Below are 60,948 nucleotides of genomic sequence, written 5' to 3' on the forward strand. Positions count from 1 at the left end.
ACATAAACAACTGATAAAATTACCCACCCCTAACCTATATAGTACAGTATTAACAAATTTTAATGCAATAAATATGGTATAATTTAACAATGTTCATCCCTCCAAAACAGAGAAAACATTTTTCAAAAACAAGTTTTTAGTGTATATAATGAGTTGTATTTGTATGGGTTATTACAGCACAATTCTTAGCCCCACCAGACCTCACTAATTCTCAAACCTTGGTTAGAGCCATGGCAAAATATAGAAATTTGTCAGGCTGCCACGGATAGGCCCTCCAAATAAAACTCAAGATATTAGCAATTTAACATCACAAAAGGCTTTAGATTACACTGACCAAATTTGTAGTTGATGTTATTAAATCTCTAGGAAGAGTTCGTTAAAATAGAATGCCTGTAAATGGCAAAAACTTCCAAAAATATTCAAAATAACTGACTTCCTGTTGGGTTCCGGATTTTGCTCCAAAATACTTTTTTGTAGATATTAGGACGTTAGATGAGTTTGGTACATGCACATAAAATGTAGCTCGAGGGGCACTTCGTTGAATGTGTATAGGTGGCAATATCAAGCCATTTTGCCACACCAAATTCTGAAGCCTATGTCAGATGGAAATATTCGTTCTGGTGTGTGTGCAAAGTTTAATGAGTTTTCGAGTATGTTTAAGCACTCAAAAATGTGATTACACATTGGATATAAGACTGATTTAATCATTACATGAGCTTGTTGATGAGAGTGTTGGCAAGACTTTGCTGACATCTGCACTGGTGTGTTTGTGTGTGTTTGTGCAGATCACCGACCCTCCAGAGTGGTGTAGGGTTTCACAACACACAAAGGCCATAAGTGGTGTAAGTTTTGTTTAACGGAGAACATTCAATAGCTTGAGGACAGGGTTCAGCTACATCCCGGGCCAGAAGGGAAGCCTGACAGACATCCCAGGGGCGTGTGTGTAACCTTCAGTATTGTGGCGTGAGACAGTGTCCACATGGTGTCAGTGGGTGTGCATGAAGCCAATGAATGAAGACCAGTACAAACATGATACCAGATGCACTGCAGACCAGGTGTCAAACAGCCGGTACCCAGAACACACCACAGCATGACAGGGGACATCTACAGACTAGGAAGAGGTGTTCAGATTATTTTAAATCCAACTCTATGAGACTGATCTGAGTGATCTGACTTCTATGATGGAGGTCAAACATCTAAACCATAGATTGAGATTTGTTGTACGCTTGATCTGGAATGAGTAATGTAAGGAACAGAAAGAGCAATGTTGAAAATGTCCAACCCATGATGCCGAACAGCTCCTGAGCCCCGTGTGTGCTGGAGTGCATCACCTGTCTGGGCTTCGGCCCTGTTGTCTATTCCATCTGCATCTCTGCCCTGTCCTTGTCTGCTACATCTCTCTCCCCGATCTTGGGTGCACGCAGCTGTAATGGCAGGCGCATAAACAGAGTTTGCAGCTTGTCAGACCTAATGGTGCAATGTTAAAACATGAGGCCTCTAGGGGTCCATATAGCGTCGCACCTTCAGACCATCAAACCCCCTGCTCTCAGCAGGCATTATGATCAAAAGCTTCACCTTGCAGCTGAAGGTGGAGAGAGGCAGAGGAGAGATGAGGAAGAGTCCTCATTATGGTCCAGAGACATCCATTTGGGCATTTTTAATATGTGTATCCTATTAAGCTCTTTAAGTGCTTTTTGATAATTGTGCTTTGTACTTTTACAGCACTCCAGTCTATTCCCAGTTCAATTTCCTCTTTTATCGGACGTTTGAAATATTGATCTCTGACAGATAAAAGCAAACACTATAATCTTGCTCCTGAGAGAGAGAAAGCGAGAGAAGGAGAGAGTGAGGCAGTGCTGTAGGAATGCACTGGGGACGTCTCTTCCTTCCAAACACTCTTTGTTTTATTGCATTTCTTTGTCAACAGAATTTGCTTACTGCTTACTGAGATGCTTATGTAAAGCACCTGCTCACTGATGGCTCGTTGATATGACCGTCTCCCTTGGTCTCATTTACCTCTATCTGACTCTCTTTCTCTCTCACGCTCTCCATCTCCCTTCATCTGCCCCCTCCCTCATCCCCCATCAAATCCCACACTCCCCCCTCGACATTTTGCGGAGCGGAGCGGAGGGGCGGCAGAGGTGCTTTCGATGATTGCCACAGCTTAAACGGCTGTCAGGCCGGCCTGAATAAGCATGATTTATCCCCGTAGTGCTTTATGGAAGTTAGTGTTTTCTGTTAACCTGGGCTCTCAAATGCAGCTTGCTGCTGCCTGGCCGTCACATTAACCTGAATCAATCACATCTTGATTTTTCCATAAAAGAAAAGCCAGCTGTAAATAACTGGGTGGATGCAGCTCGAGGATGAATACACGGGGCGGCGTATGGCCAGCTGCCGCGGCTGCCACTCAGTGCTTCAACGTGGGCTTATTACAGCGCTGCCATTGCTGACATTCCTCCACAAGCTGGGAGACACCGATGTGCTGTTGGGGTCTCTTACAGTAGATTATCTTAGCCTACACACTGAAAGAATTCCTACATTTCACAGTCACTGTTTCTGTAGGGATGACATTGTGTTTCTGTCTCACTTCTCCTCAGAGCATCGTCCTTATGTCCCATCAGCATCTCACAGCCCTTATTCTGACGACTCAAGGATATCAGACTTTTGCAGTTCTGTCAGTTTTTTTTTGGTATTTAGCAGAAAAAGCAAACCATAAAGCAGCTCTTCCATTTTTCTGCTGCCGTTTTCAGCCTTTTTAGCTTTCACAGACACTATTTAAGACTTACTGCAAACATTTGAGCATCCAACCCACTGTATTGACTCCGTTTGACAGGCGTAAACCTTCTCCTCTTCCCCATCGTTTCCATCCCAAGATCAATCACCTCATCAATGCTGCCTGACTGCTATGAAGTGCAGGCAGGAGGTTCGATTCCTGCTCAGCACCCTTACTTGCTATAATATAGAAATTGATTCATCTTCAAAGTTTTTTTAAGTGCTCGCCCTGGTGTTGAGGGATGACACTGGTCTGTAGAAACTCAAGCTCTTTGGGTTTTTCACCAAAGTGGAACTTCTGAGAAAAAAGCATACACAAATGGATCACAACAACGAAATGAAAGCTTCCCTGCAGTTGTAGGGGTTCCTTTGTTTTAGCCTGAAGTAATTATTAATAATTATACCACCCATGATATCAACATATAAAACAGTCAGCTCTTCTGTAGTGTGGAGTAAAAATATAACTAAATATTTCACAATAAAAAAAATGAAATGCAAAAGTCTATATTCTAATATAAACAGATTTGAACAGTTGAACAGAATTAAGTTTATATATATATATATATATATATATATATATATATATATATATATATATATATATATAAACTTAATTAATTATATATATATATATATATATATATATATATATATAACAATTAGATATTATACTGGATGTCTACATATAAACGCAACCATTTTTATGCTACACTTTATACATATTTATGGTGAACTGATCAACATTAAGTTCACATTTACTCCACACTATGCATACCATCCAAATACCTGACAATTATGTGGGTAACCACAAAGTGAATTTTTAAACAATCATACATATTTTGTGCAAAAATGTGTGTTTGTGTGGGTGGGTGTGGGTATGTGGGGGGGGGGCACACTTTTGCTCATTTATTTTCTTCAATTCTGCTCAGTACAAACAATAATTTATGGCTTTTCAAAATGACTCTGACATATTCATAGACCCACAGCTCAGCCCAGAGAATCGGGAGTGTCAATTTTACTTTAGTCCCCTCTTTCATTCAAAGCATACAACTGAAATGGACATCTCCCTCTCGCTCTTGCTTTCTCCTGTTGTCTTTCTTTCTCTCACCTAGGGCCCAGTTGATGAGTACACATGTCCTTTATAAAGCAATCTCCTCTCGTGTAGACTGAACCATATATTCACAGTATAGCCACATTGTGGACATGTGTTCTTGCTAATGTGCCTAGGTTGGCATTTGGAGAGTGAGTATAGGGGTAGAGCTGCTGGTGCTAGTGTTTTGGGAAGTGTAGTAATTACTGTTCGGACAGTGTCAGCGACCTCCAGATTGCAGGATCTTGTCTCTTTTGTCTTGGCTGTGCCACTCTCTACACCGGCTGAAATTGTATCTATTCACTTTGGCTCTGTTAAAGAAAATGCTGGTAGTATTGGGACCCAGTGAGCCGTGATGGTGAGGGCTTCTTCTCTCATCCAGTAAACACACACACACACTCTCTCTTTGTGTGTGTGTGTGTGTGAGAGAGAGAGAGAGAGAGAGAAAGATAGACAGCGAAGTAAGGAAAAGAAAGAGAGGGCAAGAGAGCAAAGGAAAGAGAAAGAAGCACGCTATGTGTATAATTTGATGATTATCAGGTGAATAACATGCTCCACCTGGACTATTGACAGGTGTCAGGTGACATGTTCACCGTCGTAGTATTTGTCAGCTGTCTCTCTGAGTATCTCTGGAGTCTTGAGCCGTTCACACACATACACACACACACACACACATCAGGCAAATTTATTTAATTCAATCAGCCACTATGTTTGTGCTTCCCCCTAAAATTTCACACCCTACATCCTCGCGGTTTTACTTAACACAAGTCCTTACTGCCCACTGCTCATCTGTGGGACCCATTAAGATGCTTCCAGCCTGATACACCCCAGTACTTTGGCCTAAGTTAGCATGAGCAGTTAGCGCTTAGCGTCAGCATGCTAATTGGTATTCTGCAGCGTGGTGGGAGGCTGTTCAGGATGTGGGAGAGTGAACCAGTGTTCGATCCTATAAGAACAAACACTCTGTTCCCTGCCCTGCTGTCAGAGCATGGCGATACGAAGGAGAACAGGACCTGACATTGCATACACACGATACAGAATAGCTCAAACACACACTCTGGGATTTCAGATGCATACCACTGTTTAATCGTTGGATATTGGCTGGATTACTTTTTTTGTAATAAACAATCTTAACTATTTTCATTCATTGTTGGCCTGTTTGTATTTATTTCAAGAAATTCAGTAATAAGGCTGTTCATTTTGTTTTCTGAGTGACCAAGAGTTCAAAGCTATTTGTCACTCTCAAACAGCATTTTATAAGCAATGGTGACCATGAAGCACATCACAAATTATTAAATAATCCTTTAACCTTTACAGGGACCTTAAATATGCATGGCACAAATCAATATCATTAGCTGCAACAAAATACATAAAATAAAATCAATGCTAATAAAGTGACATCGGTCATATATTCTGTTTCATTTCCACCCTTACCCTATCGCACAACGATTCCCATAATTCTTTGCACTACCATATGCTATACGGCATGGATCTTTTTCATTACAAGTGAGGTCGGGTCAATTAACAGAGCTGTTAACACTCTTTAGTTAAAGTTCACACACCAGCCAGTTGTTAATACCATCCTATTCTTAAGAAAGAGAGTCCAGCTCTTTAATCCACTCAGTGTGAAGAAACTCACTCATTTAAAAAAAAATAATGCTTCTCTTTTAAGAGAGGATGACCAAACAATACATGACTCAAATATCATTTGATAATGTGCCTCACTATGACAATACAAATATCATCCAAAAAACAATAACAATATATGTAAATCATGAACAATAAGCTTATCCTCCATGCTATGAAATTTCTATAAACCAGAAAGAAAAATATGGCTAACCATGTAATTGGTTCTAATGTGCCGATGTTATTGTAATGTTTGTGTAACAATCTTGTTAAGGCATTTCTGCATTGTGTGTTTTTTTTTTTTTTTTTTAGTGTATGTGAGAGATTGTGTTTGTGAGGGTGTGTGTGTGCTTGTAGATCCTCATACCTGTGGGAACCCCGTGGAGCCCAGCGTGTTTCCTGCTCTTGAGTTTGAAGTGCTCTTCAGCTCGACCGTTGCCTCCGAAAATCATTAACACGCCTTTGTTTCCCAACGTCATCCTGCAAAGAAAGAGAATGAGTGAGCGAGAGCAGGATTTTAGAAATATGAAGCAAAGCAAAATGGGTAAATGCTAGATTTGAAAGTGTTTAAATGCATATGTCCTCTAAAGTGAAGAGTTAAATCTAGATCCAATATAAATATAAGTATCCTGGGTAACAAATAATAGCATTGTTACATTTTGTGTGTGTGTTAGCTTTGTTTAGCTCAAACACATTTCACTACACAAAATTTAAACTCTTGGTATGCTAGTAGATGGATTAGGAATCAAGACCCATGCATGGTTGTGATCCAAAAAGTGTAAAATGAATGCAAAGACTTAAAAACAGTTGTGGATTTATTACAGAGAGAGGGTTGAAAATGTGCTGCACTGTTATATTTCTTTTTAAAAACAAGTCAAAGTTTACGGTTTTTATAATACTTGCATTTCTTACTGGTTTTATGCTTTTTAATGAGAATAATTTCATATTGTTTTGGTTTGGAAACAGAAAGAGAGATTTACGGTAAAACTCCTCCTGTTTTTGACGATATTTAAGCAGGAAACCGGCACAACACACACACACACAGGCACACAAATGGACTCTAGGGGGGTTTATACCCATCATGCCAGTCTCGCATAAACATGCATACACATTGGGAGTCGTGTAAACTGCCCTAGAAGGGAGGTCATCTAAGTGTAATTGTGCTGAAATTGGCCATATATCCGCCCTGCCATTCCTCTGCCATTACTCCATTCACTACCTCAAAAAAAAAAAAAAAAAAAAACACTCCCACAAACCTATGCACAGTGAGTAAATGTTATTTTTTATTTAAGTTTATTTTATGAAGCAAAATATTTAAACCTCAATTACAAATTTGTATTTTTTTTTAAAAAAAATACACTTTTTTTAAATAAATTTGTTATTTTTATTTTACTTAACTTTATTTTATAAAGTAAAATATTTTCTTATTTATTTTACTTGGTATTATTATTGAGAACTATGCAATTTTCATTCTGTCTTTTGCATCTTAATATGCAGTTTAGGCTATAAGCTTTAAATAATTATATTAAGCGAAATGCATAATGACCATAATAATCTCTATACACTTATGATTATTCCTCTCTTATTAAAATATTTTTTTTTTTAATTAGCTACTGTAAATGTACATTTGACTACTCGTCTTTAAGCATTTTTGCATAACTGTTTTGTTTAATTTAAAACATTTTTAAACAAACATTGTGATTCATGTATTTATTTAATAAACAAATAGGTAATATATCCTATTTTCACCCACAAAACTGAGGCTGTATAAAAAAGAGAATGAAAATCAGCACAAATGAACTAAATAATTTAGTGTCCTGTAGACAAACCTACATAGTTCACCGTGCAGAATAAACCTTTACTTGTTTTCAAACTCATATGTTCATCTGTCTGCAGATTAAAAATGCCATTATCTGTATCCTCTCAGCTATGTGTGATTGGGCACACCTCAATCAGACTGTCTCAACAGAACCCACTAAAGACATTAAAGCTTTTTTAAAATAAATAAGTAAAATAACAAATTCTATAATAAACAGAATTCAGTATGTAAAGCAAGTTTCGCTCGACACTTGTGTCTCATGTGTCTAAAAACCAAGAAAACACTGTTCAATTCGTACTAAGTTATACTGTGGACTGGAGTGCAACGCCTCCTAGTGGTGTCTCATGAGAGCGCGACTCGTTTCTCCTCTCTTTAACTTGCGCGTCCGTAAAGACCGAGATCAAGAGCGAATTTCCATAAAAGCACGAGAGATCGCCAGTGCCGTTTATCTTTGGATCAGCTATGACTGATGCTCAGTTAATTCAAATATACCTTTCGGCTTCAAGAGCTTCATTAATGTGCGTGTAAGGTTTTTTTTTTTTTTTTTTTTTTTTTTTTTTTTTGTGAAGGAGCGATGCTGGAATGCAGATGTGAGAGGAATAGCAGGTAATTAGTAGATAAGAGTTCTCATTTGAGTGCAAATACACACATCATAGGCTACATAATAAATCGTCTCGTATTATTGTTTTTTTTTCTTTTTTTTTTTTTTTTTTTTTTACAGAGAATATCCAGCAGGATATAAATAGTAAGGCCAGAAGAAAGCATTGTGTATGAGATGAACTGAAAGAAAACACTCTATGTAGGCTGGAATGAGATGTGCAGGGTTTAATAAAGGCTTGGTCCGCGAGACTCCGTCGTTAACGAACAGAGCTGTAATGCAGATGAAGATAGCACAAAAGAGCTATAGATAATGGCACTGTGGTAGTATTTACATTTAAAATATGATCTGAGTATAGAGCTTTAAAGAAGTAGCCAATATTGATACACACCACCAAATCATATCCAACGAACCTTAAACTGGAGCAATTAATGGCAAACTTTACTCTCTTATCATTAATCATTGCTTCTAAGGAAAATTATAAATAAGATGATTAAAATAAAGGCATAAGGCGAGCAGGCTCTGCCCTGGCTCTTGAGCTATGTTTTCGTAATATGTAGTCTTATTTTTATTTTATTTTAATTATTGTTATTCTTAATTTGTTTTTCTTTTTAAACAAAACAGCTGAGTCTTTCATGTGTGCACTGAAGCTACTTTAATTGCAATTCCAATTAATTAAATTGATTTTGGACTTGCATGAATAGTGATGGCTGAAGTTTAAATAATTACAGTATCATACACTTCTATATAAAGTATAAAGCTCTGAACACCCTTAGCCGCTATTATCAAATGCAGCTTTGATTCTGCTTTGGTTCTGTGTAAATATAATGCAGCATCACAGAAACTTTACCACTGCATAAATGTATCATTTATGATTTATAGCTTAAAAAAAAAATCCAATCCAAATCTGATAAATCCATGTTCTCATTATTTGTTTCATTCCTATTTAAATGTTTATTTCCATAATTGCATATTTAAACAAATTTATAACATTATTTCTACACTTGCAATTCCTTTGTAAATGCATTTACAGCCTATGTCAGGTACAGATACAACTTGACAAAAGGCACATTGTTAAACTTTTATTGAGAATTAACGACAACAAACACACATCACCTTCACTGCATTCTGTATGTTTGTGTGAGACAGAACCAAAACATGGCCAGTCTAATTATTAAACACAGAAATAAAAAACATTTCACAAAAGCTACAACTAAATAGATTAAATTAGAATCCTGTCTGTCCCTGAATAGATCGAGAATTAAAAGTGTCAGAATACCTAGAAAGATAAAGAAAAGTCCTGACAATGTACAGAGTCAGCAAATGCTTCCTAGCCGTACAGTCAGACAGGTTACTACCAGAGGACAAATCCTGCTTAGACTACATGCTCAACCATACACGTCAAAACCATTTTCAGTTTATATATACGTTAGATAAAATTAATAATTATTCAATTTATATTATTTAATTTATCCTGCTAAGAAACCCCAAGTTTATCATTCTTATTTAAATCATAACAAAATGAAACATAAAAAGGACGGCTCTTGTTTGACACTGAACGTCAAAAAGAGGGACACACACTCTTTGCCGTTCCTCTTTATTACATTTTCTTACCCCCTTCCCCCTCTCCGTCTTTCTCAGACATACTCACACTTTTAAGTCTTTCACACACACATAGTTACACATACATACACACATTCACACTGTCTGTTTCACACACTTGTTAGCTGGGTAAGTTATTTGAACACTGTACTAGAACCTGTTGACTGGAAGTGTGTTACTTTAACCCCTACTCACTCAATACACACACACACTAAAGTGTCATCACACTTTCTGCGGTGGTCCACATGCAGTGGAGAGACCACTGCAGAAACACTCCCGACAAACACACACACATACACCCACACATTCTCTTTATTTCTCTTGTAGCACAGTGGGTGTTAGTAACGCTGTAAGAAGATAAGAGTGATGGTAGTAGCAAAGACGATGTGTCTGTATGGATTAAAAGGACATGGTGGGGAACTCAGTGAGCTGTACATCATTATATAAGGAAGGGGGAGATACTAGTCTATGAGTGTGTTATTCTGGATGTGTGACAGCAGTGAGGAATAAACTTCATTAGTTCCCGAATCAGCAGAGTGGTTTAGACCAGGAACACAGAGTGCTTAACAGTACAAAAGCACACATGTGCTTCCAGACAACAATTTTTACCCTTAGGAATGGGTGCTATCCACTAAAAATACCAAATGTTCTTACTAAATGTGATTACAATGGCACCAAAAAGAAATGACCTTTTTGTTGTTTTTTGGTGTAATCTAAATGTCTTGTTCTCCCTCTTAGACCTCAGGCTATCAGAGCAAATTTAGTCTCCATTGTGTGTGTGTGTGTGTGTGTGTGTGTGTGTGTGTGTGTGTGTGTGTGTGTTTAGTCCAAGTACGATTGCATGCACTTTAAAGGTACAAGTTAAATCAAACTAAAGCAATAATTCATCATGATTCAACAAACCTGTACGCAAGTATATATTTTTCACTGGATTGCAGGAGTTCAGCATTGGAGTACAGTATTCTGCAGAAACGAGAGGAAAAACTGCTCTTGATGTTCAGAATGGGCAACAACACACTCATATTTAGGTTTAACACAGTTCATCCAGACACCCAACTAGCCAAATATAAATACATATCTCAGCAAGTCTTCAGCTGATTTGCTGCTGAAGAAAAATGTCTTATTATTAATGCTGCAAAAGAAGTTGTGCTTATTATTTTTGTGGAAAATTTGTTAATTGTTCACACACGCACACACCATGTTTCCATCTTTTATTATTTTTTATATTTGTGTGTGTGTGTGTGTGTGTGTGGTTTTCCAGGACTCAAATAGGAAGTTCAAAAGACCAGCATTTATTTGAATTAGAAATCTTTTATAACATTATAAATGTATTCACTGTTACTTTTGATCAATTCAGTGCTTCAATTACATTAACCCCAAATTTTAATGTATATGCACATACATTTATTTATTTATTAATTCATTCATTTTCAAACGTTATATATATATATATATATATATATATATATATATATATATATATATATATATATATAGGCATTACTGTAAAATACTGTTCTGTCAAGCATTCAGAAGGTTCCCTATATACTGTCATCTGTGTCTATGTGTGTACCTTTCTGTCTATCTAAGAAGGCCTGTGTCAGTTCGTGTATCAGTCTGCCAATGAGTGTGTTCATCTGTCCATCGCTATGTTTGTTTGATGCCTTTTTTTCAGTTCTCTGTCTTGCTCTGAGTCTCCCTGTCTTTTTGAATGCATTGCCATGGTTGTCTTCATTAAAATTCTGGCTGAAGTTTAGAGATGTTCTCCATATTAGTGGTAATAGACAAATAGATAAGAGGAAAGCAAAGAGGGTGAAACAGATATTTTATGGATGTACTGAAGTACAATTTTAAATTATTTAATATTATTATTAAATGTATCATATTTATTAAATGTATAATATTATTAAATATTAAAATTCTTAGATCAGCGTGTGATAGGTGTATAGCCGTTTATAGTAATAAAGTAACTTGCTTGGTCAATCATGCTGTGGATATGCAGGTGCTCTTCTCCTCACCTCTATGCTGCTGGGGTCTCCAGACGGAGGAGAGGTGCAGCCAGTAGGGGTCACCCAGTAAAACAAGGCTAAAATCTAGTCAGGAGCCCTGTGGTTGTCATTTAACCCCAATCCAGCGTCTCACACACATACACCGTGTCCCCAGGTCTGAAGCCAGGAGAGACGGGCTATTGATTGTTAGCAATGAGAGAGCCAGCTGCCATTAGACCATTACAGTCCTGACAGAAGAACTGCACTGCATTGATCTGCAGGCCAAGGCCCTCCTGCTGGTATTTATAGAGGTAGAGCAAGAAATATCCTTACCCCATCCTTCTTTATCATTCTCTCACTCTCTCGTCCTCCCTCTCTCTCTCTCTCTCTCTCTCTCTCTCTCTCTCTCTCTGATGAGGTGTAATTGATTGTAAATGAGAATGAGTTTCCTACCTGACCCCAGTGCACTGTGGGCAAGATTGATTACATCTACTGCAATTATGATTGATATGATTCAGTCACTGAACACATCATGTGTTTATGTTTATAACACAGCTAAAATAGGCCTTAATAGACAGGGGTAGTCCATATTTATTTTTGACAGGAATGAAAATGAGGCTGAGATGGCAGAAGTACAGTGCATTCAATGGATTGCACTGTAGTTTAACAACATAACGATTGTTCATCTGATGAAATGTCTTTCTGAAATAAATTAAGTAAATAAATAAAATATATAAATAAATGATCTAGGACCTTTATACAGCATTTCCATCCTTGTTAAAACGGCATCTAACCTGACGAAGTGTATGAGTTTTTCATACTCAAACTACAGTCTTCATCTGACTGTCAAAGTATACATTACACAATACATAATTAAATATTGAAGAATTAAATACACATTGCACGTCATCTCTAAATGCACAATAACACTTTTAGCAAGACTAGCATGTAAACATACTAAATGAAGGTGAGATATAATCACATTATCAGCACTGTTTGTTCTGCTTTGTTTCAGTCAGACTACATAATATTTTAAAAAGCTGAATTATTGCTTTAGTCCAACTGAAATCAAACTTTTAAAGTGCATCCAAATGGTTATGTGTATTTTCGATCTATACAACATTTATTAGATGTATCCTTTTTTTCCCACAGATTTCCCACAATGTGGCACGAAAAGTTTACATGTTCAAAATCCCACTTATTAAATTCCATCTCCCTCTCTTTCTTTTCCTTTTCACCCTGTGATATAGCACATAATCATCTCTTCTTTGCCAGTGTTGTGACAGCATACTGTGCCTTGGTGAATATTTCAGTATGTGTAAAAGTTGAAGCAATCAGCACCGGTCTATACTACTTGCTTAGCAGGAGGTGTTAGAAAGTATTGGCAGCTGACATAGCCTGACTTAATATCCAGCTAAGTGATTTAATAGCTTCTGTTGGATGCTTAACTGCTGTTTTTTCTTGTATTGATTTATGAGCTCATAAAGTGTACAGTGAATTTCCACCCACCATGGGAGCTATTGAACCAGCCATTTGATATTTCATATCAGCTCAATACAGTAATTACCCACAGTTTGGCAACCTTTCCATCAGAGAATATGAGCTGAAGGTGTGGAGATCTACATCACAACAAGAGTGTGAATCAGCGAGAGATGTTTGTTTGGTTCTGGTTGCTTGAGAACATGCAAATGTGTGAATGAGTCTGGTTGCTTTTTTTGTATCCATTCGAACTGAAAGTTATATTGCTGAATGTAAATCCATCATGCGTATTTCTCACTGGCATCAGCATTAGGTGAATGATATCAGTGTGTCCAAGAATCCCAAGAACTACCATATCTGTCCCTGTCAATAACCAACATACTGCTCCCCATCAATCCATCTCTCCATGTTTTTATCTGTTGGAGTTTTGTCCTCTATAATTCAGTTATTGGTGGGAAACCATAATGAAATTTATGCATTGTTGGTTATTCTGTCACAGTCTGTAATTCATCCCATCATACAACTAAGTTGAAGTGTCCCTCTGCCTGTTAAATGCAGAGAAAGAGTCTCTTTATACGACCCGGTTATATTTCAGGCTGCCTCTATGGGCAGCCCGTCTCTCTGAGGGGAATTAAGTTAAGCATGTGGTTGAAATGGTCGGTTATGAGTGGAAGCATTACAGCAACAGGCTTTTAAAATCCATTTTGCTCTCTCTGATTTGATTTGGTGTTATCATCACTGCAGTGCTGAAATGACTGTCGCTTGTTCATATTTCTGAAAAAAGCATAAATCCAGCTAATTGGGACCTGTCTGCTCCAGTTAAGGCTGATGAAGAAATATTGCCACAAAAACCACAAGTCACTTACGACTTCCTTCCATGCTGTGCCTGGCATCTGTCTGTTTCTTTCTTTCCCTCATCTATCCATGACATTTATGTTACAAAATAATTCTTTCAAAATAATTTTCATCTACTCATCAAAGACTCCTGAAAAATAAATAAATAAATAAATAAAATTACATTTTAAACAAACAGAAAATAGTTATTTTAAATTGTAATAAGCTTTCACAATATTAAGTTTTTTTTGTTTTTTTTTGATCAAATAAATGCACCCTTATGGACAGTAGTGTACATTATCTAAAAACAGCATGAAATTTTTGCAATATCTTAGGGCTGCCAAATTTAACAAACATTCAGATCCAAAATCATGCAAGTGAAGTCAAACTAACAGTCGAGATTCACTCATCATTTACAAAGCTAAATCCTTTTCCTCAGGGTTACATTACCGTCATGGCAAAGTGTAAAGCAACCAGTGGTGTAAAACTATCCTAATCTGGCAACACTAATGCAGTGAACCAACACTACAAAACTGGCAATCACAAAGTCTGGGATGCCATTCACCTCGAGTGTGAGCAAAGCTAAAACTCCCCTTTTTGCCAGGGTTCCTAGCACCTGCAGAGCGGTGGAGTGTGTTGTAATTGCAGTTGTATAATGGCCTGTTTAACACAATGAATAGGAACAGTGCACCTGATGAAAACAATGAGCAAACCCAAGAGATTGAGTGTCTGCCAACACTAAACCCAACCATTCAAACGGCACACAGATAAAGTTACATTTCACTCCTCTGGACTGCATTAAACTAATGGCGTTCATTGATATGGCTCAAAATGGAGCTGTTTTTCAAAATATTCTTTAGAATAAGGAACAGCTTGAGTGCTTAACATATGGCTCAGCAGATTACTAATTGAATATTCTGTCTCTCGTTTTGTGTATCACCTTTCGTCAAGGCAGCATACAACATCTCACATATTGCATATGTTATTCCGTCCATAAATTACATGTGGCGTCACATGATATTATCAGTTGTAATCATGAATAGGGAGGCAGTTGGCCATTAGTGTGGAAGGATGAAGATAAGTAGATTAACTCATTGCATATCACATTTTGCTAGAGAGCATGTGAAATCTATACAATACACACAATATTTAGACCGAAAACAATCTCTGTAATATATATGGAAATCTTGAGTAAAAAGTTCAAAGAGTGCATTTCTGATTATACTGGACATTATATACACTACTGTTCTTTTTATTTTTATTTATGTTTTTTTATTTATTTATTGAAAGAAATTAATACTTTTACATCAGCAAGGATGCATTTAATTGATCAAAAATGACAGTAAAGACATTCATAATGTTACAAATGTATATTTCAAATAAATGCTGTTCCTTTGAACATTTGATTCATTCAAGAGTCCTGGGGGATGGGTATCAGTTTCCACAAATAAATAATCAGATTCATACTTATAAGCACTTTATGACTTCACAATCATGTTTCTTGAGGACGAAATCATTATATTAAAATGATGTCTGAAGGATCATAGAGTAATTGGACTGAAGTATTTGCTGGTGAAAATTCAGCTCTGCCATCACAAAAAATGAATCACACCGTAATAATTATTAAATTGAAAGTTCTTATAACAATTAACCTGTAATAATATTTCACAGTATTACTTTTTTATATTATATTTTTGATCAGATAAATTATTCAGTTTGAATGGTTTATTCAGATTAATATATGTTAAAAGAGAAAGCAATAAATTATTTTAGTTTGCTTTTAATGCAGGGAGTGTATAGCCATAAACATAACTCTGACACAAAACCACTGTCTAGGGCTGTTTGATTACATCACAATGGTAAAGTTATGGTATAGCTGTATTGTTTTGGATTAGTGGTATATTGCTTTTGATATCTGTGCTTTTACATTAAGTACAGGCTCCATTTGGGCCATTATGTTCTCTCTGATGCCTGTTCCTTTTGTCAAAATGTACAATACCTCTAGTGAGGCATGCTTTGTGTGAATAATTGAAGATATCTGAATTGTATAAGTTAATAAGCTCAGCGTTAGACCATGTTAGAGGCGTACTTTGACAAATGCATTATATGTCCTCCTGCCTGATGCAGTTAATATCTGTTACAGCTAATATAAATATGCAAATCTGCCTGTTGAACTTTACTGGGGCTGCTGTGATTCATCTATTTAAGATATTCATTTGCATGACTGAAGCACCCATGCATCATGCCAGTGTCATTCTGAAAGCAAATATTAATCAATTTTGTGTGATGTATCCCTTCCCCCAGCAATCCTTGTTTCTTTGTTTGACTGTAACATTTGCTGTTTTAGCGTTTACTTGCTTTACAATTTAAGAAAGGTCTTTGTGTGTGACCCAGCTATTGTTGTGTCTGGCTTGTGTACAATAATGAGCAGAGATGGTGACATGAGGAAATTGATTCATCTGTGTGAATTTCTTATAAATGTAATTAAATTGCGTTATGTCCAATATCATCACAAAGGCTCTCTTTGACCTTTTAACCAGTATTCCAGGAGCTGGTGATGTTCTAGAGTTCTGTTTCACAGAGGTGTGCTTTACATGCAGTACGGGGGCCAAAAAGGAGGACACTTCACAGATTTATGGAAGCCAGGATAAAAATTGAAAGGATGAAAATAATTCCAAACCAACGGTATAAACATTTTTACCCTTATAAGGGCAACTCTTATAATATTTTTAAATATATGCTTCCCCTTTAAAATTAAGGGGAAATACAGTAGTATACAACAATTTTCAAAAATACAGTAAGTCTCTGTATGTGGAGTTTGACGTCACAGAAAATTCCCATGATGCAAAGGGTATTACAGTTACCAACTGTAAAGGAAATTTGCAATATTATACTGGGTGATATACAGTAAATAACTGTAGAAATTACAGAAATGTCTAAAAGTGCACCAAAAGTGTTTGAGCGGCAATATTGCTTTTCCCTATCGACAGAGGGCACCATTGACTGACAGCCAAAATCTTGACCTAAATTCACATGATTTGAAGCATATCAGTCCCACAAAATTTGTTTTTAGGATATGTGTTTTCAAATGAATTGTTGCTTCAGATGTTATCTGCAATGTTTATGGCCTGTTCGGGCAGGATAAGCGATATATTTAAATTGTTCAGGTGGGTGTGTCAGCTGCGCTCTTGCCAACACAGGTAACTGATCCAACACAAAATATATTTCTTTATGTATGTTATTATGCAGGAAATATTAAACATGAACATATATCTGGTATTGGTATCAGGAAATTGATTTGAATATACAATAAATATTACAATACAAGCTTCTGATACTTTATTGCTCTATGTTGTATTGAAATTCAAAGCCTACCATACATCATCTTATGAAGTTATGATGCATGTATTCTATTTCCTGATTGAGCAACATCAGTTTCAAACTTTTAAAGACTGCGTGATTTCTATGGTTTTTTACTAGCGTTATACTTTCTATAGGAGTAAAATGTTATGTATATTAAATTAATTATTAACTGAACCAACCATTTGAATCATTAACTTCTCTATAATGAATGTTGTTAATGAAATCATTCTTTAAACATTTGCAGTTAGCCTACTGTACGAATAAAAACACTATGAAAAAAATTACTTTAATTAAGGTATATGTGTATCCAAAGCATAAATCTTTATTCAGATTTCAGAATGAGCACTTTGTCATTTGTAAATCTTACAATGAGGATCTCATCCGTCTGATGTTTGTCATGTTCTTCTGATCATCGCTACTATAATGTAAATAAGTTGGGGAAATTCCCGACATTAAACAAATAACCGCTTAGGACGTTTGCATTGTAAGAATGTAAAGGGATACTTTAGATATAAAAAAACAATGCTCATTAGGTGATGTGTTCTCATTAAAATCGTACGATATTCTATGAATTTAATAGAATCTATGGGAATACTGGGGAATATACCAATATGGCGGTGCGGTGGCTTCACTTTTATGATGTCATGAGCAATCCAGTTTCTTTGATATAGATCAGTGCATTTAGATGCATTCACACAGACTGTTTAATGCTGCTCAGAGATGCCATGGATGCATGTACACTGCAGTTAAAATTGCATAGTACTAAACATAAAGTATGGTGAAAATAGAAATATGATATGTTAAAAAATTAATTTATACTTCATATATGTAACTACCGCCGGTAGGTGGCAGCAGGAATTAATGAGGGAGTCATTGATTCATTGATTCAACTAATTTGTTCAAAATAGCTGAATCATTCAGGAATTAAACACCACTGTGTTAATCAGAGACACAAATGTTCTTCTGTCACTGTTTGAACAGTTTTCACTGGCGGAATAGAGCAATATTGTGTCTAAAGTCTATATTTCTTAATATTAACTTACACACAACTTTTTTTATTAATTATTTTACTATTGGATAAAGTCTAAAACAGAGATGATCTTAAAAGTAGGACAAATGAGTGTCTGGCTCAAGGCTGTACCAGAAGGAGGACATGGTAATTCAAACTCGGAAAAAAAATCGGACTCTCCAACCTAAAACTGGACAGATGGCCATCCAATAGGTAGGCATTATATAATGTGAGTGTGCTCCTCTTTATTAGCGCATACAAACCCTGGATCTACACTTTTTTCTCCCTGTTTTATTCCAAATCATTCAGGATGCTTTATGAAAACATAAAGATGGGTATGACTCACTCGATTAAGTTTTCATCATGCTTCATTCATATCAGAATATCAGAATTCAGGGAATGGGATAAGAACACAGGGTCAGGATGCTTTCTTCCTTTCTATCCAGTTTGTTGTATCGCCCGAAACTCAGAATAGAATACAAACCCACCCAGAGGGCCTAATCTTTATCTCACTCTCTCTCTCTCTCTCTCTCTCTCTCACACACACACACACACACACACACACACACACACACACACACACACACACACACACACACATTCAGGCCCTGTGGGATCCCCAGTCAGACAAACAATGATAAAGTAGAGCTCTTATGTCTTTGACACTCTGAAGAGATGCAGACCTCAAAACGCCTAACTAATAAACACTGTCTGACAACCACACACCCCGTGTACACATATCAAATGTAATGTTAGTGAGGCCTCTGTGTGTTTCTGAAAGAATATTATTTATTAAAGTATCACACATTTTCCCCAGTGCCATTGGAAAAGGTTAATGTAAGGTTAAAATAGAGTATTTCTTGTCACTTTTTGTCACTGAGATGAAAAGTGTCCAGAATTCACCCTAATACTTTCCCTCAAACATAGGTCATTTTAGTCTGATCTGACCACTGAAAAAGACAACACATGGTCCAGATGATCACATTTTCCTATCTGAACAAAACAATCTGGCTTGAGGCCTCTGATGTAAAAGGTTACGTGAGGAGAGCGAAAAGTTTGATTGTGAGCGAGACCCGTGAAAGAAAAAGGTAGAACGGATGAGTGGATGGGTGGGGGTGCGGTTCCCAAAAGGTCAAGCGTGTATTATAAGAGCAGGATCTTGGCCGTCTCCGTCAGACAATAGCCTCCTACAGCAGACACTCCACTGTTTTCTCTCTTCTCTTAATTACAGTCATATCACCCCGCCGCTGCAGCCTGTCCTTAACATATTCCTCTTTATTTGGAGTCCTTTTTTCTCAGCTAATGGAATGTCAGCTCTCTGCTATTCCCTCTACTCATCTCACGCCGATCAAAGTGACCTCTGCCTCTCCGCCGGCACACAAATCAATACGCACACTGACAGAAAACCACACAACATATAATAAATGACAATCTGCGCACGCACGCACATAGGCCGTCCTGTGGCATATCTGACAAAAGCCTTTCATAGCAGTCATTCTGGGACGATGGCAGTGAGTTATGTTTAAGAGAGGATTGGCGGAGCGCTCGACTCTGCACAGGTGTGGATATTACAGGGCAGGGTTGGTTTAAAACATCTCTTCTCGGTGTGTGAGAACGCCCGTCCCAGCCCGGGGCTGACAGCACCAATGCCATTACAGTTGTAGCTGTTTATTGTGGTTGTCTTGCTGGGAGAGGTTCTATCCAAAGCAATTTTCCTCTTAAGGGGGCAAATTGCTGGCAGAAAATTGTATGTGCTGTCGCTCAGCCATGATTGGCAGGGAGGCTGAGTTTGGGAACAGCGAATAAAGGAGAATGAAAGGATTTCATACTCTGAGCCATGAGCGAGGGAGGGAGGGATGGATGGATGGATAGATGGATGGATGGAAGGTAGAATGAGAAAAAGCACAGTGCATATTAAAATGTGTTGTGAAAATCAAGTGTGAAATTTCACACAATTGTGCAAACGACTGCTGTTCTTCCAGGTGGAGAGAGAGAAGACAGGTGTTTGTGAAGACCTCATAGAACAAGTAAATCTCTCTCTCTATCTTCTTCCTCTCTTTTTTTTCCATCAATGTGCACTAGCTTTGTAAAGGATCAGGAGGATTTGTAACAGCTGGCATTCTTCCAGTCACTTGAATCAAAGAGTGAGAGAGAGAGAGGGGGGGGGGGGGGCGGTGAATTGATAGAGAGTCTCCTAAACACTTTGGTTTTTGTTTCTAATGAAGCCTCTATGTGTGCTCTGTCTGGTTTGTTTTTTTTTCTGCTCATAATATATATATATATATATATATATATATATATATATATATATATATATATATACATATATGAAACACTCTTTGTTCCTTCCTTCCTTTCTGATCAATACTTTCATTCTTTTCCTTCCTTTTTTCCCTTTCTAACCCATACCTTTTCTCTTTCTTCCTTATCCATCTTCCCTGCCACCTGATTTTCTTCCTCCCCCTATCCATGCTTCAGTTTCTTTTCCTTTCTCTCTTCCTTGTCCATACTTCCTTCTCATTATTTCCTTTTCTTTCCCTCCTGTTCATTTTTTTCTTTTTTCTTTCCTTTTTCTTTCTTTCTTATACTTTATTTCCTGATCATACTTTTTCTTTCTTTCATCCATACTTTTTTCTTTCCCTGCCTTCTTGTCCATACCTTTCTTCTTTCCCATACTTCTCTTTTCTTTCCTTCCTTGTTTTCTTTTTCTTTCTTATCCAATTCTCTCATGCTCTATCTCTTCCTTCCTCTGCAGATGGTGTTTCAGTGTAATCCATTAACTGTTATTGTTTTTCCTGAACATGAAATTGATTCAATTTAACACCAATCAATTTCAAACGCTTCTGACATTCAGATCTGACCTTAAGGCAAACGACTCATGAACTATGATCAGAATTAAACTTTTGGTAACGAGGTAATCTCTCAGCCTTGCCCAACAGCAACGTTCGCTAAAAATTAGATCAATTATTATAAGGCAAACAGACCCTAAGTTGATTACCCTGCCCTCACTAATTTGTGTAATTAATAACCAGCCCTGGACCAGAATAAAAAGTTTATTAATCCATATCTACAAGCTGGTAATGAAATTGAGTGGGCAGGTCATCCATTTAGATGGTAATGTCATAATCAATGCCGCCACACCATACATGTTAATGAGCATTGTTATGAATTGTTACAGTTAGAGGTCTCTGCGTGTGTAGAGACGTCTGTCTCTTTGTGTTGTTATGTATGGCAATCAGATGCGTGAAAATGGCAAATCTAATTAGGAATTCTGACTGGAGCGGCTGGGAACACTGAGAGCAGTAGACGGTATCGGAGCTGCCAGCTGCCAGCCGGAACGCAGAGTGTCGGAAACAAAACCAGCATTCTGCGCCACAACAGGAATGACAGGAAAAAAGGATGTATCACAAACGAATAATTGCACTCTGCATGGTCTCTTGCCATATAGCACAATAGAACTGCCAGCACAGGAAGAAGATGCTATTGTGTGTGTACAAGCACTCTTTATGAGTTTTACCTCTGAGTCGAGGGGATAGACTCGTGTCATCTGCATGGCGATGAGGCTCCTGTTTTCACATTCTGTCTTCCTTTGCAGGCCTGTGTGGTCCTCCGCTTCTGCATGCTAGATACTGCACTGCATTCATCTGCTAAATTAATAAATGCAAATTCACACATATAGAGGACTCATAATGGTCATAGGGTTCATATAAAGAGGATTCACACTAATTCATATCATAAGGAGAAATTGTGAGCTGTTGACAGGGACCTTGGTGATTTACCATTTACCAATTTTTTTTTTCCTTTTTTTTTTTATTTTCAGGGTTGGATGAATAGAAAGTTCTTTTGTAACATTAGATGTCTTTACAGTTACGTTTTGTCAATTTAATGCTTGCTTGCTGAATAAAAATATCAATGTTTTTCCAAAAAAAAAAAAAAAAAAACAAAACAAAACAAAAAAAATTACTGAACGAAAATTTTCATAGCATGAAATATATACAAATAAAAAACTAGCAGTTGGAAATTGTGGGAAATTAAAAATTGCATAAGGCTTCCTTGTGTCCTAGTAAGCACCTGTAAATAATGCAGTGTTAGTGACAGAAGAAAGGAGAGAAGAATGAAGGGTGTGCAGGTGTGCACTCAGACACACCAGTCCTGCCACAAGTCGCACACTGATGCTAACTGCTTTTAGCACCTTACACATGCCACCGTGTGTGTATGCGTGTGTGCTGCCTGTTATGAGGTTAAATATTTTACACAGGCACGCTGCATATGTAGCTCTGCAACACCTGTTCTTCAGAGCCAACAGCAGCATCTGCTACACAGCTCATTAAGGACTATACAGACACTCAACAGATAGATAAATGTATTAAACGAAAAAGCACACAATGTGTATTTTTCTCCTATCTCTCACACCTTTAGCTGTTCGTGAACCTTTACAAATTGATTAGTGAAGATGGTGTTTTACAACTAAAATTACATACAGACAAAGTTTGATCTAAGTTTGATCACAGCCATCAAGAGGATCATTAAGAGCTCGGGATGAAACTTAATCAAAGAGATTGTTTAAAGAGGGGCGAATAAGAAGAGGTAATGCTATCATCAGTCATCATTCCAGCATTACCTGCTCCAGTTTTTGAGCTTTGAAGATGGCCAATAAAAGCTGCTGTTAGGATGAAGATAAAGTGATTCTCTGGGTTTATATTGGGTTAGTACTGATTGGCTTTAAATTGCTCTGTCTTGAGATTCCCTTTCATCTCTGCTGCTGGAAATCACTGTTTTCCTGTTGTCTGAGTAGGTTTAAACATTTACTCTCTCTCTCTCTCTCTCTCTCTCTCTCTCTCTCTCTCTCTGAGAGTGGATGTTTTCCCTTGGGAACGTGAGAAGAAACAGCTCAAGGAGTGAATTTCAACTAACTAGCAGTACAGGTAAAGAATTTGACAGAGTGAATCAGGAAACAATTGTCAAATCACAGCCAATGTTTGTATATTTCCATACTTAATGCACAGAATATAGATATGTGCACTCACTATGGAAAACAAGATATAGGCAAAACAGAAGGCCTTACCTGATAAAGTGAGTTTATGTCAACCTGTGAAAGAATATGTTCAATGTTCTTGAATATCTTTTCATTCATTTTTAACATAAACCTCTACTTTATCTTTGTGTCAACAAGTCAGCAGCTCAGAAGCTTCAAATCACTATTGCTATTCACTCCAAAATATTTACTTAATATATAATACTTAATTTAAATGTAGACTGGTACCACATGGATATGAGATTTCTTCAAATGGAGCTGTATCAACTTTGTATTAAAGCTAAATTGAGTATGAAGTGTCAAAGTGTTTTTTTTATGTAACACATGGGGTTAGCAAAAAGGTAATATCTGCACAGTTACTGACTCTATTCACATCAACGTATTTCCACCAAAATCACAGTATTATGTGAGCTTAAGATATAGCATTTTCCCATTGAAAATTTTGGTAGTCGTAAACTCTTTCTTCATATTTCTAGTAACTTTCACAAAGGGATGTTGATTGCTTGACTGGTTCTCGGGGTGTGCAGTAAATTATCTTTCAACCACATTACAGTTTTAAATCACTTTGCCAAATTATTTCAAACTTACAACATACAACAGCAAAAAAAACTGAAAACCACAAAAGTTACTAGTGACTAAGTTATTAGCTCTAAAACAATGTTTTGGAATTAGAAACAGGATTGGTATGAGAAAACCTGTACATTTTCTTGAAATAAATCTGAACAATGTCTTAAGGTGTCATAAGCATGGTTTAAGCTAAATAATTTACTCGGTTCCATTGGATTATTGAAAAACCCTCATTAGTTGTATATATATATATATATATATATATATATATATATATATATATATATATATATATATATATTAAATTATAATAGTACTCAAGATCTTATGTTGTGATTAATTTTCTCACAAATTCCATACACTGAGCTGCTCTGAAAGTATATAGCAAGTAAATAGCAGTGGAAAGGTGAAAGTTGTCGTATATAGAGTCTTAATGCTCATTGAGAAAAGCAATGTATACAACAGTCACAAGCCAGCATTCTCAACCTAAGCGCAAGTGCCAATGTTTCAGCACTATGGTAACTGCCAAACTCAAGATTTTTTTTACCCTTTTTCATCTCGCTTAAAACCACTAATTTCAGCATTTATCCTGCCCATACAGTTTCATGCATAGCATTCTGGGAACTAGAAATCCTCTCGCCATCCCAACATTAACAGATTCAATTTCAAATTTAGGTGAATTGCACACAATGAAATTAAGTTGACAAAATGTTTGATAAATGTGCTCCACTAACTTATTAAGTATATCGAACAAGCAGCAATTTTTTTTGTGTGTGTGTGTGTGTGGGTGTACAGAGTATGGACTTTCCATCCACACAGCAAAAGCACACACAAGACCAATCGTTACATTCCTGAACACTCATCGGGAGACTCTTGACAACAGCAGATCTTCTGTTTATCAGAATCAAAGTCGACAGAAAAGGAATCCATATGCTTCGATTTTATTTGACATTCAACCCCTGAGGCTATACTCAAATGGTGAGAATGGCAATACTGTTCTCCTTCTGGTCAGGTAGTGGCAACATAGGAGAAATTAGCACGTGGCACACAGCAGGCATATGCCACAGCATAAAGCTACATGAGAGCATTGTGTGCCAGCTGTTGTGATGACAAATACTAGCATGACGATTGTGCAGTTCGCAGCCGTGAATTTGTTTGGGAGAAAAATGATTTGGTAACACTGTGCAACAAGGATTTATTTGTCACCATTAGTTAACATGCTGGGGAAAAAAATGACTAGAAATAACTAGTAAAATTACAAAGTAATAGCAAGTAATACATAAGTGAAATTCTGAAGTAGAAACGCTGAAATAGTATTTTATAGCAAATGTACTCCAATAATCAGTTTTATTTATAACTTTGAAAAATGTTTGTTTACAATGCATGAATTGACAATAAACAATACTTATACAACATTTATTAATCTTAATTATCATTAATCTCAACATTAATATATTTTTTAAGAATTTTATTAACTAACATTAACAAAGTTTAATAAAAGTTTATCTCATTGTTAGTTCATGTTAATTAATACATTAATTCATGTTAACAAATGAGACCTTTTTGTAAAGTGTTACCCATGATTTATAAAGCACCAACAGACCTATTATAAGAATCCAGATGTACAGTGGACAATCAACATTTGGGAAATTTGGTAGCATTTTATTTAAATGTGTCCTTCTTAAAAAAATGTTGTATGTATTATAGTAATAAAAGTAAATTATCCATTATAGTAACTAACACTAAAGCAAATAATACACCTAAAGCCACATTAAGTATATTTAGTTTATTGATATTACTCATCTACTGGTACAACTGAACATGTAATGGCCATTACCATATGAGGTCATCAGGGGCGAAGACGTGTGTGTGTTTGTGTCTCTAGCTTTTGAGCCTTCACTACAGATCAGCCCCATCTGTCTAGCGTTGGTGTGTTTGCGTCCGAGACCACATCATGCCCTGGCCGTGACACCATGTTAATGGGATCCACACAGGTGACAGGTGAAAGCAGCACCGCTGGCAGCTGACAAATCCCCACACAAACACTCACAGACTTATGACAACACTGAAGGCAATGGACATCCAAACACTCCTCCCCCGTCTGCCTGCTGAAGACTGTCTACAAACACACACACACACACGTGGCAAATGAAAACACTGCCGGCATCAAAGCACAAATGTTGCACACATCTCAGTGACATGTGAAGACAGAGATTTTCACAGCTTGGTGGCACATCTGTCAACTTTTCAAGGTAAATATTGGTTTGTTTTAAAAAAAAAAAAAAAACACACACACACACACACACACACACACACACACACACACACACACACAAACTGCACTCCTTCCTCTTGCTTGTCTTCACTTCTATTTAAAAATCAAACACATTTTAACAAACAATCCCAAATGAGCAAATCAAAAGCAGTGCAGCCATTACCACAAAAGCTGTTTTCAAAATGGCGTTTTAATTTAGTTAACATTTAAGAGAACAGCACAGATATAATAAAGTCCACCTGGCTTCATTTTACACAAGTACACCAGTCGTCATTCTTTCTCCCATTACAGGAAGAATCTCTCCCATACTGTACAGTTACATCAGCAGAGATTACAAAATGATCCCAATGCAAGTTTCTTTTCATAACGCTTTAGTTTAAACCAGGATGTGTAAACAATCCGATAACCCATAGCAAAAATGTGCACAGTACATCAAACCAGTATCTCGATGAACAGTGTTACTGCAAATTAGCCATCGGCACTGCAGTATAGCATCAAACAGCTCTTGCCCATTCAGCCTCAGCCGTGAACACTCAAACCGGAGCATATCATATACAACAGGAACTAGAATCAGTTCTTTATAATATGAACATGTCCTTGACTGCAAAACAGTAACCTTTGGAATATCATAATATAAGCATAATACTTGCAAAAATTGGCTTGTATCTATAGGAAGTAATTTACGACTTTTAGAGCATGGCCTGGGGAGTTGCTAGTATTTTTTTGCAAAATTTAAAATAAAAATATCCATATTTATAAAAAAAAAAAAAAAAAATTATAATAAAATGAAATAATTCCTATTTTAACAAGAAAAAGCTCAATTATATTATTCTTCATGTCCAAAAAAAACTGTGCTTAATCATCTCATTCTTCTGTCTTGATCTGGAACCAGTGCATGGCAGTCAAGGGCTCCGCTGTATGTGAACACACCAGACAAACACTTCACAGCAAAATACAAAGGCAAAAACAGGGACTACACACAGTGCGTCTGAACTATAATTAATGCTGGACGCTGCAGTGCATTCAAATGGGTTGGTGATAAGTGGAGGCATTCAGACAGAACAGAAACGATTTGTTTTGGACATTCATCCAAGGTTTCATTTACAGGGGTAGAATGTTTTGCTGTTTGGAGGGGTCAGTTCTGGTGGTACGTAGCGGATGTGAAGCCATCAGGTGAGTGAGCGTCTGTGAAACACCTGAGGGCTGGAAAGATTGCGAATTCTCTCCGTGCAAAACACCGCTCTGAACACTCAAGAGTTTGAGCTGAGCCAAAGACGGCACAAATCAGAGAAAACAACAACAACACTTCAACAAACACATATGCTCTCACACAGTGCAAATAGGCTTTTTTGTTTGTTCTCTTGATCTCACCTTCACTCTCATAACTGTATTTACCCTGCAGTATGTACAGAGAGATGCAGAAGAGAGGATGAGGTAACTGGATGTGGGATATTCAATCTCAAGTGCGTCTTCTTGAGCACTTTTCTTCTTTCTTTTCTTCCTCATCTCTCTCCTTCTCTGCCATTCCCTTTCCTACCTTTCCATTCTTCTTTATTCCTCCTTCTCTATTTATAGAGGCTCATGGTGGGACTCTGGTACATGCACATATAAGCGTCACAGAGAAGTCTGCGTGCATAGCCCTGGATGTTCTTGGGGTCCAGTGCGTGAAGTTCCTCAGGGGTCATCTTCAGGTAGGCCCCTACTTCAGGGCATGGGGAAACCTGTGGGATGTTAAACCCGTTCTGACCGCCTGCCACCAGAAACAGAAAAAAGGAGTTGACAATTAAAGAGTAGTGAGGCTATTTATTATTGTGACTCGAGAAGTGAGAATTTTATTACATTTATATTAGATTATATAGAAATTATATTAGATAAAAAGTCCTCTGTACCGTCACGGTCAGCCATACTATCGAAGAATAGCCAGTCTGAGTCTGCGGATCCATATTTGACAAAGGCGACATAGTGGCTTGTCTCAATGCAAAGCACGGCAAACAGCTCCATCTGCTGGTGAGGGTAAGATCCCTGTCTCCAAACCGACTCCTGTAGCTCTTTAGGGACAGATAACTTAACATAACGATGAGACTTACGCCGTGGGTGCAGATGTACCTAAAGTTGCAGGAATTGAACACATATGTAAGGATAGATATAAAAAAAAACATGTAGACATAAATTTGCACAATAATGTGTATTTAACCACTGAAAGGAACTACTATAGATAAAAGTGTTTCAGCATTATTCATTTGGAAAAGTCTCCATCTAGTGGCTAAGAAAGGTATTGCAGAGAAGAGCTAGAAGAGCATGTTTGTGTCTGTGTACCTGTGTATTGCACTTCTCGCAGTACTGCTTGATTTTTCCTGGCGTGATGTCACAATCTTCATAGCACTCTCTGCATTCGTAAAGAGCTAAGCCACCACAAATCCGACATTCTCTAGGGGCTGACAAAAACATTTATAAAATTTTCCTTTAAACACAGAAAAAAATTAAGGACAGCCAGATTGATGCATATTATAATAATATTAGTTCTTTATCTCAAACACAGATACATTACTTTGGTATGTGGAATGTTATTCTAATAACAGCACAAATCAAATCAGTTACTAAATGTGACTCACTGTCATCTAATAGATCTGTGATGTCAAGCTCCAGAGAAGGGAAGATCTTATTAAACATCTTAAAGTCCTTCCCAAAGCGTGGCATTTGAATTATAAGGCAAGAAGGGGCCTGGACAGAAACAAACAGACAAGAACATGTCAGTACACTTCATTTGTCCTTACACCTCACTTATCAACATATTAGGATGTTTAAATAAATTCTCCTCTAAATGCAGCTTTTAATTCTCTTTTAATTGTGTTTTTTTTCTATGTGCTTATTTGGGAAAAATTCTAAATTTCACATTAGCGAGGATGCATTAAAATGATCAGAGGTGACAATAAAGACATATAAGATATTACAAAAGGTTTCTGTTTAAAAAACAAACAAACAAAAAAAAAACAGTTCTTTTATACTTCCTATTCAAATAATCAAAATAACAATTTCACGATAGTTTTTACTGTATTTTGGATTAAAAAAAAATGCAACCTTGATGAGCAACCCCAAATATATACATATGAAAAAAAAAGATTGAAAAAAAATAATAATTCATAGCAAAATAAAAGAATACGTAAAAGAACAATAAAACATGGAAGTGAAAGTGGCCTCTCCACTAATTATGAATTATGTTGTTCACAGAGGAAAGATCCAGAGCATGCCTTGTGTACATACTGTACCTCTGCAAATTTGAGATCACTGTTGATGAAGGACCACTCCAGAAGCTGCTGGCTGGTTGGCACCAGCACTTTATCTTTCTTATCCATAAAGATTTGATAGAAGTAACAGTCCTGAACCTTCTGTCCTGCAGACCTGCAAATGATACAATCATGTTTTTACTAAGACAAAAACATTACTTTTTGATAATAGCTTTGTGGAGGTCCCGAGAATGCTGATTCTAGCATGGATTTGAAGAGTGTGAGAGGCACACCGAAGTTTGAGAAGAGGGTCGACTCTCAGGATGTGATGAAACAGGATATTGAGGAACTCCTCAGGATCTAAACAGAAAGAGAATGCCTTACTATGTCACTCAACACAGAAGCTTTGATATACTGTAACACATTCAGATAATACTATGCCAATCAATCAAATTAAAATAATTTATTACAATTCATCTCACAATTTTTGTAGTTAATATGTAGATAATCCTGGAAGTTATATTTTTATTTTATTTTTTTATAAATATAATTTTTTGTGTGTGTGTATGTGTGTGTGTTGAACATATCTAATTTTAAAGTCCCACTTTAGATTAAGTGTCTTTACTTATGTCAAAAAAAAAAGTTTTTGTACCATGCATTTTTGATACACGTTTCGTGGCATGGGTAAGGAGTGGGTTAACAGTGTTATTATACAAAATTACAGAAATTATATAGAGATGTAATTACAGTACATACAGTTTTTAATTTTGTTTTAATAGAAGTACAATATAAAAACATGTATGAACATAATAAGTGCAGCCTATAAGATTATTAATTTAAATGTTAGTACACAGTAGTTAAAGGCACTATAAATAAAGTACAATACAATAATATAAATAAATCAATATAACTTTGACTACTGTAACATAAATACGCAGTAAAACAAATACTGTGCGTTTAATGCGTTTGGTGCTCTAGATCAATGTAGAGTGTTTTTCATTTTTGAGTGCAGTAAACGAGCATTCTTATAGAAGTTTATAACTTTATCTCTAACTATTTACTCTTCTTTTATTAAGAATGGAATGCTTTCTGTGTCATAACAGAGCAGTGTAGATAACTTTATAGAAGTACAAAGTGGACATAATAGATGCCATAATAGATAATAGTGAAGATATATCATAATAAAAGTTTCTGAGGGGATAGTGTGTTCGCAAAAATCTAAGAACAAGTGATGACATAATATCATATTACAACAAATATGACAACTATATTACTGTCATACTGTGTAGCTGAAAATATTATTTCTTAATGTTTTTCAACCAGTACAATGTAGTATAAGCATTTCCCGTAAAAATCATATTGGTGCACCTCTAATAATGGATGTTCTACTCTTCTGTGTTGTTCCTCAAGATCACAGACACTCAAAAAAGCTAATTTGATTTAGTTTGCACCTCTAGATGGCAGTATTTCTTTATCAATACACTTCTTTTAAAAAGCAATGAGATTGGTCTCACCTTTCTCTTCTGAAGTGAATCCTGACGCTGCCTCCACTTTCTCCAATATCCTCCTAAGTTTCATGATTTTAGTGGCGCACACGTAGCCATGTCTAACAAATTCACACAGATTATTAAAAGATTACAACCAGTTATGTCACAGAGAATGAGTAAAAGGGAATATTTGGATTGAGGCTTATTCTGTGCCACTCACATTCGTAGTGGGTTGACTATTTCTGTGCGCAGTAAGTCTTGTGTCTCTTTGTAATATTCTACATCAGTCTTAGATCTTGGTCTCAGGAGCACCGTATCCAACACAGAACTAAAGGAGAAAAGACTGACACACAGAAAGCGACAGAAGAACATTCACAAATTAAACATTAAAAAAAAATGACCTGACAACTAGAAGTGAAGCAGTTTACATGGAGCTAACTACACCTACATGTCTGCAGTGCAAACCAGTTCATCCACTTTAAAAAGTATACATACAAAGGAACTTAGAAAACTTTACAGATCAAAAAATAAACATTTCTTTAACAAAAACGAATGCCAGAATGCTGGTTCATTTACTTCCACTGTTACGCCAAAAGTATATTTCCCTCCACGTTCCACTCCAGCTCACGGACAGACTGTGTGACGTAATTTTTTGTCATCAGAACAATCTGCTGCTGTCTGCACACTATCCATGTGCAGCCTGATTATTTTTTGTTTGTTTGTTTGTGTGGAGATCAAATCACATTATCAGTAGTAGTAGTGATCTGAGCGCTCAAAAACAAAGTGCATACTTTGCACAAGCAGAATGCGTCTTTCTACGTTCAGGGTCAACAGAGTATATTTTTACAGGCTTGTGCTTTCAATTATGCACTAGACAGAGCCGAACAGAAAATAAAGAAGAGTGTTAATGCAAGGTTTTTTTTTTTTTTTAGATAAATCAACATTATGCTGCAAATGCTGTTTATAGAGCTTGTACAGCACTGGACATTAACATTACATATCCCTGAATCTGGTTTACTGTAGGTCTATCATAAGCATAGGAACATGGACAATTAAAGTCTTACCTATGGAGTTGCATCGTTCTATGGGGTTGGGTGAATTATTTAAGGATGGGAATCGTTACATAATTATATATATATATATATATATATATATATATATATATATATATATATATATATATATATATATATATATATATATATATTGTTCTTACATCAACATGTTAAGATCTACTGTTAGTGCAAATGTTAATTGCTACACAAAATAAACTACTTTCAGTTTATAAAAAAATATAAATTATGGAAATAATTATTTGTAATACATAATACTAGTATGACAAGGGTTGCAAGTTCGAGTCTCAGGCTGGCAGGAATTGTAGGTGGGGGGAGTGAATGTACAGCGCTCTCTCCACCTTCAATACCACTTGAGCAAGGCACTGAACCCCCAACTGCTCCTCGGGCGCCGCAGCATAAATGGCTGCCCACTGCTCCGGGTGTGTGTTCATGGTGTGTGTGTGTTCACTGCTGTGTGTGTGCACTTTGGATGGGTTAAATGCAGAGCACGAATACTGAGTATGGGTCACCATACTTGGCTGTATGTCACGTCACTTTCACTTTCACTTTTTAAGAAATCATCTTTTAAGCAAGTTAATGCACTGCAGTAGTGTTCAACAAATGTAATGAGTACTTCCTGCACTTAACTCTGTGTTAACGTGTATGTGTGTGTACATGTTTTTCTATCCCGGTGGTGAATGCACACCAACTCATGGGGACTCGTGTCACCGTGGGGAACTAAACTGAGGTCCCCATGGGGAATTAAGCTTATAAATCATATAGAATTAGTTTTTTTGAGAATGTAAAAATGCAGAATGTTTTCTGTGAGGGGTAGGGTTAGGTGTAGGTTGAGAGAATATATGGTTTGTGCAGTATATAAACCATTATGCCTATGGAGAGTCCTCACTTTGTGTGTGTAAGCCAGTGAAGTGTTTGGGTGTGTGCTCACCTGAACAGAGTAGAGTCTAGATAGCAGGAGTTGTAATGCCCTTGTATTCCTTTCTTTTTCCCCACCATCACCTCCAAACCATCATTTTCTGTCCGAGGAGGAGTGTTCTCATTAACTACTTCGCTTAGGTAACCACCAAAAGCTGCAGAAAAAAAAAAATCATTTTGATCAGTCATATCGATTAAGTACAACGTAAGTTCAGTGCACAGAAAAAAATATATATATATTGTTCTTACATCAACATGTTAAGATCTACTGTTAGTGCAAATGTTAATTGCTACACAAAATAAACTACTTTCAGTTTATAAAAAAATATAAATTATGGAAATAATTATTTGTAATACATAATACTAGTATGACAGAATCACTTTCGTGTACTCATCTGTGTAAAGTTTAATTCAAACTGCTTTGTCATGGAGACATATGCTTATGCACGATTTACAAAAAGATAGCAGAAAAAGACCTGACACAACTAGAAATGAAGCAGTTTACATGGAGCTAACTACACCTACATGTCTGCAGTGCAAACCAGTTCATCCACTTTAAAAAGTATACATACAAAGGAACTTAGAAAACTTTACAGATCTTTCTTTAACAAAAACGAATGCCAGAATGCTGGTTCATTTAGTTCCACTGTTACGCCAAAAGTATATTTCCCTCCACGTTCCACTCCAGCTCACGGACAGACTGTGTGACGTAATTTTTTGTCATCAGAACAATCTGCTGTTGTCTGCACACTATCCATGTGCAGCCTGATTATTTTTTGTTTGTTTGTTTGTGTGGAGATCAAATCACATTATCAGTAGTAGCGCTCAAAAACAACGTGCATACTTTGCACAAGCAGAATGTGTCTTTCTACGTTCAGGGTCAACAGAGTATATTTTTACAGGCTTGTGCTTTCAATTATGCACAAGACAGAGCCGAACAGAAAATAAAGAAGATTGTTAATGTAAGTTTTTTTTTTTTTTTTTTAGATAAATAAACATTATTCTGCAAATGCTGTTTATAGACCTTGTACAGCACTGGACATTAACATTACATATCCCTGAATCTGGTTTACTGTAGGTCTATCATAAGCATAGGAACATGGACAATTAAAGTCTTACCTATGGAGTTGCATCGTTCTATGGGGTTGGGTGAATTATGTAAGGATGGGAATCGTGAGTCAGGCCTGCAGCACTTCAGTTTGACAAAAAGAGCTTTCTTTGGTGGACACGTAAAATAACGAATCCCTTTAAACGTTCCATCAGTGCAGCCCACACACTCCTCCTCCTAAACACACACAAAAGAAATGTTTTTGAAAGTCTCTTATGTTCACCGAAGATGCATTTATTTGATCAAAAAATTTAGTAAATACATTAATATTGTGAAATATACATTTTAAAATGTCATTTATTTCTGTGATAACAGCCATTACTTCAATCTTCAGTACACATGATCCTTTAGAAATCATTCGAATATGCTGATTTGAAATCAGAAAATATTTAAAACAGAAATCTACTGTAATAATGTAAAAGTCTATACTGTCGCTTTTGATCAATTTAATGCATCCTTGCTGAATAAAGTATCAATGTCTTAAGAAAAAACCTCACTGACCACAAATGTTTAAATGGTAGTATATTTATATTAACTTATAATATAGTTACAGTACAGCAAACACACATAAACCTACTGACCAGCTCTAGCCCAGCTAGCGGCTCTTGAAGACCTGGAGGTAGACCAACCCAGCGGATGACCCCACACAGAGGTGGGTTCTCTTTAACCTCCACCAATGACCCGACCTCTAACCCTGGCTGGCTTTGTGTTGGCGACGGAGGCCTCTGGACAGGAGTGGTAGCAGGTGGCAGGACCTCTTGCTGCTCCCCCATCACTGAGCCAGCGGACAGGGAGAGTGGGCCGTGGCTCATGCTCCCACTGGGGCCAACTTTGTGGCTCAAGCTAAAGGGCAGGGAGTGGAACTTGTTATCATTGGACAGTGAGGAGGTTATGGGCGGAGCTCGAGAAGGGGACGAGCTTGGATTGAAGTCTGGGGGTGTTTCCGTCAGGGATTTGGCCGGGTCCTCGCCAACTATCAAGAAACAAAGCCAAAGAAATAAGAGGCTGTACCTAGAGGTCATGATAAACAGATGATGCATCAGTGTGGAGGACCAGAAATTGTTTAACCAATATAAACTGATCAGTTGATGCCATCATAAATGGATTCAATGGATTCACAGATAATGTTTCAAAATAGCATCTTCAGCAATAATCTGTCATTAAGGAGATTTACATTTATATACTGCCATTCAAAAATTTGGGGTTCTTTTTAAAGATTTTTGAAAGAAGTCTCATAAGCTCACCAAGGCTGCATTTATTTGATCAAAAATAAAGTAAACCTGTAATATTGTAAAAAATTACTACATTTTAAAATATCAGTTTCCTATCTAAATACATTCTAAAATCTTATTTAAATTAACATATTTTACTAGCACTAAAAAAAAAAAAAAACTATGATTTGATTAATAGTAAGTAAAAAAGCATATATTTGAAATAGAAATCTTATATATTTATGTGTGTGTGTGTGTGTGTGTGTGTGTGTGTGTGTGTGTACTGTCACTTTTTATCAATTTAATGCATCCTCGTTAAAAAGCAACAAAATAAAAATCTTGCTGACCCAAACTTTTGAACGGTAGTGTATACTAAAAAAGCTTAGCCAAAATATGATGTCCTTTTAAAGCTGATTAGTGATAGCTATTTTCTCCTCACTGAAGCATACACCAACTCATGAAATATGAAGACACTGGAGAAACATTGGGCTACAAAAAGTCACCACTGGAAGAATGACAGCCTGGTGAATGAGAATGAAAGCAGCACTGGCCACACAATATGAACCCCTTAACTAATCACAGAGCGCACCTGCAACATTCTCCAACAGTGCATGTTAGTAAAGAGTGACATGAAATATGAAATAATTACACAGATGAAAGCAATGTTATAAGGAATACAGTCTCCCAATGTGTTCAATGGCAAACACAAACATTCAAACACACAATTACACAATGGATGAGTGGAGATATACCAAGTACGCCTGATACCAAAATATAAAAGGCTTTTACGAATCATACATAAAACTGGCCACAAATTCTAAGCATTCTATGTGTGCTTCAATTAACAAATTAATGCAGTTTTCTATTAAAAATAAAAATGATCACAAATACAAAATAAATAATTACTTTGACTTCAACGTGATATTAATTACTCATTACTCATAGTCATTAATTACTCATAACTTATTCATTGCCTTATAACTACATTTAGTTGAAAACTGAATGTGCAAACACAAATGATTGTACTACAGAACATTCAGAACGACACCTGAGATGTTTGATTTCTGATCAATGATGTCATGCTATGAGGTCATGTGCCACTCATGTCATAGTGAACCAGACTCCCAATAAAAGATCTCAGCAGCAAGTTGCCTTTTCAAATCACTGCTGATGCACTGATTAACATGTGATTACATATTCATGCCAAGACTATTAAAAGTTACTAAAGTTGAGTGTGGTCTAATTTTAGGCTAGATATTAGCAGGAAGGCACCTCGCTGTTAAGATGTTTATTTTTAGAGTTTCCCAGTCTTCCATCTGTATTGATTATTGATTACCTTCATCTATGTACCATGTGCTTTTGGCTTTGGACTGGGCAGGGTGATCAACCGAACTGCCATTTAGCGTATAATAAAACTCAGACTTGCTCCTGCTGCCAGGCTGCAGGCCTAACCCTGAATAAGAGTTACGATAGGAAGACAGTAAACAGTGTGTGGTGTGAGTGTGTGTGTGTGTGTGTGTGTGAGTGAGATAAAGACAGAGAGAGAGAGAGAGAGAGAGAGAGAGAGAGAGAGAGAGAGAGAGAGAGAGAGAGAGAGAGAGAGAGAGAGAGAGAGAGAGAGAGAGAGAGGGAACACATGTGGGATTACATGTTCACCAACTCATTTTGTGTGTATTCTTGCCAAAATAACAAGTCTGGTGAAGATTAACATGATCCAACAGATCCACCAAATTTACACATTTAAACACAACAGCAGCAAATGACGTTAAAGTTAGTAAGAGTGAGACACAGAGTGTGAGAGAGATTCTGTCTGTCTGTCTGTCTTTCTTTCTTTAGTTCGTTAACAAAAGCATTTCTTTCAAACTGGTTTTAAAAAAAAAACACAGATTTTCATTATATAGAGTAAATACAGATTCAATACTTTTAACATGTGCATATGATCTTTATGTTGAGTATCTCTAATAACACTGTAAAGAAGAGTCCAACAGATATATTTTTGTGGAACTGCAGTACAGTTATGTACAGTTTTAAATACAGTGTGTAACTGGACATACATGGTCAGTAACAAATGATTAAAATATTACCAAAATGAGTTAATCACCATAAAATGTATAATATAGCATCAGCAATATATAAGGCACACAGCAGTGTTGAATGTCTAGTTTATTTTCCAAGCAGACATACGGGTGGTTTTGCTGGCAACGTGCAACTGTTGTTCATGCACCCAAAATCCTGCTTAGTAAAAAGGTTTATGGCTAAATTGTTAAATACTCATCAAATGTCCATCTTGGAGAGTATTCACATAAACACAGTTGGTAATGTCTTAAGTGAACATAAAGAGTAATAAAAAAAAAAAAATCGCATGTGTATCAATAATATATTGGATCTGTATATTAGGACTGAAAGTGACATTATCTTAATATACCTGCTGTTCATGTTAATAAAACAACAAAAGAAAAAGAGAAAAATCACTCACTCCTCTTGACTTATTAACTTTTGTCAGTTACTTGAGATCTTTTATTGAATTAGTGAAATTGTATCTAAAATTTTTGGTGTTGTGAACTTATTTCCTGCAACTGTATTTAGATATAACAGGATTAATACCTTTACTCTTTGGTTTGCTCTGGCTGCCAGGTTTGTCACTGCCGGCCCTGCAGGCAAAGACTTTGGGCAGCCTCTGATCCTGCATGGAGTATTCTGCAAACAAATAAATACACACAGGTTTCAATACAAGCAAATAGCTTGCCTAAAAAAATTATTATTATATATATTTTTTTAAATCATAATTTACTCATGTTGTTCAAAATCCATAAGATTCTCTTTCTTACATGGGCCAAAGGAGATTTTCTTTTTTCTTTTAAGCGTAAATTTAGATTTCAAGGTTATTGTATTGTATGGATTTCTCCAATAACATTAACAATTTAATAATCAGATTTTTTGGTGCGAGTTCCAAATAAAAAGAACAAAATGTAATTATTAGTTTTTATTTTAATTTTTTCAAACAACAGGTACTACTTTATAATTATGAAATAGATAAAACATTTGTGGGTAAAACTTCCAACAAATATAACATGACACACACATTTACTGTGATACAAAATACTAATACTTTGACATATGATTCTGGTAATATCATAAACAGCATCACACATAAAGCAGCAGGTTACACCCTGATGACCACATTTACAGCTTCCTTTCGTTTCACAGATAAATTAAGGAAGAGAGGCAGCTTTAAGACATTAACCAAGACGAGACATTTTGCCCACACACATACATATGCACACAAACAAACAAATCAATAAATAGAGGGAACAAAGACAGCTCCACACACTCCACTCACAAAACAAGGCCTTTAGACAAAAGAGCTTCTGTTTCTTGCATGTTAACATGACTCACACACACACACTAGAGCTCTTTGCTTTCTGACAAATATTTAGCCTACACCCTGACTTGAAGTCTAAAACACACAAAAATATGTACAATCTATGATCAGTAACTGAATAGAAAAGCAATTTATTTAATTTTTTAACTGTATATACAGTTATAATAAATGCAATGAATGAATAAAATTTTTTAAAGTATTAAATTATGTTATATTTTATAAAACCTTACGTTTCCTATGATTTTTATCATCTTTTGTAAATTACTTGTACTTTGAATCAAAGGTGCTAAAGCTCAATCTAGAAACAAACAGTGCAACTAACACGGTTTCTAGCAGTAATCACACTCAAAGCCAGAACAAAATCTAATACCCACGTCTCACAGATACTTATGAAGTGAGAGCCCTTACCTGGCATCACATCACAGATGGGGACAAGACGGGTGTGTTCAAGACTAGCAAAATTACACAGCTGTTTGCCGTCGATGATCCCATCCCAGTCTCCAATGGGATTGTCCTGAGGGCGAGAGGTACAGCACCCTATTACTGCACCTGACCTAAATCATCTAACAAATGCTTGCATCTACAACACTGTAATTTCCATTTCAAAATAAACATGTCCCAAACAAAGATTGGCCTTTTCTCTATCTCCAAAAGGAAATCTTGATCTGCGTTCTAGTTCTGACCCAGACAGGACCCATCTCACTAACTGAGAGCTGTAATTCTCTAATGGCCACACTACACAACCTACACTATAATCAGAACAACTGATGTCTCTGAACTCTGAAACCACACCCTTTACATGCCAGATCTCCACTGTTATCTGTTATAATCTATTTCTAATGTATAGCCTTCATCAAATCTCCTTAGTGTATATTCAAATACAGTTCTAATAATAATTATAATACATGCATTAACTTATTAAATAGACGCAAATATATTTTAAATCTAATCTATTGAACCTATTACTCAAAAGACCAAGAGCAAAAAATGTACTGTCCTGAAATCAAGTAAAACTCTTAAAAACCTAAACCTATCCAGATCTACACTATTTAGATCTCAGCGATAGCAAGACCAGCTGAGCTCTGTTGAGAGGGCAGTGAGAGCTTAACAGAAGAGAGAGAAACAAAGGGTGAAAAGACGAGAACAGTGGAATGGCGTGTGTTGGTTGTGTCTTGTGTGAGCATTGGCAGCATGCCATTATGGTGGTCACACAGAGCAAACTGAGCTGTCTCTCCTTCAGTCTCACTGGAGGTGGACATCTCAACTATTTTGACATACACTACCATACAATAGTTTGGGATTTTGACACACACTACTATTCAAAAGTATGGGATATGAAAGTGTATATATATATATATATATATATATATATATATATATATACAGTACAGGTCAAAAGTTTGGAAACATTACTATTTTTAATGTTTTTGAAAGAAGTCTCTTCTGCTCAGCAAGCCTGCATTTATTTGATCAAAAATACAGAAAAAACAGTAATATTGTGAAATATTATTACAACTTAAAATAATAGTTTTCTATTTGAATATACTTTAAAAAAAATAATTTATTCCTGTGATGCAAAGCTGAATTTTCAGCATCATTACTCCAGCCTTCAGTGTCACATGTAACATCCAGTCTATCACATGATCATTTAGAAATCATTCTAATATTCTGATTTATTATGAGTGTTGGAAACAGTTCTGCTGTCTAATATATTTGATGAATAAAAGGTTAAAAAGAACTGCATTTATTCAAAATAAAAAAAAAATTCTAATAATATATATTCTAATAATATATTTTCTTTACTATCACTTTTTATCAATTTAACACATCCTTGCTGAATAAAAGTATTGATTTTATTTAAAAAAAAAGAAAGAAAAAAAATTACTGACCCCAAATTACTGACCAGTAGTGTATAGTTATTACAAAATATTTATATTTTAAAAACATAGCTTCTTTTTTTTATTTTTTATTTACTTTTTATTCATCAAAGTATCCTAAAAAAGTATCACATGTTCTGAAAAAATATTAAGCAGCAGAACTGTTTCCAACTTTGATAATGAATCATCATATTAGAATGATTTCTAAAGGATCGTGTGATAATGATCCTAAAAATTCAGCTTTGCATCACAGAAATAAATTATAATTTAAAGTATAATAATTTTAAAAACAATTATTTTAAATTGTAATAATATATCACAATATTACATTTTTTTTCTGTATTTTTGATCAAATAAATGCAGGCTTGATGAGCAGAAGAAACTTCTTTCAAAAACATTAAAAATAGTAACGTTTCCAAACTTTTGACCTGTACTGTATGTATTTATATATATATATATACAGTACAGGTCAAAAGTTTGGAAACGTTACTATTTTTAATGTTTTTTAATGTTATAAAGTTATGCTCACATCGTCTGCAACGAGTAATATTGTGAAATATTATTACAACTTAAAATAACTGTTTTCTATTGTAATATATTCCAAAACATAATTTCTTTCTGAGATGACATTTCTGTATTTAAGCAGTCATTACTCCAGTCTTCAGCATCACATGATCCTTCAGAAATCATTCTAATATGCTGATTTGGTGTTCAAAAAAAATTATTATTATTATTTTTTTTTAATTTAAAAAAACAGATTTTATTTGAAATATAAACCTTTCATAACATTATAAATGTCATTATAAATTGAATATGGCCATGCTACAAAGAAGTAATATTTCTTTAAATATCTTAATGACCCTAAACATTTGAACAGTAGTGCATTTTCAAGAGATGCACAATATATTGGTACCATCACTTAAAGTTAATCTTTGAAAACGCTCATTATTTAATAACACTGTTAAATGTAATCTTTATCAAATCTCAGGAAGAATTTATTTAGACAAAATTATATAGAATTAATGAATTAGCAGCCAAAACATGAAACATGATTACTGTCTCATCGTATCAGCCAGAATTTGTTTATCTGTGCATCTTTGATGTTTTCATAATAAAAAACTTTACTTAAAAAGCACCATCTTAAATATCTGAGCTGCCTGAACAAATACATAGCTTAATGAAAACTGTAATATTAAACATCCAGAGCATGCAACTGTAACTTTGCAGCTAAAAACAGTTATTCAACAACTGAAGTGTCTAATCAATTTACCATATCAACACCAACGTAGTATCCAAGACTCTCGTTGCCAGGCAGTAAGTCACAGAAAATAACAGTGCCCCGTTCTGGGCCGTCCCGCGTCTGCACCAACACTCGAGAGTTGATCTCCAGTGGCGGTCCTTCACCTTCCACTTCCTGGTCATTATCCTCTAGCGTCACACGATCTACCTCCAGCTCATCATCTTCCCAGAGCTCAAGTTTATCCAGTGCAACAAAGACACCGCATTCATCTTCACAACGAAACAGCTGCTGACCCTGATAAGAGCCCTCGGTGAAACCTTGACCTCTGCCCTCCTCCTGAAAGACAAAGGAGAAAAGGACATTACATTAGGGGTGGGAATCAACTCACGATCCGATCCGATTCCGGAAGACACGATCCCATTCCAGTTCTACCACCCCCCCACCCCCCACCCCCCACCCCACCATTATTAAATAATTATTTTACCGACTTGAGAATTTTAAAATCCTTACATTTACATATCCTTACCTAAGTAATTAAGTACTTTTAAAAAATAATTACAAATCGAAAAAATAATTAAAACAGTTGTATGTTAAGAATTTTAAACTAATTTAACTTTGAAACATAACTAACATTAATTATAATATATTAATTTATCTGTCTAGTCATGTCTAAAAAATACAATAATTATTTCTACCAAGCTCTGATAATGTATGGAATATAACATTAACAGACTATCTAAATGTTAATAAAACAATAGGCCTATACCTTTATTAGCACTGGTGTGTCTGTCACTTTAATGGTATGGTTCACAAAAAAATTAAATAAGTCATAATTTACCCAGGTTGTTCTGGTTACCCACATAATTTAAAGTATCTTCTTTTATGTTCAACAGAAGAAAGAAATTATTACAGGTTTAGAACAACTTGTGGGTGTGTAAACGATAACAAAATTTTCATTTTTGGCGTCCCTTTAAGTCAGACAGTCCACCGTGAACAACTGAAATGCCTCTCTGCAAACTGTGCGTTCATCTTTAGTTACTGGACAGACACATTGATAACTTTCCCATTCAGCGGTAAATCTGGAAAGTCTTATGTTCAAAGGGCAGATGTGAGCTCCTAGATGTTTTAAACCGCGCAGGTTTGTTTAACCCATGCTGCGCGCGTTCTGGAGACTCCTTTGCTATGGAAACAAAGACGCCAAAATCAAACAATTGATTGAGTCTGTGCAAAATACTTATTTGTTTATTCAAATATGTGTTGGCCTTTGTAAAATACGGGACACATAATTTTACATTAAATATGGGACGATTCTGTATTTTAAGGGACGGGTGGTAACCCTAATAACTGGCTGTGTTAACATTTATTCTGCGTCATAAAAAAATTAATTTTGAGACACAAGTGCATTAAAGGGTTAGTAAAATTACAATTATATCATTAATGACTCACCCTCTTGTCGTTCCAAACCTGTAAGACCTCCGTTCATCTTCGGAACACAGTTTAAGATATTTTAGATTTAGTCTTACTGACCCTCTGATGTCACATGGACTACTTTGATGATGTTTTTATTACCTTTCTGGACGTGGAGAGTATACCGTACATACATTTTCAATGGAGGGTCAGAAAGCTCTCGGACTAAATCTAAAATATCTTTAACTGTGTTCCGAAGATGAACGGAGGTCTTACAGGTTTGGAACGACAAGAGGGTGAGTCTCAGCGCATCTTTGTGCAATGAAGCCCGCGAATGTCCTTGTAATTCAATTCAACCTTTCTGAACTTTATGAAAGATTATTTTTCCGAAGGTTCAAATGGTGTAAGTGTGTGAGGAATTGGAAGCAAGCAGGGTGCGGGTGTTTCTAAAGCAAAGAATAGATAGCTCAGAATAGATTCTGAAATTCTCAAAATCGATCCAGAATCGTTGGAGAGAGAGAATCGCGATGCATCGATTTTTTCTCCCACCCCTACATTACATACACCAAAACAGACATCAGAACTCACATAAATAACCACATATCTGTCATAAAAACAAAAGACATTGTTGATGTGTGATGACAGGTTTGAGAATGCTCTCCACCCACAAAAGCAGCCTACAGGCTTAAGTTATGCTCGTCCAAATCTCCCAGCTAAGCCTCGGAGATAAATGCAGCTTTGTTCTGTAATAATCACATGCTGCTCAAGGACCAGGTGAACCCCAAACCAGACAAACAACGTCAAACAAGACAAACAGTGTTGCTCACCAGCAATTCAACACCAAACCAGATACCACTCAGCGCTCTGTCGGGCAGCAAAGCTCCTTTAAAGCGGACCACGCCTGGAAGGGGCTGGTCACCGAACCTCAACTGCACTCGAACTTTTGATCCGCAGTTGATGTCGCGTGCCCTGTCCAGACGTGCTCTGTTGCGCAGCAGGCTGTAGCGCTCTTCGCAGTTGGTGATGGGGAACAGCAGCTCTGCCAGCTTCTCCTCAAGCTCCATAACGTCCCGTTCATCCACGCTAACCACCACATTGGTCTGGTCCAGAATGCGTAGGCTGCGCTTACCCTTGCTGGGCGGAATTGTGCGACCCAGGCTGTTGCGCTCTTGGCAGGCCTGGCCAAGGCTGCCACGTGGGATGCGCAGAGTCTTCTGGCCTGGCTTTTCCACAGTGCACTCCTTTACAACAATGTAGAAGTGCCAGTCGTCGCGGAAACTGCCTCCTGACTTCTCCTGGCTCCATAGCGCAGAGCTCATGGCTGCATAGCAGGAGAGGGGTGAAGATGACAGGAACACAGGTCAAAGATCAGTGGGTCATCAGAGGTCAGTGACACTAGGAAGAGGGGGCTTTCATGACCTTTTCAATGGGATGGATGGACTGAATGGACAAAAAGAGCTGGAAAAAGAGAGAAATAGAATGTTTAAAAAACAGAGAGAGTATAAAGGTTTAAGAACAAAGTTTTACTAAGTTTTAATACTACGTATTGTAATTAATCCAGTACCAGTGACTATCCGGTTGACACTTAATAATAGGTTGCAGCATTGCACATAAGTACTGGCTGACACCTGTCGTTACATAGAAAAAATAAGAAAACCACAGTGTGTAATTCCTGCTGCCACACTAAATCATGAGGACAGACAAAAGCGAGACACTCTGACACATACCCAACAAAAGTTAGCTTGCCAGTGTGGGAGATTTTTTAGATTCTGATTTTAAAAAAGACAGGATGTCAAGGCCCAAGTATACTTCAAGCAAAGCCGAAGAACTAACAGCTGTGACTTCATTTCTTACAAAATCAGGCAAAAACAAGTATCGTTTTGAGTTCTGTTCAGGAATTCAAAACAGTTGCCAAAGCAAACTTTCTGGGACAGTATACAGCTGGTGTAATCTACAACTTCCACTGGCCTGTAGTGATTATGTAATAGGTAGGTGTGCTTTGGGGCTCTGCCTTCTCTGACACAGAAATCTTCTCCATTTCTTCTGTTCAGTCCATCAAGGTCAGAAGCGGGTAAAAACATGAACACACTAAAGAGCTGCTTTATAGTAGAAACTGACAATGTAATTTTAACTGTAGGCAACACTGACACTGTTTTTTCATGTTTAATACTGTAACACTGCTTGCTTTAAAGCAACATATTGTATAAAGTGGTTCCAGCAGCATTTTCTCTAATTGAAGAACGAAAAAAGTAAATTGGGCTATTAGACACACCAAGTTATTTTGTGCACTTTGTACAGTTATGGTTACAAACTGTCCACTCCATACAATTGTATTTTGAGTGTGATTCATTGGCCAAAATAATTAAATAAACCATATTAAAGATTCATTTGACTTAGTCCCGCTTTTCAAAGCCAATTTTTGTTTGGGCCTATTTACACTTGGGAACTTCATGCATTTTTACTGATCAGATAGCTATCCGATCTGTTAAAAGCGTTTACACTTGGCCACATAAATATATATCAAATCCTCACTTTAAATGCTATACTTATTCATGTCACCACAAGCACCAGTTTCTGAAGGAATTTTTGCCATTTTTGATAAAGAATCACAATTTATATCATTGTTGTTAGATTGTATTCCTGATTTCAAATATGTTATTTAAATACCAGGTCAGCAAACAGTTACATTGATTTTGTCTTTTTTCCATTCAAGGAGATAATAGGAGCTATACTTGCATGGCTGGAAATAGCTGTCTGGGGGTGTTACAATTATGTCTGCCGAGGGAACTGACTAGCCTTAAAGGAACTTTGGTACACTTCGTGTTGCCACCTAAAATTACCAGCTCTTACCAATCTTTCCTGCCCCCCTCCAGGGAACTAGCAGTGACCCACTAGCATTTGCCATATTATTATCATAATTAGCAACTGCAAGGCCATGGCTGGGAACATTGTGCAAGGATGCATGCAGACTCCACTACTGCAGATATGCCTAAACAAGGTTAAAATTCAGGCACTTAACATGAGGTTAATGAATATGAGAACAGCTCAATAACAAAATGCTGTCAAAACCAGAATAATATTGGTAAATACTGTGTCACGGTTTTATTTTAATAATGTTCAGTTCATATGATTTTAAATAAATTAAGCAAATAAAAACAGAATATGCCTTATGAAAACTATTTTCAATATAATTTATGTAAATGAATGAAGTGAACAGTGTAAAATGTAACACACCTAGTCAGAGCATTCTGAACGTGGTTCTCTTCTTAAGGAACACAAAGTTGTCGTAAACAGCAATGCATGAGTGAAGTGATCTGAATGGAAATTCCATGGCGTCAGACAATCAGACTGCTGCAGGACACTGAGATCTGTCTGCTTCTACCTCTTATACACCACAAGACTTTAGCATTAACATTCTACCTAATCCCATCTCTGCTGGGGTTTTTTCTCTGTAAAACTTTTTAGGAAAAATTCAACACAACATATTTTAAATCAGTGTATCTGAACTGGTGGGTCGCAATCTAAAAATAGGTCGCACATCTGTTCTGACAGGGTTGCAGAGAGCAGGGGGAAATAACACTACATGCAAATAATAAAATGTTTCTATGCTTGTGCATAGTTAGGATAGTCATAGAAGCAAGTAATACATATGTTACCTATTACTAGTAAGGGAAGAGTAATAGTCTTATAAAAAAAAAAAAAATACATAATAAAGGTCGACCGATGTATCGGTTTTGCCAATTAATCAGAACCAATAGCTGACTGATGGAACTATCAGCAGAAATCCATGCCGATAGGTTTTCCGGGTTGCGTCCATTGCTGGAGCGGCTGAAGGCTCCACTGTCATTACGGTACATTCACACCAGGCGTCGGGGTCAACGCTTGATGGAGGGCGTGTCTGAAGCTTGGCGCTGATGTGATCGTCATAGTGACAACAGCCAATTACATTGGACTGCAATTGGTTAGTGCCTGAGCTAGGCTATTTGCACAAGGCGATCTGATTGGCTGACGCCTCCATTAGAGCTTGAAAAGTTGAGAAAATAGGCTTGTTCGAGATAAAATACACTAGCCTGCCACCGGCTGACGAGAGTGGAGACGTCAAGTCGGACACTTTCTGCTCCCATTAGTGACGCTCTCGCAGTGTTTGCATACTCTATCACAGATGAAGTGAATCAAATGCAATATCTGTCAAATACACATTTGTTTTAGAAACGTTTTCATGACCAAAGGAAACACTTTTTATATACTGCTTAATACAGCACCATCTGTTCATCAACCACACCTTGGCAATTGAATCGCCATTGGCTAGTAAATTTTAGTTTACTCACCAGACTGATATTATATATACTGTGTGTGTGTATATATATATATATATATATATATATATATATAGATATAGATATAGATATATATATATATAAATAGATATAGATATAGATATAGATATATTTACATACAAGTGCATCTCAATAAATTAGTAATACAATACTTCATAAGACTAATAAAAAATGAAAAAAAAAAACATTTTTAGTGAATTGTTGGCATTCTGGAAAGTATGTTCATTTACTGTACATGTACTCAATACTTGGTAGGGGCTCCTTTTGCTTTAATTACTGCCTCAATTTGGCGTGGCTTGGAGGTGATCAGTTTGTGGCACTGCTGAGGTGGTGTGGAAGCCCAGGTTTCTTTGACAGTGGCCTTTAGCTCCTCTGCATTTTTTGGTCTCTGGTTTCTCATTGTCCTCTTGACAATATCCCATAGATTCTCTCTGGGGTTCAGGTCTGGTGAGTTTGCTGGCCAGTCAAGCACACCAACACCATGGTCTTTTAACCAACTTTTGGTGCTTTTGGCAATGTGGGCAGGTGCTAAATCCTGCTGGAAAATGAAATCAGCATCTTCAAAAAGCTGGTCAGCAGAAGGAAGCATGAAGTGCTCCAAAATTTCTTGGTAAACGGGTGCAGTGACTTTGCTTTTCAAAAAACACGATGGACCAACACCAGCAGATGACATTGCACCCCAAATCATCACAGACTATGGAAACTTAACTCTGGACTTCAAGCAACTTGGGCTATGTGCTTCTCCACCCTTCCTCCAGACTCTAGGACCTTGGTTTCCAAATGAAATAGAAAACTTGCTCTCATCTGAAAAGAGGACTTTGGACCACTGGGCAACAGTCCAGTTCTTCTTCTGCTTAGCCCAGGTAAGACGTCTGTGGTTCAGGAGTGGCTTAACAAGAGAAATACGACAACTGTAGCCAAATTCCTTGACACGTCTGTGTGTGGTGGCTCTTGATGCTTTGACCCCAGCCTCAGTCCATTCCTTGTGAAGTTCACGCAAATTCTTGAATCGATTTTGTTTGACAATCCTCATAAGGCCGTGGTTCTCTCGGTTGGATGTGCATCTTTTTCTTCCACACTTTTTCCCTCCACTCAACTTTCTGTTAACATGCTTGGATACAGCACTCTGTGAACAGCCAGCTTCTTTGGCAATGAATGTTTGTGGCTTACCCTCCTTGTGAAGAGTGTCAATGATTGTCGTCTGGACAACTGTCAGATCAGCAGTCATCCCCATGATTGTGTAGCCTAGTGAACCAAACTGAGAGACCATTTTGAAGGCTCAGGAAACCTTTGCAGGTGTTTTTGAGTTGATTAGCTGATTGGCATGTCACCATATTCTAATTTGTTGAGATAGTGAATTGGTGGGTTTTTGTTAAATGTGAGCCGAAATCATCACAATTAAAAGAACCAAAGACTTAAACTACTTCAGTCTGTGTGCACTGAATTTATTTAATACATGAGTTTCACAATTTGAGTTGAATTACTGAAATAAATTTACTTTTCCACAACATTCTAATTTATTGAGATGCACCTGTATAATGTTTGTAAAATGGCACAGTTTTTTTAAATAACTGAAAGTACACTCTTAACATCAGACTGTCAAGCATAATAATATGATAATCAAGTATTATTTAATGATAGAACTTTAGTAATTAGAATTAAAACTTGATAACCATGTTTGAATGCATATTAGTCATTTTAACTGGACTGGTGGTGTTTTTTGGTCATTCAGTGTTCCTGTAAAAAAAAGATTGGGGGAAAAATAACAAAAATACTGATAAGATAATAATGATATGAATTCTACTAATAAGAACAATATAAAATGCACTAAGGATTAATGAGCTACTGGATTCATGGATATTAATCAGGTTGTGTGCGTTCGCTCTAACTGATTGCCTGAAATCAATACAGGGACAATATTAGGTGAGCGCCAGCCAATGAGATTAGTTCCGCCTACTACTGGAAAACCCGACAGTTCTTTAAGAAGAATTCCAAAGGAACTAATATAACAAAGAATATTGTTTACGTGTAGCTCGTCAATTCTCTCTCTCTCTCTCTCTCTCTCTCTCTCTCTCTCTCTCTCTCTCTCTCTCTCTCTCTCTCTCTCTCTCTCTCTCTCTCTCTCTCTCTCTCTCTCTCTCTCTCTCTCTCTCTCTCTCTCTCTCTCTCTCTCTCTCTCTCTCTCTCTCTGAGTTTTTTTTATATATATCTATGTCGAGGCGGTCACCTTCACATTAGAGTTTACGGTACGTCAAATACAGGTGCGCTGTGCATCCATTGAGATGAACTGAAAAACAGCACAGATCGCTTGATGGAGAGTCAAGCTCCGAAGCGCTCAGTTAGTGTGTTCAGCGAGTGAAAATATATCTGTAGTAAACTTATACTTTGCCTCCAACTCACACACTGGCGAGTAAAATTTGAGAATTTATTAGCCATCATTTAGTCGCCCAGAGTGAAGATTTAGTCACATATGCAAGTGATTTACTTGCAATGTAGAGGGTTGTTCATGAATAAAGTTCAACCCTAACATATACTATTTAATATACCAATAGAGTGGGGGTATTTTATCAGGGGTTTTTTTTTTTTTTAAACCTGACTCAGTATAACAGTGCGACAACATTAAAAATTATTTTAAACAACAATGTACCTAAATAAATAAATAAATAACATGGTATTTGGGTGAAATTTTATCTGTCATTAATTAGAAGCTTGCCAATATGGACCAGCTGACATGTCCTTAACCTCAAAAATCATGACCAAAACAACTCATGGTATATATATATATATATATATATATATATATATATATATATATATATATATATATATATATATATATATAACCTGAAATGTGGATAAGCATGGGTTTGTGGCGACCATGTGTTTCATTTGATTAATTATTGGCACAAATAAAAGCACCATCAAAATCAAAAGGCAAAAATAAATAAAATAACAATTATAATAATAATAATAATCATCACACTTCTACTGTTTGTGCATTTACCAAAACGTTACATGGCACATGTTAATATAATAACTTTTTTTACAAAGTGTAAAGGTGTGCAGTATGTAAAAATTAATAAACTGATTTGATTTGTTTTAAGAACCATTTTGTTAACCTTTGCTGTACAAACAATTCTAGTGCTCTGTTGGGTTACAACTTGGTGTTCAATTTAAAATATCGGTCTCCAAAGGGATAGTTCACTCAAAAATTGTAATTCTGTCATTATTTATTCACCTTCAAATCATTCCAAACATTTCTGTGGAGCACAAAAAAAGGCCTATATATTTTCAAGATGTCTCAGTGTTTTGCGCATACAATGAAAGGTATGCATAAAGAACTGTTTCCAACATGTTTCCAATGTCTTATTTTGTATTCTACAGAACAAAGTAAGTCATGAAGTGATGGAATGACATGGGGGAAAGTAAATGATGACAGAACTTAATTTATGGGTGAACTATTGCTTTAAGCAACATCACATGACAACCACTAATTTGGCTAAATGTCAAACTTCATCAATGACCACGACATTACAATAACCTGCCGAACACACTTGCTTCAACACACAGACTTGGTGACTGTTCGGTTTTTCCCCAGAAGCAGGGGAATTCACAGCAAATTAAATCTCACTCAGAGCTTCCTGTATGCACAATAATGATGCACACATACCATTACTGCACAATGACTAATATCAAGAATGTAAGATAAGACAACCAATGCTTTACTGCATGACCTTTAACTTATATTGCATATTTTAAGTCAAGCCAAACCTACTTGATTTTAGACCGAAAGGTTAGTTCAAGTAAGTCAATAATACCTGGACAAAGCAATCTGTCAGCATTCCCATTGACCGGCTGTTATTGTAAGTCAATAATCTGAGCTGTGAAGCACATGACATTGTAAAATAGTGAATCACAGCTCTGAAAAATACTATTTCACTGTGAGGGCCTCCAGCTTTGAGCAACAACATTTATGTTGACTGTGTAATATTCAACAGACAGTGATCTAAGAAACTGATGCCTTGTCAACATAGAAAACATGCAGAGCTGCGAACACCTGTAATATACTGTAACATACCTGTAATACATTAGCAATATGAACTGGTTTTTAAAAGTGCAATCACTGTATTTACTATGTAATACACCAATGTAAACATCACATCAGCGTTATGCACCTCCTCGGGACAGTGACTGCTGGGTGAAAACGATACAGCAGAGATGGACAGGCCACACTAAATGACAATGATCAGGTACAGGACGCAAATGAACAGCTTCTCTTTTAGCTGTTATTCCTAGTCCTAGAGCTCGGTTTAGATATAATGTCATCGCTGGATAACGCTGTTGCCATGTGTAATCAGTGGATCCTGTTACAGTTAGAGATCTGAAGCTGATCATGTATCAGAGGTAAACAGGTGACATCAGCACGAGCTGATCAGACTCCTCTTACCTGACGTTTAAATATCCCGGTATTCACCCGTCCGTCTTCGATAGCATTTGGAAAGAAATTATTCCAGTGAAGATCTCGTGCCGCTGCTAGTGATGATGGTGTTTATGTGACATTGTCGGATGGGCTTAGCTGAATCCAGAGCTGGCTACACTCCGCATTACTACCGGTTAATGGAGAGACACCCGCCTCCTCCGTGCAGTTTAATACCGCTGGGAAAAATCTCAGAGAGACGTTGAGGAAAACACGAAAAATCCAGTAACATCGGTAGAAGCGAGACCGCTGTTTCATCTGAAATCAGTGTGAGTACTATTTACTGTGTGATTGTGTATCTTACGGCTCAACCAGACGTGCTACAGTAAGTGGAGTGGAAACTTGCTCTCCTATTGGCCAGTGAGTGACAGCTACAGCTCTGATTGGTCAATTCAGATGTCTTTTATTTTGCCCCGCCTCTTGGGGTTTTCCAGTAGTTTGGCTGAGGAGTTTAAGGAACTGGCAATGTTCTCAGATTGTACATTACAGTATATTTCCCTTCAGTTCTTCCAAGCGTTTAGGTCTAAAAGTGCAATGCATACTGCAAATATGGATGCATATTTAATGATTATTATCATTATTCATTTAGTACCTTTTTTTTTTTTTTTTACACATATCCTAGATGGTAGCTCCTGTATCAGTAAACAAATGTTTAATGAATTTTGTGTGAAGACAAGTAAACAAATAAATCCATGGTTATTATGCAACTTAATATAAGTCATAGAAGGTGTAATTAAAGCAAAAGGATTCAAAACCATCATAAACTCTGACATTCTGTGATAAAAGTGACAGACCCCTAAATAGATTATGAATATACAATACAAAAAAAGAAGAAAAAAAATGAAATACTATCTGTGTATTATAAATGTAACCTGGGAATCAGTGCAAGGGACAGCGCCATACAATTCTTGTGTTACCAGCCCCCCCTTTAGAAGTTCAGTTTGTGTACTGGCTTTACAGTTTGTTCCTTATTAATATTGTGAGGTTTTTGACTACAAAGAAACTTTTACAGATTTAAGACACAATGGTAACAGGGGATCTCAGACATTGTCCAGCCCTATCTGACATTCTGAGTAGTACCGTGGATATTTAGCTTTTAAGCTATACCTCAACACCATATAAGCATTTTACAAGACAGCCACTTTTGACTAGCTAAGCCATGGTTCCTTCCTTGTGCTTATGTGTGTGCCTCAGTTAGGTCCAGTCCTTTTTTCTTTTTTTTTTAAGGAAAATGATGGGCATTAGATTTGGCAGTTTGGTGGCAGGCTTTACAGAGCTGTCTTGCCCTTTAGAAGGTCAATCTGCTTTCTTGCTTGCTCAGCTCCTCCTCTTCCTCTGGGCTCAGATTATTTCCTCTTAGCCTTTAAGAGCAAAAAAAGAGCAAAAAGCCTCTGTATTAACACAAACCATTCACCGGGGATGGGTATTAATGTAATAAAGCATTTAATTTCTATTGAGATTGAATGGAATAAGTTGTCACAATGTAACCTGCAGTTAAACACCCATCTATAATATTTTCAGCAAAATTTAAACAGTTAAACGAATATGAATAATTAATTAAACAGTGTAACAAAAAAAAAAATAATAATAATAATACAAAAAGGACTGAGTTTTTATTGAGTAAAAACAAGTACACACAGTCAGCTAAAATAATTAAATATGACCTTACCAGACTTCCTTAACACTAGAGTTCATTTTCAGTGCCTCTATTAGACACTCAACCCCCTCTCTGCTGATACAGTTTTTATTTAGCCTAAGTGAAAAAAAAGAGAGAGGTCTTGTAAATCCCAGGCATACAGACATGCAAATCTCATTTAAAAAATAAATTAATAAATAAATAAATAACAAACAAAATCGATTAAATAAGTCACTCACCACAATTCCTCCAGAGTTTTGCTCTGACTGATAAGTTTCGCCAGAGCACTTGCACCTGCACTGCCCACACCATTATCCACCAGACTGAAACAAACCAACATTATCACTACCCACAAAAATTAGCACGTGCTGCATACCATTGCTCAGTGCTCTGCAAATTTTAACCTTTAGTTTCATTTGACTGGGCAATTTCACTATTTAGCATAAACAATTATATATATATATATATATATATATATATATATATATATATATATATATATATATATATATATATATATATATTTTTTTTTTTTTTTTTACAGATTTATACATGGAGTGCAGAACTATTGTAATATAGGATTAAGATGTAGGACTAAGATTACCTTAGCCATATTAGCGTTGTGCTATTTCTAAGTGCATCTGCCAATGCCTCAGCTCCCCTGTCCCCAATTTTATTACCCCATAATCTGGAAATAAAAAGTCAGAATGGAAATACAATTTAATATAGGCACAGTATTGGAACATACAAAAATGAATTATTCTCATTATTTGCCTCACCCAAGAAACTGCAAAGACTGGTTGCTGCTTAGGCCTTCTGCCAGCTGCTCTGCTCCCTGTGATGTGATGTTATTATTTCCAAGTCTACAAAACAATAAAATATTTTATATGAGAAACGTGTTTCAAGATGTGCAGTGCAACCTGAAAAGATGTTAATAAAATGATCAGCATCCCACTGGCCAGAAAAAGCATATAATAACCTGACCTGAAATAAACACTGACCTCAAAGACAGGAAGTTCTGCTTTGATTTTAACAGCCAAGCAAAGTGTTGGGTGCAAGCATCTGTGAGGTTGTTGTTGAAAAGCCTACAGAAATATTGTGGTAGTAATGAAACTTAGTTATTCTAAGTAATACAATAAAATATAAGTTATGCATTAAATGCAGAGTTAAGATGTTCTATATTCTCACGCTATTTTTTGGAATCTTTCACACTTCATTCCCTTTTCCAGAAGTTTCCGGATTCCTTCATCTGATATGTTATTGTTCCTTAAACTGCAGGATTCAGAAATGCTTATAAATCCATTTGCAAAACAGTTTTCAGAAAAAGGAAAAAAAAAACATAAATGAAAAATCTGTCAACATGTACTTTTCCCCACATCACTCCAAACCTGTATTACCTTCTTTATTCTGTAAGATATTTTGAAAAAATTTGGGGTCCAAACAACATTGTACTTCATTGACTTGTATTGTATGGACAGAAAAAAAAAGAAAGGCATTTTCAAAATGTCTTTTTTCATGTTTCACAGAGTAAAGAAATGCATACAGGTTGAGTAACTGAAAGAACAAGTAGATGATGAAGTTAAAATTTTTGAATGAACTATTCCTTTACAAAACATTTATAACAAAACCTCAATCATTTAACCTCTCATCTTACTAAAGGGAGTGACAAATATGTAGACATGGAAGAAGCTGCTCCACGCCCACATCTCCTACTGAATTGTTGTCCAACTGGAGCCCAACAGGATTCCGCAGGTACTTCAGCACATACGCCAGAGCAGTACATTCCACTGGTCCAATGTTACAGTAGGTGAGCTTCAGGTGCTCAACGTCCAACTTAGCCATGGTATCTTGAGCAATACTGCTGTCTTGCATCTCATAAATACACTTAATTAGCCAAACAAAACTTGGCATGGCATGCATGCTCTTCTTTTCACCCTCTACAGGACGAGGAATGGACTTGAAATGTCTCTGCATGCCTTTAGACAAAGACTTAACTACCTGCTTGGCCTTGCGTTCCCGCACAGCAGTAGGACAGCATTCCTGCAAGAGATTATGGTGCCGCTGAGATAAAAGTCCTGACACAAACTGAGCTGTAATCTGGAGGTTTGGTGTCTCTGTCACATGGGACTTCACCCCCTCTACAGAACTGTCGATACAGTGTCCCAGACATCTTTGAGACAGGCCCGACAACTGCTTGTTCTTGGGCTGAAAGAGTCTGTAGATAGCAGAACGATCGCTGTTACGATTGAGAACGAGATAGAAAGCAGCGAAGAAGCATTGTAAGGTGATGTGCAGAAATTCATAGCGTTTACAGTCTGTAACAGACAGGTCATTGCAGTAAATGAGGAACCCCATGCTAACATCCTGTTCTGTGAGCCCAATTCTTTGCAGCTCATATCCTGAGAACACATAACAAGAGGCTTCCAGACTTTCCAATGCCAACTGTCCAAGTTTTAACACTGTATCCAAATGTTCCTCCAACCAGGCCTTTCCCAGGACTCCTTGGGGCTGATATGACTTTCGCTGGAAGAAATGCTGTAAGACCAGGAGGTAGACATCAGTGATGGTCTGGGGAATACCATCTTGGCTACCCAGAAGCTCCTGGTGGCACTTGGTCACAATCCAGCAGAAGACCGGGATGTGGCAAAGACTTAACAAAACCGAGTTAGCCTGGAGGGACTCTATGACACGTCTAGCCATAGCAGGGTCACTGTGATGTTTCTTAACAAAGCAATCAATACCTCCAGGAGAAAAACCCTTCAGAAGCACTTCTTTGCGGAGATAGCGCTTCAGTGATGGGCCCACAGCCTGTGGCCTGCTAGTGACCACCTTCATAACGCCCTTCATTAGCGTACCCTGCAACAGATTGAAAAGCAAAACAGGTATAGGCACTTGCTTTGTGGGGCAGCAGTGGCGTTCTTCATCAGTGAAACCCTGCTTAAACTCATCGAGCCCATCAAAAGTAAAGAGGACCAAATTAGGATGGTCTAGGATGAACTGGAAAACCTCATCCTGACCTCGATCAGGCCAGCAGCAGTGCAGGAAGAGGAGCTCTTTCAGAGACAGCTCTCTGTGCTCTGCGTTCAGCTTGCGGCAACTGAAGGGGAACAGCAGGAAAATGTTTGTGAGCAAAGCTTCTCTTGCCCAGAGCAAGTGCAGTCGCTGAAGCAGTGTGCTTTTGCCACTTCCTGCCTCCCCAGACACAAGAAAGGTGTCAGCATCATCATTAAGAGTCCCCACGGGACCCACCACATCCTCCAGCCCTAGTGTAGTAGTTTCACCAGAGCCATCCATTACTTCGAGAAGTCCATCGGTGTAAATGTCATCCAAGGAGAAATGTCCTGTCCCGCCATAGGTGCTAAGGGTATGGGACTGGGCAGCAACAGAGCTTCGCAGCTTCTTCTGGTAAAGCATACAATCTGGAGAAACAATTTAAAGTAAAATACAAACTGTATTGACAAATGTATAGTTTGTATTCAGTACATTTACAGTTATGCTTTTGAGCTTGTAACTATAAGAAATAAAGAAAATAATGGAATTTAAAAAATGATTTTAAAATTGTACTTGTTAAATTATTTATTTCATAATTATTTACATATTTATATTTAATATAGTGACAATGTAATTATAAGTGGCAACATAATTACGCCCGTCTTTGTGCAGTTGACAGTCAGTAACACCGAAGACAAAGACATGCAAAGATACTCTGTCCACACAACTGAAAAATGTCTCATACTGGCAGAAGGATGATTTTCTTTATCTTCAGGGTTTGGTCTGGTTGTCTCTGTTTGCTCTAGAAACTGTAGTAAGGTCTTTGCAGCAGTTTCCCCTTTAAACCTGACTTGGTCTAACAGCCTCCGAACCTGCCACAATCCAACAAGATCAATGTCTATCCACAAGTAATTGACATTTACTGTTAACAAGCTTGAAATATTTACATGCCAAAATGAATTGCACTTATCAGGTACTATAGGAAAATAGTTACATTTTCAGAGTATGTATGATATATATATATATATATATATATATATTATATATATATATATATATATATATATATATATATATATATATATATATATATATATAAAACAGTGTGACAAATTTCAATTGCCATTTGTCTGAAAATTGTTCAGCAATTCAACAGTCAGTATTAATGAGTAGTCATGGGGAAAATGACATGACAGTTAGTCAAGGATCACACTAAATTTCAGGGATTTCGTAACACAAAGAAATAAACTAATTAATGGATTAAAGTAGTGTTCAGATAAATTACCTGCTGTGAGGGTGTGTATACAGGTAGCTGCACCACATCACAATCTTTAATGGTGAAGCAGTCAGTTGTTAGTAAAACATTCAATGCTCCGTCAATATTATCTCTGAGCTTTCTCACTAACACTGGCCTGTCAGCCAGTAACGTTAAAGTTGCAGTGTCTGGTCTGTTCTTGCCCACCACAGCACATTCTTCCCCAAAACACAGCCCAGCCTTCTGCTCCTCAGGTAAGACCTGGTTCATCGCAGCCAAGAGACAGCTGCATGCATCTTCTCCTTTATCATATACCACATCTAAAAGTTGCCTGACTTTGTAATTTAGAGCTTTCTCTGCCACTTGTATGCTTAGGTAATCCTCCCAGACAAGAACCTCCCAAGCCAGGAGCAGGTCCAGAACACAGTCCAGAGGTTCGGCACTGCCTCCACCACACAGGACCGCCAGAAGCTCTGCTCGCTGTTTTAGGATCAACTGGGGAGTGCTCATAGTGGTACTCAGCCTTGTCTCAAAGCCAGCAGTCACAATCAGAACCCAACTACAGGGATGAGACAGAGAAGACCAACAACATCACAACTTCTCACTAATGAACCATTTGTACATTTATATTGTTGCATTTATTTGATATCAAAGAGATGTCATCCATTTTATTATAGGCTAATACTCTGAACAGCTAGAGTAAATTTAGGCACGAATTTCCCCTTTTTTCTAAAGCGGTCTGTCTAACTCTGTTCCCGTTGTTTATTTTTCCTAAACTTACGTCTAGATTACAACGTGTTGATCTTTTAGTTAGCTAAGTAGGCTAAGGAATATTATAAAAATGGCTTTGAATAAATATACTGCGCAGACATTAGGAAACAATGACGTTAAATAAATAAAAATTAAAAAACACTTACCAGACAAGGTCTGAAATATCTCCTGAACGTCATTGTTCCCCCACTATAAAAGTAAATTAAATGTGTCATTCATGATCACACCTGTACGCGTATCATTTAAGAACAAAAGCGTCTGTCTCATTTGAAATTTTCGAAATTAGATCGCAAACGAAACACGATTACAAACGTCTATTTACTAGATATTCCATAACTATGATATGAAAACACCACGAACACATGCTTATCTGTCCTTGCAGTCCGTTTAGCCACTTGGTAATGGTAATAATCGTCTGAACTGAAAGTGAAAGAGGCGCCTGAATCTTCAGGAAGTTCTTACTGTCGAGTCGGTTACTCCTAAAAAGAAGCCTTATCTTGCGTCCCAATGTGCATACTATCCATCCTATCTGCCCTAAATAGTATTGGAAATTACTAATATCACAAAGAATTTAGCATGGGTGGCGTGCAAGTTGTGACGCAGGCTCAGTCTAAATTGTTGCAGAGAAGACCGAGGGTGTTGTGACACTTTGTTTACAGTAAGGGATTGCTGTTTAACACAATGTGTCAAAAACTTTGATTTAATAATCACATAACTATCTGCTTCGGTTTTAAAAAGTTTTGAATGATAGGCTTCTCATACTGCATAAACTGCTTGTCCCCCGCAGCCATGCACAGAGGGAAAGTGCTTTATTTTGCAGTCAAAAACAGGTTTTTTTACCATTTAAAATACAATAATGTGTTCATAACTATCAAATATGTGATATAAATGGCATAATAAAACAAAATGCTGAATAAATGTTATAAAATATATAATGAAAACAGTGGTCCCTGCCTTGAAGTTGTGTCACTGGTGTTACCATTTGACAAAAATCTGTTATTTTGAAATACAAATCACACTGATGACATACTTGACTTCCTCCTTACTATTTTATAAAGATCTATATAAACCAAGGCCCATGTTAAGTCCACTGTTTCTTTTCAGTTATGAGAAATTTTCTCATTTAACTCACGATTTCATATGAAGCTTTTAGTTGACGTCACTGGTATGACCTATTTATTGTTAGGGAATTGTAAAAAAAAAAAAAAAAAAAAAAAAAAAAAATCTATAATACAAATGGATTAGTGAGTATACCATGATTGACAACATATGGTTTGATACCTTACAGCAGACATTTTGTAAAATGCATTTTTCCTGAAAATTGAAGATCAGTATATCAGGTCTTATGTATGTCACTGGTGATTACTGTGCTGTAGGCTATTACTGTGTTACGTTTTTTTTTTTTTTTAAGCACGTTAAATAAATACAACATAATCTCCTTATTTCTTGCATTTTTATTATTTTTCTGTAACTCTGACTACATGTGCTGAAAAAAAATCAAGAAAAAATATTTCATAAAATATTTTAATATTGATAAAGAAGGTAACACCAGTGACAAAAAAATGGTACATGTGGTCTTGAAATAATTGCATAAAATCTAAAAAGAAAAATAATTAAGCTGCCATGTTTATGTATTCATAAAGTCAAACGGTAATCTAATAATGTTTAAAATTTTAAATGTAAGAAAAATAAATACATTTTAAGACATTTTTCCATACCAAAAGTGGATGTTTCTGTAGGATGATCCTGTTACTAACTGATTTTTTTTTCCCATAAACCCTAATTTTACACAATATAAAGCTATAAAACTTCTGCTGTCACATCAGGAGGGTGGTGCTCATGTGGTCCAACGCTCCTCGGGTCATGTAGGCAAAGTTTGGGGCGTGACAACCGTGTTTAATCGCGGAAGTGAGTTAAACGAGTTAATCCCTAGATGACTGACACAATAATAAACGTTGAGCCGTTTTGGTTGTGAAAAGGAAACATGGACGCCACTTTCACAGTTGTAAAGAAGGATGCAGAACCAGACTTCAAACACAAGAGGGAGGTCTAGCATCATGTAAAACGTTGGGGGAGATGGGGATGCCCCCTCAAGAACAATGTGCATTTACCTACTTTTAAAGGGGTCATATGATGCGATTTTTTTTTTTTTTAATCTTTAAAAAAGATTAATTCATTATTTACCTGGGTCTTTAGCCTATGATTAGCTCACCTCACCTCTTATCTGACAAGTCTGACAGACGCAACGCGTCAAAAGACAGTAAAAAGTCATTATAATCAGTAATTATGTCCCCACTGGATGCAACAGATGATTGTATTGGGTTTTATTGGTTTTGTGTCGTCTAGTTATGTCCGGATCATGAACGAATCGTTCTATTTAACCGGATCTTCTTAGTGAACCGGTTGAACCAATTCACTAAATCGAACTGAATCGCTTGAAACGGTTCGTGTCTCCAGTACGCACTAATCCACAAATTACTTAAGTTATTCGGTTTAT

At 36.7% G+C, this 60,948-nt stretch overlaps 2 protein-coding genes across 4 annotated transcripts; both read right to left on the bottom strand.

The window, feature by feature from the left end:
- Nucleotides 1-26,229: 26,229 nt before the first annotated feature.
- Nucleotides 26,230-52,101, bottom strand: LOC109068658 (ubiquitin carboxyl-terminal hydrolase CYLD-like). Of its 2 annotated transcripts, XM_042760349.1 has the most exons (17): nucleotides 51,769-52,101; nucleotides 43,812-44,442; nucleotides 41,608-41,913; nucleotides 38,869-38,974; nucleotides 37,683-37,775; nucleotides 36,415-36,531; nucleotides 34,449-34,840; nucleotides 33,879-34,044; nucleotides 32,773-32,914; nucleotides 30,989-31,111; nucleotides 30,796-30,887; nucleotides 29,575-29,641; nucleotides 29,324-29,456; nucleotides 28,670-28,778; nucleotides 28,374-28,492; nucleotides 27,947-28,163; nucleotides 26,230-27,807 (listed from the first exon to the last, which is right to left on the bottom strand). In XM_042760349.1, the coding sequence occupies exons 2-17, from the start codon at nucleotides 44,301-44,303 to the stop codon at nucleotides 27,623-27,625; spliced, it is 2,859 nt and encodes a 952-aa protein (XP_042616283.1). In that variant the 5' UTR covers nucleotides 44,304-44,442; nucleotides 51,769-52,101; the 3' UTR covers nucleotides 26,230-27,622. The 2 variants fall into 2 exon arrangements, with proteins under 2 accessions (XP_042616283.1, XP_018940960.1); XM_019085415.2 differs by lacking the exon at nucleotides 36,415-36,531 and having other exon boundaries at nucleotides 51,769-52,100.
- A 77-nt stretch (nucleotides 52,102-52,178) lies between these two features.
- On the bottom strand, nucleotides 52,179-59,194 carry LOC109068656 (nucleotide-binding oligomerization domain-containing protein 2-like). 2 transcript variants are annotated; one of them, XM_042760347.1, is made up of 12 exons: nucleotides 58,812-59,194; nucleotides 58,598-58,640; nucleotides 57,711-58,239; nucleotides 57,171-57,297; nucleotides 55,089-56,853; nucleotides 54,623-54,706; nucleotides 54,436-54,519; nucleotides 54,214-54,297; nucleotides 54,039-54,122; nucleotides 53,674-53,757; nucleotides 53,468-53,551; nucleotides 52,179-53,159 (listed from the first exon to the last, which is right to left on the bottom strand). In XM_042760347.1, exons 3-12 carry the CDS (start codon nucleotides 58,188-58,190, stop codon nucleotides 53,087-53,089), a joined length of 2,949 nt encoding a protein of 982 aa, XP_042616281.1. In that variant the 5' UTR covers nucleotides 58,191-58,239; nucleotides 58,598-58,640; nucleotides 58,812-59,194; the 3' UTR covers nucleotides 52,179-53,086. The 2 variants fall into 2 exon arrangements, with proteins under 2 accessions (XP_042616281.1, XP_042616282.1); XM_042760348.1 differs by having other exon boundaries at nucleotides 58,774-59,194.
- Between the last annotated feature and the right edge of the window lie 1,754 nt (nucleotides 59,195-60,948).

Source organism: Cyprinus carpio, chromosome A7 (genome assembly GCF_018340385.1).
Source record: "Cyprinus carpio isolate SPL01 chromosome A7, ASM1834038v1, whole genome shotgun sequence".
In the NCBI taxonomy this organism is placed as follows: Eukaryota; Metazoa; Chordata; class Actinopteri; order Cypriniformes; family Cyprinidae; genus Cyprinus; species Cyprinus carpio.

Bases quoted from the DNA above. Each gene is read 5' to 3' on its own strand.
- LOC109068658 (XM_042760349.1), bottom strand. From the start codon at position 44,303: ATGAGCTCTGCGCTATGGAGCCAGGAGAAGTCAGGAGGCAGTTTCCGC. The intron at 31,112-32,772 runs GTGAGCACACAC...TCTGTGTGTCAG, and splicing joins CTAGACTCTACTCTGTTCAG to TCTTTTCTCCTTTAGTTCTG. The intron at 30,888-30,988 runs GTGAGTGGCACA...TGAATTTGTTAG, and splicing joins ATAGTCAACCCACTACGAAT to ACATGGCTACGTGTGCGCCA.
- LOC109068656 (XM_042760347.1), bottom strand. From the start codon at position 58,190: ATGAGCACTCCCCAGTTGATCCTAAAACAGCGAGCAGAGCTTCTGGCG. The intron at 56,854-57,170 runs GTATGAGACATT...TTGTTTCTCCAG, and splicing joins AGAAAATCATCCTTCTGCCA to ATTGTATGCTTTACCAGAAG. The intron at 53,552-53,673 runs GTGAGTGACTTA...TTTTTCACTTAG, and splicing joins AAAACTCTGGAGGAATTGTG to GCTAAATAAAAACTGTATCA.